Below are 70,119 nucleotides of genomic sequence, written 5' to 3'. Positions count from 1 at the left end.
ATATGGAGAACAAAATAAAATCGGCTGGCACCACGGCTCAGTAGGCTAGTCCTCCACCTAGCGCTGCTGGCACACCGGGTTCTAGTCCTGGTCGGGGCGCCGGATTCTGTCCCGGTTGCCCCTCTTCCAGGCCAGCTCTCTGCTGTGGCCCGGGAGTGCAGTGGAGGATGGCCCAAGTGCTTGGGCCCTGCACCCCATGGGAGACCAGGAGAAGCATCTGGCTCCTGGTTTCAGATCAGCACGATGCGCCGGCCGTAGCGCGCCAGCCGCGGTGGCCATTGGAGGGTGAACCAACGGCAAAAATGAAGACCTTTCCCTCTGTCTCTCTCTTCTCACTGTCCACTCTGCCTGTCAAAAAATAAAAAATAAAATCATAAAATATTCAGATATGTACCAATGACAATCAAGAGAGAGCCGTGTTTCCGTGAATCTCAAAAAGAGAGACGTTCGATTCACAAAGACTCAGGAAACGCTGTGCATTTTTCTGGTTGCTCCCATTTCATCCCCATCTGAAAGTGGGAAAGAGAAAACTGTATTAAGGGTGAGTGAAGGGGTTGCCCTGTCTAGAATAGTGATTGACATGAGGAGTCAGGGATCAGGACTTACAGTAATAATTGTTGGGTGCCTGTGATGGCAAGGCAGTATCATGAGACATATGGATGTTGGTACAGAAATAAACGAGTTGTAGGTTCCCACATGGAACAGCTCTTTCCAATAAAATTGTGTTGCTCCCCATTTCGCCATTAGGAAACTATAACTTGATTGAAGTCAGGCAGCTACTAAGTGGTGGTGAAGCCAGTATTTAAACTGAGGTCCTGCTAACTATCTGACTACCCGTGTTACATAAGATCTGCACAGCTATAGGAGGCAGCATCAAAATGAGCCTTAAAAATTATAGTTTTGGGCCGGCGCTGTGGCTCAGTAGGCTAATCCTCCGCCTTGCGGCGCTGGCACACCGGGTTCTAGTCCCGGTCGGGGCGCCGGATTCTGTCCCGGTTGCCCCTCTTCCAGGCCAGCTCTCTGCTGTGGCCAGGGAGTGCAGTGGAGGATGGCCCAAGTGCTTGGGCCCTGCACCCCATGGGAGACCAGGATAAGTACCTGGCTCCTGCCATCGGATCAGTGCGGTGCGCCGGCTGCAGCGCGCCAGCCGCGGCGGCCATTGGAGGGTGAACCAACGGCAAAGGAAGACCTTTCTCTCTGTCTCTCTCTCTCACTGTCTACTCTGCTGGTCAAAAAAAAAAAAAAAAAAAAAGGATAAATAAAAAAAATTATAGTTTTGTCTCTTCCATAAATCTGGGTCAGTGGCCAGCCAAAGAGGACTGAGAATTGCAGCCCCCTCTTTGAGGCCCCGAGAGGCCTCTTCACATCCCGTGGAAGCAGGTGCACTTGCTGTGTGCCGAGGGTGTTCCTGACCCTGAATATCTTGGCTAACACTGAAGCCAGCCAGAGATGAGCAGTTGCTACTCTTGACAAGATGATCTAATAGCTGAGTTCTAAGAACTACATGAACAAACTCGATTCTTGCATTATTCCACTTACAGATGAAAAAACAGCCCATGGCATCTGCTGACTGAACACATTCGGCTTAATCTCCTCATGGACTCGTTATCTCCTCTGCCTAACAGCTGCTGGTAATAATTGATGAGAATTTTTTGGCAAATGCAGAATCTGAGTGCATTATGTCTAACAACACCATAATGTTACCACCTAGTGGTTAAATATAAACTAACTTCCCATACCAGTGTGAGGAAGGAATGAGATCCTACGCCCTGATGTCCTTCCCACTATATCATTTTTTGTTTTGTTCCACTTTTTTTCAACTGAGATAATATCAGAGTCTATTCTCCATGATGATAAGAAAGTACCCCCAGGCAGGCACCGTGGCTCACTAGGCTAATCCTCCGCCTTGCGGCACCGGCACATCGGGTTCTAGTCCTGGTTGGGGCGCTGGATTCTGTCCCGGCTGCCCCTTTTCCAGGCCAGCTCTCTGCTGTGGCCAGGGAGTGCAGTGGAGGATGGCCCAAATCCTTGGGCCCTGCACCCCATGGGAGACTAGGAGAAGCACCTGGCTCCTGCCTTCGGATCAGTGCAGTGCGCCGGCCGCAGCGCACCAGCCGCGGCGGCCATTGGAGGGTGAACCAAAAAGGAAGACCTTTCTCTCTGTCTCTCTCTCTCACTGTCCACTCTGCCTGTCAAAAAAAAAAAAAAAAAAAAGACTCAAAAAAAAAGAAAAAAAAAAAAGAAAGTACCCCCAGGGTTGCACCTGCTGAACCTTAAGCTCCAGGAAGGAGGAGCACCCATTGGCATAAAACAAATATTTGTTGAATGAGTAAATGAACCCTCTCTTTTTTTCTCACCTAACTTGCTCTTCTCTATACCAGCTTTAAGAGAGTTAGCAGGGTGATACCAGTGTCCACTATCAACATGCTTGGTTCAAGTCTGCCTCCTCCACTTCAGATTCAACTTTCTATTAATGTGTACCCTTGGAAGGCAGCAGATGATGGCCCAAGTACTTGGGTTCATGCTACCCAAATGGGAGACGTATTGAATTCCAGGCTCCTGGCTTCAACCTGGCCCATTGTGGGCATTTAGAAAATGAAACTTTCTCTCCTCTCTCTCTCTCTCTCTTTCTCTTTCTCTTTCTCTGTCTCCTCCCCACCCTGCTTCTTGCCATCTTTCAAATAAGATAGAAATAAATAAAAATTTAAAAATAAAAGAGGTAACTCCTCATATGCATAAATATAACAGGCAAATGTCCCCTAAGTGCATCTTCATGGATCATAGAGTTGCTGGATGGAAATCGGTGTGGTGGATAATTTTATCATGACACTATCAATCCCTTAGTTGATTATGTTGAAGAACTAAGACACTGTTATTACTGTGCTAAAAGATATAACTTCTGAGTCCTATTCTGAAGGCTTACCAGAAAGAGAAAATATCCCAAAGAGAAACGAAGTAGAAAATTGGGAGTAGCCTAGCTAACAAGAATTATAGGCACATGGCACATGGTATGTGGTGCTGTTCTTCCCAGTTTCCTGTTCTCTCCTGTATGAGAGTGGTGTACAGCCCTCCTCTTGTTCTGCTACTTCGTGAGTCAAGGCTATGAGGGATCTTCAGAAAGGTCATGACAAATGTGTATTATGAGAAAGCTATGCATAGATTTCAATTATTTTGCATCAAGTAAAATTATTTTTGAATGCTATTTTTCTATGGTTGTTTTCAAGTACACTCATACTTCCATGCTTCCTGGTCGGGCTTGGCTAGCTCACTTGATCTGCATAATGAAATATGAATGGAGTGTAGACACCGTGACTGGCCGGAAATTCTAAATGCACATGACTGGTTCTTTTGGCCTCTTGTATTCATGGCTCTTGCTTTCTGCTGTGAGAACAGGATGTTCTGTATTGCTGCCCTTCATGAGCTAAGAATCCTCAAATGCACTGAGCTGTGATGTTCATAGCACAGAAGCAAACTATCGAATGAAGGAAACAAAACCTTTGGGATTTGGTCTGAGCAGATCAAGAAAGCACAAATAAGTTTTGTAGTGCAGACTCCAATATCACCCATGTCTGATGCATAGACATCTTTCCTTCAGCTTATCTCATTGGAGGTGGAGGGTTACAGTCACCTGATGGAGGAAGCAAATCTCAAGCCTCGTTCATAAGTGGATATCCTTGCTATGTTGGTGCAAGCTGAAAGTGAATGACCTGGAAGGAGAGCCCAGATGTGAAGTTCTCCCAGGGGACAGAACCAAAAAGCAATGCCCTTGGCTATTGACCTTGTATGGAGAGAGGAATGGGACCTATTTGGACTCCTGTGCAAAGGACAATGGACTGACTGATCTGAGTCCCAGAAGAAGCAAGATTGGAAGACAAGAGATAAGAAAGTTTAAGGAAGAGGCCTATGATTGGATCCCGTGGAGTGGGCACAAAGTCTGACATCTATGTGTCTCATGTGTACACCCAGGAGAAAGGAGCCCATCAGCAGAGATTTTTCCCTCCCTCTCCAGACCTGCTCCCGGGCCACCGCTTGACTCCTGCAATGAGTCCACAGGGGCCAAGGTATCAAAGACGGATGCTATGCATCTGCCCAAGCGCATGGATTCCCTCGTTACTAAGGCTGATCTAGCAGCTCCTGCCACTGCCGGATGTTCAGAGTGCCAGCAGCAGAGACCAACACCAAGCTTGGGTATGGCACCTTAGAGACGGCAGCAGCTTGTCCTTAACTGAATCCTATTCTGGATGTGATTTGCTTTCCTTGCTTGCTGTGCCTCTCCAAGGGCACACAGATTACCTGATTCACCAGCGTGGGATCCCGCACAGCATCGCTGCGGACCAAGAGAGTCTACACAGCCAGCAGTGTGACTCCAGACAAGTTTCCCACTCTCTCTAAGCCTTGACTGCTTCATCCATAAAGTGAGGAACTTAATAGTCACCGTACTTACTATAATACATATAAAGAGATGAATATATATGGGGAGTCTGAAAAGTGCATGGAACATTGGAGATAAAAGATAAGCTTCTTTCACTGAAATCCATGCACAGTTTTTTCAACACACATTTTCCAGGAACTTTTTTTGAAGACTCCTTGTAGTGAATTTCAATGTCACGTCCCAATGCCATGGCTTATCTCCTCTTTCTACTACAAGCTAGGGGGATGAGGGTGATGGAGGACGATGCCTGGATCCTCCATAAACCTTCGCTGTCATATCAGGGAGAGACTTCAGGACTCTTTGAAGTTACAAGGAGACTGACAGCAACACAACGTCATCTGCTCATTGATTCCCAGGAGTTCCTCTCAGTGGCCCTCTCCGTTCACCTTCAGGCTAACCTGGGAGGAATCCACTTTGCTGATCAAGTCTGCTTTATTATACTGAAAAGGTTACTCTTGTGTGTCAGATGATGGAATATCTCAACCAGTTATAGTTCTTTTATTCTTTAAAAATTTATTTATTTGTCTGAAAGAGTCACAGAGAAAGGGGGGGAGAGAGAGAGAGAAAGAGAGAATCTTCCATTCACTGATTCACTCCCCAATTGGCTGCTATGGGTGGGGCTGGGCCAGGCCAAAGCCAGGAACCTAGAACTCCATCACTTGGGCCACTTCTACTGCTTTCCCAGGTGCATTAGCAAGGAGCTGTTTTGGAAGTGGAGCATCTGGGACTCAAACCAGTGCTTATATGAGATGCTGGTTAATCTGCTGAGCCACAGTGCTGGCCCCAGGTGTAACTCTTAAGACAGGAAGTCAACACGGTACCCTGTCCAGTTTCTCCATGAAGTCCAAAAGAAGATGAGCAAAGTTTTCAAGGGAGATTAGTGAAAAGAACTATGAAAATCCATTCAGTTGTATTCTCAAAATGAGCAGTTTATGGCATATAAATTGTATTTCAATAAAGTTGTTTTTTCAAGAACACATTCAGAAGTCTTCAGAGCCAGTACTGTGGCATAGCAGGTAAAGCCATCACCTGCAGTGCTGGCATCCCATGTGCATGCCTGTTTGTGTCCCGGCTGCTCCACTTCTGACCCAGCTCCCTGCCAATGCACTTGGGAAAGCAGCAGAAGATGACCCAAATCCTTGGGCCCCTGCTTCCCTGTGGGAGACCCAGAAGTGGCTTCTGGCTTTGGACCAGCCCAACTCTAACCGTTGTGGCCATTTGGGGAGTGAACCAGTGGATGGAAGATCTCTCTCTCTCTCTCTCTCTCTGTAACTCTTTCAAATAAATATAAATCTTAAAAAAAAAAAAAAGAAATCTGTGAGAAAACAAAGGATCTCTGAAGACCATGACAGATCTTAGATTTATTTCTAGATTGCCCCTAACTTATTAGGTTTAATGGAATTACACTGTATAATTTAGTCTTCTCTCTTCTATTCTGAACTACCAAGTAAAAGTCATATTATTTCCTTGCGTAGCAAATCTAGACACACTGGATATCTCCACAGCTATTTTTTCATGCAAGAGGTCTTCAAAAGTTCAAGGAAAAGCCACATTATGAAACAACTGTGCATCGAGACTTCAACATTTCTTGCACCAAGATAAACTTATCTTTGAATTCTATTTTCCATGAACGTTTCTGAAGCTCCCTCCTCCATAGCACTCAATTCTCTGACTCATTCCCCAGTCGTGGACCAGCTCAGAAGAGCCAGTTATTAAATATCTAGGCACTGGGGCCGGTGCTGTGGCATAGCAGGTTAAAGTCCCAGTCTGCAGTGCCAGTATCCCATATGGATCCAGCTCTCTGCTATGGCCTGGGAAAGCAGTAGAAGATGGCCCAAGTGCTTGAGTCCCTGCACCCACAAGGGAGACCCAGAAGAAGCTCCTGGCTCCTGCCTTCGGATTGGCTCAGCTCTATCAGTTGCGGTCATTTGGGGAGTGAACCAGCAGATGGAAGACCTTTCTCTCTCTCTCTCTCTCTCTCTCTCTCTCTCTCTCTCTGTGTGTGTGTGTATAACTCTGTCTTTCAAATAAATAAAATAATTCTTTAAAAAAAAAGTTGTAAGCAATTGCTAAACACAGCCGTTATTAAAAATTAAGCTAAACAATGCCCAGCACCGTGGCTCACTTGGCTAATCCTCCGCCTGCGGCACCAGCATCCCATATGGGCACCGGGTTCAAGTCCTGGTTGCTCCTCTTCCAGTCCAGCTCTCTGCTGTGGCCTGGGAGGGCAGTGGAGGATGGTCCAGGTGCTTGGGCCCTACACCTGCATGGAGACCAGGAAGAAGCACCTGGCTCCTGGCTATGGATCAGCGCAGCACCGGCCATGGCGGCCATTTGGGGAGTGAACCAATGGAAGGAAGACCTTTCTCTCTGTCTCTCTCTCTCTCTCTCTCTCACTATCTATAACTCTACCTGTCATATTAAAAAAATTTAAAAATTAAGCTAAACTTTAAATAAATTATACTAAATACAAAGGTGATATACCACAACCTTATCCCTTCCTAGTTATTTTACTGTGTTGCTATTGTTTATGCTTATAAGCTTTTATCTGAAGCCTGTATGCTGAGGTTATCTATGTCTATTGGAGAGAAGAAGGCAATCCTACTGAAAGAGACCTGGGAAGCAGGGAGAGACCGGCTGCTGCGACAGCGCCTAGGAGCTCCAGGTCGCCCATATAGGATGCTTGTGCCCCACAGTTTGCACCCCATAGGTTATGTATGTGAGGCTAGCAGTTAGCACCCCTCTAAGAATTTACCCCAAAAGATCTTGCACACCATGGCCCCATCAGCAGGCTCAGCATTCCCACAAAGCAACTTTGTGCTGAGCAGTGTGGCCTTCTCTATTATCTCTCCTCCCAGAGAGAGCGAGAGGACTGTGGCAAAGCCTCTGAGCACCTATGGGCCTCACCACTGCAGGGGGCAGCTGTTTGCTCTCCAGCCTGTGTCTTCTGCTGCATGCTCAGAGAGACTGGGCTCTGGGAGAAGCTCCCCAGCTTGCACGTCTGTTTCTTATTAACCCTGCAACACTAATGAACGCAATGATGCCTTTTCCATTTTCGTAATTTTATTAACAATAATTGTATGTATTTATGGGGTACAATGTGGCCTTTCAACACATGGAAACAATGTGTACCCATCAAATTGGGGTGATTAATGTTTCCGCTTTGTCTTTATTTTATGATGGGTGCCATGGAGCTCCTCTCTGCTGTTGAATGGACCACAGATTTGTGACATTATTGCTGGGCTAGTTTTGCTGGTTAATAATTGTCTCTAGATTTTCATTATATTGTCAATGTACTGAAGTTTTCACAATTATAAATGTAATTCTTATACCAAATGGCCCTTTTCTCCTGGCTTCTCTGGAAACATCCTTTCAATCTCACCTGTATTACTTGCCCCCTAGCAGCGTCTACTCTCTGATCTTTTCTCTAAACTACATGCATTTGAAAGGTAACTAACTCTTCCCCTTCTTTCTACTTATTTCAGCTCAGCTCCCAAGCGTGCGTCAATGCCACCTGCTCCAGGAAGTTCCCCTAATCGCTGCAGCTCTGCCCCAAACTACCCATGGGAAGCAGGTGTGCGGCGATTAAAGGGACTGCTTTGCCTCTGGCTTGTTTTGGGTTCTAGCGCAGGCATGAAGATTTTCCTCTTCTGAGAGAGGAATAGCTTTCCTCTTGGCTGTCATAGAATTCAGTAGGCAATTTTTTTTTTTTTTTTAAGATTTATTTAGGCCGCCACCACGGCTCAATAGGCTAATCCTCCACCTGCGGCACCAGCACACCAGGTTCTAGTCCCGGTCGGGGCACCAGATTCTGTCCTGGTTGTTCCTCTTCCAGTCCAGCTCTCAGCTGTGGCCTGGGAGTGCAGTGGAGGATGGTCTAAGTCCTTGGGCCCTGCACCCACATGGGAGACTAGGAGAAGCACCTGGCTCCTGGCTTCCGATCAGCACGGTGCGCCGGCCGCAGCGGCCATTGGAGGGTAAACCAACAGTAATGGAAGACCTTTCTCCCTGTCTCTCTCTCACTGTCCACTCTGCCTGTCAAAAAAAAAAAATATTTATTTATTTATTTGAGAGGCAGAGTTACAGACAGAGAGAGAGAGAGAGAAAGGTCTTCCTTCTGCTGGTCCACTCCCAAATGGCTGCAATGGCCTGAGCTGGGCCAGTCTGAAGCCAGGAGCCAGAAGCCTTTTCCGGGTCTCCCTCATGGGTTCAGGGGCCCAAGCACTTGAGCCATCTTATACGTTGTTCCCAGGCCATTAGCAGGGAGATGGATTGGAAGAGGAGCAGCCCGGACATGGACATGAACTGGCACCATATGGGACACTGGTGCCACAGGCAGAGGCTTAACCTTCTACACCACAACGCCAACCCCAAGGCAATTATTTTTAAGGACAAGTTCATTAGTGTCCACAATCAATATGATCTAAAAAGATAAATGTAGCAAAATTCACAAGTACATAAAATAGTTAATAAAATAAAAATGTTATGCATTGAACATAATTTTCCATTAATGTTTCCCTCATTAAGCACTTGTTAAGTTTTTTTTTGGAAATTTTAACTACATAAAACTTTTCCATATTTTATTGAGTACTATGTGATATTTTGATGTTTTGGTACATGTATACATTGTGTAGTATTCAGCAAAGATAGATTTATTTCATCAAACATTTAGTATTTCTTTATCATAAAAACATACCAAATCCTACCTCCTGGCTTTTTCTGTAGAGAAATACACAGTGCAGAGACATTATCTGTGGTCAGCGTGCCAGCTGTGTCTGGTCCCCTCTGTATCTCCCCTGCTTATTCCTACACTGAGTGGTGGGGTTTCCCAGCGTCCTGGCTCCTGACTTATCTGGAAGGCAGAAGTGAGGCCAGCCCCCTAAAAAGCTCACTTGATGTGTCTCATTCCAAAGCCCAGGCTTTTTTTGAAATATCAATGATATGTATTTTACAAATAACAGTCTTATTAATCATCTCACCTAGATTTTAAAAATCCTCATAGTATTTTTTCTAATGGTGCTATACATAAGAACAAGTGAATTCCAAAAGAGCTTGCTTCCTAGCTTTATTATTTCACTCAAATATCCATTTTCGGGGAGTCATTTAGGGGCCCAGCCCCACCTCCCACACCCAGCCTTTATACAGAGCTCCTGCACTACTCAGATCGGACAGCAGAGGGAGCGCTCAGCCGTCAGCCCTCCTTCACTAGGCAGGGCGTGGGCTTTGGACGAAGCTGCTATCCTGTATTCTCTCATCCAAAGCTTGGTTCTCAAACCTTGAAAATTAAGGAGAGGGAGGAAAAGGGAGGAAGTGGAAAAAACACAGGACGCTCCAGAGAGAAAAACGCCGTAGTCACTCGGGCATGGGGAGCAAGGAGAGGTCACAGAGGAAAAGCCACCGAGTCTGCAAGCCAGGCAGAGGTGGCATGGGTGGCTGGGGCGCCTGCCTCTGGTTCCACATCTGCCTCTTACTAGTCCATGAGATCATGGGAAGGGTCCTTAATCGACCTAAGCCTCGGCTTTGTCATCGGTAAAACAGCAAAAATAATACTGCCCACTGATATCATAAGATTGTTGCAAGGATGAAATAAGATGATGGGAGGGAAAGTCCTCTGAAACACTGGAGCCTGTATGAAAGTCCTTCAAAAAGTTCATGGAAAACAGACTTGAAAGGTAAGTTTGTTTTGGTGAAAAAAAAAAAATGAAATCCATGCTTACGAGTGCATGCTCGGACCACTGATGACCATTTGGGGAGGGGGCAGCAGGCAGGGGTGATAAGGGAGTTAAGTGCACCAGGTTCCTGCACCAGGCAACACTTCCAGAGCCTCAGATGTACAAATGCATCGAAGATGGTAACACACAGGCCAGAGACAAAGTGACTTATGAGCCACCTGTTTGCTAGGTCACCCCAGATCAAGCCAGGGCTGTGCCGTTTTCAAAAATAAATAAAAATCCGTAACTGTCTCTCTCTGGAGGTGAGTGGGCTCAGCCCTGGTTCTACATGGATCATTCCTTCATTTTTTACAGATTTATTTATTTATTTATTTGAAAGGCAGAGTTACAGAGAGAAAAGAAGAGAGACAGAGAGACAGAGGTCTTCCATCTGCTAGTTCACTCCCCAAATGGCCGGGACAGCCAGAGTTGGGCTGATCCAAAGCCAGGAGCCAGGAGTTTCTTCCGGGTCTCCCACGTGAGTGCAGGGGCCCAAGGACTTGGGCCATCTTCTACTGCTTTCCCAGGCCATAGCAGAGAGCTGGATCGGAAGTGGAGCAGCCGGGACTCGAACCAGTGCCCGTATGGAGCACCAGCGATTCAGGCGGCAGCTTTACCCACCACACCATGGTGCCGGCCCCCTTCATTTTCTAAGACTCACTTTCACGTGAGAAGAATAGGAACAGCAGTGCTCTCTGATGTGCAGATCAGCTCTGTGAGACGATTGAGTTCTTCCTCGTTTCCCTCATCCTCTGCTGGTTTTGCACTTGCTCACAGAGTGCAGAACACAGCTCCAAATCTTCCTGGCTAGAGCCACAGGCACATACACCCTCACTCTGTGGGGTTCCCTGGGCAGCCACAGAGCCACAACCCACAGTGGGGCTGCCACCAAGAGGGTAGGTTTTAGGCCAGAGAAAGTTATGGGAACGGGGCAGAGAACCTGCACCAGTTTGCAGGCTTGAGCTTCAGGCTTGTATTTCAGGAGATGCTCCCGGAAAGCAAAGCTGGCCATGTGGTGCTCAGAGGGGCCGGGCAACCACACACCAGGAGAGCTGCAAGAGGGGTCCCCTCTCTCCCCCTTTCCTACATCCTGGACTCTCCCCTAACCCTTGCAGTAAAAGTTCCAGCAAGCTGCTTCTTGGGCGCCTTCTCCTTCTCCTATTTATTTATTTTATTTGAAATGCAGAGTTATAGAGAGGCAGAGGCAGGGAGAGAGAAAAAGGTCCTCCATCTCGTGGTTCACTCTCCAACTGACCGCAATGGCCGGAGCTGCGCCGATCTGAAGCCAGGAGCTTCTTCCGGGTCCCCCACGTGCCTGCAGGGGCCCAAGGAGTTGGGCCATCCTCTACTGCTATCCCAGGCCATAGCAGAGAGCTGGATTGGAAGAGGAGCAGCCGGGACTTGAACCGGCGCCCATATGGGATGCCGGCACTGCAGGCGGCAGCCTTACCCACTATGCCACAGCACTGGCCCCACAGCAGCGGTCCCAGATGTCTTGTTTTCACATAAGCCTCCTAGCTGTTGATCCACCCTCAACCTCTCACTTGTCAAATGGTGCGTTCACATTTGCAGGTTGAAAATAAGATCCACCTGTATTTTATAATCAGAAATTTCTTTTAAAAAAAAAAATTCAAAGTTGATAAGTAGAAATCATTGTAAGATCAGCTGGGTTTATATTGCTGGTAAGAAAGATTATCCAAGGGGTTGGCATGTGGTGTAGCTAGAAAACCCACCGCCTCCAATACCAGCATCCCAGATGGGCACCAGTTCAGGTCCTGACCGGGAAAAGCAGTGGAGGATGGCCCAAGTGCTTGGACCCCTGCACTCATATGGGAGATGAGGATGGAAGAAGCTCCTGGCTTCTGGCTTCAGCCTGACTCAGGGAGTGAACCAGCAGGTGTAAACCAGCAGCACATGGAAGATCTCCTCTCTCTCTAACTTTTAAAATAAATAAACAAACCTTTATAAAAATTATACAGGGGCTGGCACTGTGGCCCAGCAGGTTAAAGCCCTCGCCAGCAATGCCAACATCCCATATAGGCACCGGTTCAAGTACGGTTGCTCGTCTTCCAATCCAACTCCTTGCTGATGTGCCTGGAAAGCAGCAGAGGATGGTCTAAGTCCTTGGGCCCCTGCACCCACGTGGGACGACCTGGAAGAAGAGCCTGACTCCTGGCTTCAGATCAGCTCAGCTCCGGCCGTTGCAGCCATTTAAGGAGTGAACCAGTGGATGGAAGACCTCTTATTCTGTGTGTGTGTCTCTAATTCTCTCTGTAATAAATAAAATAAATCTTACAAAAAAAAAAAAGATTGTACAAAACTTGGAAATCAGGCAAAGGAGCACTGCATGCCCTTTCAATATCACACTGGCGCTCTGTGTAACAGGCCCATCCCGAGAGGGGGGGGGGGGAGAGAGAGAGAGAGAGAGTCTCCCAACCCCTGGTTCACTCCCCAGATGGCTGTAACAGCTGGAGCTGCGCCAATCCAAAGCCAGGAGCTTCATCCTGGTCTCCCACGCAGGTGCAGGGGCCCAAGGACTTGAGCATCTTCTACTGCTTTCCCAGGCCATAGCAGAGAGCTGGATCAGAAGTGGAGCAGCCAGGACTTGAATCGGCGCCCATATCGGATGCCTGCACTGCAGGTGGCGGCTTCACGAGTTATACGACGGCATCGGCCCCAACTATTTATTATCGATTGGTGCCTAGACACTATGAAGTTAGATAACAACTTGCAGTACTTCATCAGGTAAGAATGCAAACAATTTTTATACTATTGAAAAGATAACCACAAAGTTATGCTGTTATTACCCTGTAAAATATTAACAGGGTTTATAATCTAACCCGGCACTCAACGTTCTGTCTCTAATGTCTAAACATTTTTGAAATATTCTTGAGACCAGCTTTACCACCTGATTCTTTCGTTACCAAGTTGAATAAACCTATTATGTGTCCATTCTGTATTTGAAGAGCAGTATTTTTTAAAAAATTTAGAGTCATTCTTGGGCATCCTTCTGCTCATTCCCCACTGCTGCCTCAGTGATGGGGAAGATCAAACTCCTGATTGCATATCAGAGACCGGAAGTGGCTGCCATAAACAGTCTTGCTGTGATTACCAGAAAGAATAGTTCATTATTATGTCCTTAAGTGAATGGAGTTATCTTCAGGACAACGAATCTCCACCATCTAACACACATGCATCAAACACCCACTGCTGTGGGTCAGCCTGTCCTGTTCCCGGCAGGTGCACTTTGCCGATTGACTTTCCCGTGCCTACGCACGGAGGCAGACCTACTCAAGATTTCTCCCTCCATCGGCACTGATGTATTGAGGGCATCCTATCTGTCAGGGACCACTCTGGCTACCACAGTCACAGCCATCAACGTGACAGACTAAGTCCCTGTACCCATGAAGCCTGCGTTCAGTGGAGAGGCAGACAACAGCAAACAAGAAAAAAAGAGGATGTCAGATGGAGAGAAGTCTGAAGATGACACCCAAGCAGAACACAGGAGGTAGGGGATCTGGGGTGCAGGGGAGCTGATGTGTTACAATGAGTGGTCACAGCCTTTTCTGGATGGTGACATTCAAATGGAGACCTAGTGAGATAAAGACAAGAATTTTCCAAGGTAAAGGAGTAGTCAGTGCCAAGACTCTAAAAGGGTAGATGGCCTGGGGGAAGAGGGTCTTTAACACCGTAAAACACACAGTAATGGGGCCAGCATTGTGACGTAGCAGGTTAAGCTGCTGCCTAGGGTGCGCCATTCCATAAGTGTGCTGGTGTGGTTGGTGTCCCAGCTGCTCTACTTCCAATCCAGCTCCCTGCTAATGTGCCTGGGAAAGCAGCAGAGAATGGACCAAGCGATTGGACCTCTGCACCCACTTGGCAGACCTGGAAGAAGCTCCTGGCTTGGGCCTGGTCCAGCCTCATCCATTGCAGCCTGAGGAGTGAACCAGTGGATGGAAGATTTTTTTCTCTCTCTCTCTTCCTCCCTCCCTCCCTCCCACCCTGTGTGTGTGTGTGGGGGGGGTGTGTGTGTAGCACTGCCTTTCAAATAAATAAATAAATCTTAAAAAAAACAACAGACACAGTAATAGGTGTGGAGTTTATACCACTTGGAGAATTTTCATTAGAGGAGGAGTCTTGCCTTTTTACAACACTCTGGCATTGGGTTGAGAACAGGCTGTAGGGAAGAAAGATAGGAGGGAGACCAGCCATGAGGTTATGGGCAGGGGTCTAGGGCAGAGATAGTGGTGGTTTACTCCAAGATGGTGATGGGAAGCCAAATACACCCTCGATATTGTGAAGACAAAGCTGCAGGGTTCCTTAATGGACTAAAAGAGAAAGACAAGAATAACTTGGTCAGAGCAATTAGAAGGATGGAACCATTAATGACATGGGAAGATTATAGGAGGATAATTTGGGAGTAGTATCAGGATTTCACGTTTGGACAGATTTAGTCTGTGATACCTCTTAGATATCCACATAGAAATTTCTGGCAAGCAGGTGAACATATGAGTCTGAAGTTCAGAGCAGCCCACACTGGAGCACAGCAGTGGGACTCATTTCAGATGTGGGTGTGTTACGTCAGAGGAACAGGTGAAATAAGGAAATGAGTTCAGAGAGAACTCTCAGAAGGGAAGTCGGAGGCACTCAGATGCTCAGAGGTGTAGGAGAAGAGGGAAAAAAGCTGACAAGATGCAATAAAAGAAAAAAAATGAACATGATATCCTGAAAGCCAAATTAAGTTTCTTTTTTTTTTAAACTTTTATTTAATGAATATAAATTTCCAAAGTACGACTTATGGATTACAATGGCTTCCCCCGCATCAAATTAAGTTTCAAATGCAGAGCCATGACAGATACTCAAACAGATCCTTGTATTCCAATCTTCGTAGCAGCGGTACTCACAATAGCCAAAAGATGGAAACAACCCAGACGTCCACCCACTGACGATGGAAAAACAAAATGCAGGTTGTGCACGCAATAGTATTTAGGCCTGAAAAGCAAGTTCTGGCCCATGCTTCAACATGGATAAAACTCGAAGTCATTGCACTCAGTGAAATAAGCCAGAAACACACAGACAAATATTGTGGGACTGCACTTGCATGAGATACCTAAAATAGGCAAATTCATAGAGACAGAGAGTTGAATGATGGTTGTGGGCAGACTGATGCTGGAATGGGAGTTATTGTTTAACAGAGTTTGTTTAGATTTGAGATAATGAAAAAAAATGTAGAAATGAACAGTGGTGGTGCCTGTATAATATGTTAATGCCACTGAATTCTACACTTAAGGTGGTTAAAATGGTAAATTTTATAATGCATATTTTTCCCCAGAAGCTTTTTATTTAAGGAATACAAAATTCATGCATTTCATAAATATAATTTTAGGAACATAGTGATTCTCCCCACCATACCCACCCTCCCACCCACATTCCCACCCCTCTTCCTCCTCCCTCTCCTATTCCCATTCTTATTTTTTACTAAGATCTATTTTCAATTAAACTTATACATGTACACTTAACTCTATATTAAGTATAGTTCAGCAAATAATATGAAAAAAAGTTCCTCAACACTAGAGATAAGGGCTGTTCCAAGTCATTGCATCTCAAAGTGTCAATTTCACCTTTTAGGCACTCGATTAGTTATCATGCATCAGGGAGAACATACGGTATTTGTCTTTTTGGGACTGCCTTATTTCACTAAGTATGATGTTTTCGAGTTTTATCCATTTTGTTGCGAATGATAGAATTTCATTTTTTTAACCTCTCTGTAGTATTCCATGGTGTACATATCCCATAATTTCTTTATCCAGTCTTCTGTTGATGGACCTTTGGGTTGATTCCATATCTTAGCTATTGTGAATTGAGCTGCAATAAACATGAGGATACAGATAACTCTTTCATATGTGGAAATCATTCCCCTTGAGTAAATGCCCAGGAGTGGAATGGCTGGGTCATAGGGTGGGTCTGTATTCAGATTTCTGAGGAATCTCCATCCTGTCTTCCACAGTGGCTGCACCAGTTTACAGTCCCACCAACAGTGAATTAGGGCTCCTGCCCTTTTCCTCACATCCTCACCAGCATTTGTTGCTTGTTGATTTCTGTGTGAAAGCCATTCTAATGGGGGTTTATTCAGCATTTCCCTGACAGCTAGTGATCCTGAGCATTGTTCATGTTTCTGTTGGCCATTTGGATTTCCTCTTTTGAAAAATGCCTATTTCAGGGTTATAGCTATGCTATAGTTAGGGTTAGGGTTAGAATTCATGGTTATTATTAGAGATATGGGTAGAAAGAACCTTAGGACTACTGAGAATGCAATTGCTAATGTGTGGATATGGGGGAGATTTAGGGTTGAGGTAGGGTTCAGGTTCTGGCTAGGATTAAGTTTAGGGATAGATTTAGGAATAGGGTTAAGTCTATGCTTTGGGTAAGATTAGGGTTATAGGGTTAAGTTAGTCTTTTCCTTAAGGTTATGGCTAAAGTTAACATACAGGGATAAGAAGAGACTTAGTGTGACATTTAGGGCCAGGTCTAAGTTTAAGGCAAGTATTAGGTTACTGTTAGGTTTAGGACTCTTGTTATCTTTAGAACTATGGATAATGTGAGGGCTTATGTGTGGATTTGTGTGAGAGCTAGGGTAAGTTTAGGGTTACAATTAGGGTTAGTGTTAGTATTAGGGCTAGGGATATACCCTGAATAGTGTTGGGGTTAGGATTAAAAAAGAAAGAAAGAAAGAAAGAAAAATGCCTATTTCAGTCCTTTGCCCATTTCTTAACTGGGTTGTTCTGTTGTTGTTAAGTTTATTAACCTCTTTATATATTCTGGTTATTAATCCTTTATCAGTTGCATAATTGGAAAATAATTTCTCCGTTCTGTCAGTTGGCTCTTCACTTTATTGAGTGTTTCTTTTGTTGCATATAGTTCACCATAATTACACACACATGATGTGACATGACCAACTTTGTGAAATGCTGCTGCTGTGTCAAGTATATTACTGGTCTATGACTGTAGTGAGCAGCAACACAAACCTAGGTACTTGAAGCACCCATTTCATTGTGCATGATTCTGTGAGTCAACAATTAGAATAATTCAGCCGGGTGGTACCTCTGCTGGTCTTGGCTTGGAGTCACATATGCAGCCTGGGCTGGGAGCCAACGGTTGCTGGCAGCCTTGTTCACAGGAGGCTAGCACTGGGTGCTGTGCAGTATTTCTTCTCCACATGGCCTCTCCAGCAGGAGAGCTCAGACTTCTTAGCAAGTAGGGGTCAAGAGAGCAAGAGTCAATGAACCAGTGCTGATGAAGCCTCTGCTTGCTCCAGACTTGTTAATGTCTCCTTGGTCAAAGCAAGTCCCGTGGTCAAAGCCCTCAGCTGATGCAGGAGGTTATCACACAGGTATGGATTCTAAGGGGAATGAGTCTTGGGGGAATGTGAGTGTGCAGGCTACCATGGTCAAGTAAGATACAGACTGAGAATTGATAGTTCAATTTGGCAATATGACTCCAACAACCTTGACAAGCTCTGTTGTAGAATAGTATTGGGGAAAGCAAGCATAATCCATGATGATCAGAGTAACTCAGTAGATGAGAAATCAAATTCAGGGGCCCATTACTTCTCTATAACCTCTGCACGACACCTGATAACATCTCTTTTTTTTAAAAAAAAATATTTATTTGAAAGGCAGAGTTACAGAGAGACAAAGGCAGAGAGAGAGAGGTCTTCCATCCACTGGTTCACTCTCCAAATGGCTGCAACGGCTAGCACTGAGTCAATTTGAAGCCAGGGGCCAGAAGCTTCTTCTGGGTCTCCCATGTGGCTGCAGGAGCCCAAGCACTTGGGCCATCTTCTACTGCTTTTCCAGGCCATAGCAGAGAGCTGGATTGGAAGCGGAGTAGCTGGGACTTGAACCGGTGCCCATATGGGATGCCATTGTCTCAGGCAGAGGCTTAGCCCACTGCACCACAGTGCTGGCCCCTGATAACATCTTTAAAATTTTCCAGGCCAAAATTATCTTACAATGTTTGAAGTTTGGAAGTTTAAGGATTCCACCAACCTTGTGCTAAAACTGATCTAAAATTGCTTTATAAAGAAAAATCTGACTCTGTCCACAGTTGTCCTTATGTTCAGGCCACTTAACTTTTCAAAGATTTGTCTATTTATTTGAAAGGCAAAGTGATAGAGGCAGAAAGAATTCTTCTGCTCAGTGATTCACTCCCAAAGAGCCCACAACAGCCAGTGATGGACAAGACTGAAGTCAGGAGCACAGAACTTCATCCAGGTCTCCCATGCGGGTGGTAGGAACTCAAGTACTTGGGCCATCATCCACTGCCATCCCAGAAGCATTAGCCTGATAGACTAGATTGGAAGTGGAGGAGCCAAGACTGGAACCAGCACTTCAATATGGGATGCAGGCAACCCAAATGACAAGTTAACCACTGCACTGCAACACTCACCCCTCACTTTATTTTTGTAATTGTATAATTGTACATCAATTCCTCACCCTGATAATGTGGATTCCAAAGCACTTAGAATTGTCCAGTGGGCAATATAAACACTAGCATTTCAGAATCCCACTAGAAAATTGCATCCTTTCTAGTTCCCAGCAAAAGCTAGGCTGAGAGCAAATAAACAAATAAGTTTTCATCTATTCCTCTGAAATCTAAATTCACTTCTTGGATCAAGATGTGGACACCTAGGGAGTAAATACTAGGCTTCATGCATTCATTATTTAAACATCTTCATTGAGCTATATTTTGATATTATCCCTCAGTGTTTCCAAAGAAACAAAAAGTTCATGGGAAAATGGAGCTAAAAGATAAAAACATAAAATAGAAGCTTGATTTTGTAACATAAGCATTGTCAAATTCAAGACAGTCTTGGAAATGATGATGGCAGCCATTTAGTTCATATGTAAAGAACTGAGCATCCTAGGAATTTGTCTATATCCTATATCCTGTTTTTACATTATTAACTGACATGGGTGCCCTTTGAACATTTTTAAAGATTAAAAAATAAAAGTCTGAAGGAGCAAAATCAGGGCTGGGTGGGTGCCTACTGATTTCCCATAAAAACTCTCACAAAATTACCCTTGTAATTTTAGTCACCTCTTGAATAGCCACATGCCATAGAGGAGTGCAGGCACCATTCAGTTGAGGGCTCAGCTATACCACTTCCAATCCAGCTTCCTGCTAATGTGCATCCTGGGAGGCAGCAGACGATGGCTCAAGTGGTTGGGTCACTGCTACCCATGTGGGAGATCTGAATAGAGTTCCAGGCTCCTGCTTCAGCCTGGCCCAGCTCTCTTACTCTTTCTACTTCAAATAAAAATAAAATTAGTAAAAAGTAAAAATTGTTTAAAAAATAAAAATGCCTTGAGCATCCCCCAAAAATCTATGACATTTGCTCTTGACCAGTCTGCTTTGGCCTTGACTGGATCACTTCTACCTCTTGGTAGCCATGGCTTTGATTGTGCTTTGTCTTCAGGATAGTACTGCTAAAGCCATATTTCATCTCCTATTCCACTTATTTCAACAAATGTTTTAGGATTTTGATCCCACTTGTTTAAAATTTCCATCAAAAGCTCTGGACTTCTGTGCAATTGATCTAGGCACAAGGGTTTTGGCACCCATTGAACAGAAATGCTGTTGCACTTTGATTTTTCAGTCAGAATTGTGTGGGCTGAAGTAACTGAGTTGTCTATGGTGTTGGCTATTGTTTCTGCTCTTAGTCATTGGGACTCTTCAATTAGGGTGAGAACAAGATTAATTTTTTTCCTTGGAAATTGATTTAGATGATCTGTCTCTGTGGGCTTCATCTTCAATATCATCACATCCCTTCTGAAAATGAGCTACCCATTTGTAAACTGATGGTTTATTTGGGGCATTGTCCCCATAAGTTGTTATCAACTATTTCACCTTAAGTTTGATGCCTGTCTTGCTTCTGTTTTAGTACAACACATGTTGCTCTGATAGGGGTGCTTTTCAAACCAGTGCCTCACCCTTATCAATGTCTCAAAATAGATCCCACTTAGAAGTGCGTAACAAGATAGAATGAGTTTATTTTTCTGCAAAAAGTTGAAACCCATGCATAGATTTTTTTCACAATATGTATTTCCATGAAAAGCACTCAGCAGTTACATGTGTGTGATAGAACTTTCATTCTTTCCATGAATAATTTTTTTTTCTAACAAGTAAAGCAGTTTCTGGTCTAATATGTAAAAATCTTAAAATTGGGGGCCAGCATCATGGCATAGTGGGTAAAGCCACCACCTGTGATGCCAGCATCCCATATGGGTGCTGGCTCAAGACCCAGCTGCTCCATTTCTAATCTAGTTCCTTGCTAATGTGCCTGGGAAAGCAGCAGAAGATGGCCTAAGTCTTTGGGCCCCTATACCCATATGGGAGACCCAGAAAAAGCTCCTGACTCCTGGCTTTGACCTGACCCAGCCCCAGCCATTACAACCATTTTTTTTTTTAAGATTTATTTATTTTATTTGAAAGGCAGAGTTAGAGAGAGGCAGAGGAAGAGAGAGAAAGAGGTCTTCCATCCACAATAGCCAGAGCTGGGCTGATCTGAAGCCAGGAGCCAGAAGTTCTTCCAAGTCTCCCACATGGGTGTAGGGCCTAAGGACTTGGGCCATCTTCCACTGAAAGCCATAGCAGAGAGCTATACCAGGAGTGGAGCAGCTGGGTGTCTAACCGGCACCCATATGGGATGCCAGTACTGCAGGCAGTAGCTTTACCTGTACCTGCTATGCCACAGTGCCAGCCCCCATTACAACCATTTGAGGAGTGAACATGTAGATGGAAGATTGATCAATCAATCGATCGATCGATCTATCTATCTCTTCCTCTCTCTGTGTAACTCTCTTTTTTTTGTTTTTTTTTGTTTGTTTTTTGTTTTTTTGTTTTGTTTTGTTTTTTTGACAGGCAGAGTGGACAGTGAGAGAGAGGGACAGAGACAAGTCTTCCTTTGTTGCTGGTTCACCCTCCAATGGCCGCCACAGCCAGCGCGCTGCAGCCAGTGCACCACACTGATCCGATGGCAGGAGCCAGGTACTTACCCTGGTCTCCCATGGGGTGCAGGGCCCAAGCACTTGGGCCATCTTCCACTGCACTCCCTGGCCACAGCAAAAAGCTGTCCTGGAAGAGGGGCAACCGGGACAGAATCTGGCACCCCGACCGGGACTAGAACCCGGTGTGCTGGCACCGCAGGCAGAGGATTAGCCTAGTGAGCTGTGGTGCAGGCTATGTGTAACTCCTTAAATAAATAAATAAATCTTTTTAAAAAAATCTTAGAATTGGAACTGAATAGTGACACCTCCTTGGAGATCCATAAGAAAACTGAGGTCATAGGGCAAGCAGCTGCCCTCTGAACTTGGAGAGATGATTAGAATACAGACAGGCGGAGCCCCTGGCTGGCACCAGCATGGCAGAAACACTTGCATGAGGCTCAGTGTGGACCAGCCTTTGAGTTAAACCCTGAAAGAGGAGGTAGTCTCAGAGAGCACCCATCTGTTTCTCAGAAGAAATTCTCCTTACGCTTCTGCAGACAGGAGGGGACAAGGAACCATTCTGAAGCAAACCCACAGATCCTATTCTTAACAAAACCCTGCCAAGGAAATGATTTTATCACAGTTGAAACAACTCAGGTCTATCAGCACCCAGCCAACCTGGGAGAAGGGGGGCACCCAACTCCAGCCCCTCTTCACGCCTCACTTAGAGGGAAGGAACGGGAAACTGAGCAGCACTTGTGACTGTCACAGCCCAGGGGCCCAGGCTCACTGAAGGACTGAGAACTAATCATAGAGTTAGAGAACACGTCATCCTCCAAATCTTAACACCGTATTGATCAGGCCTCTGTCTAGGAAGAAGGGCTTACAGTTGAAAGAACTATACGGGCTAGCACTGTGGCACAGTGAGCAAAACTACCACCTGCAATGCCAGCATCCCATATGGGCACTGGTTCGAGTCCCAGCTGTTCCACCTCCGATCCAGCTCTCTGCTACGGCCTGGGAAAGCAATAGAAGATGGCCCAAGTGCTTGAGCCCCTACACCCATATGAGAGACCTGGAAGAAGCTCCTGGCTCCAGATTTGGACTGTTTCAACCATTTGTGGAGTGAACCAGCAGATGGAAGACCTCTCTCTCTCTTTCTCTCTCCCTTTCAAATAAATAAATAAATCTTATAGGAAGGAAGGAAAGAAAGAAGGAAGGGGGTGGGGGGAATGAATCCGGACCATAGTTAAGAAAGAGTCTCTAGGGAAATCCAAAGACAACAGGTGAAACACAGAAACACTAGAGGAAATTCTAGCCTCTGATACCACAGTTACTGCAAACAGTAAACACAGCCTAACTGTCAGCACATATACAAAAACAAAAACAAAAACTTTCACACTGAAGGTCTACTCAGCTGAAGGTCTACCTTACAGATCATGTTTAGCTTTCAGCCAAAAATTTTAAGGCTAGCTAAAAAACAAAACAGATGGCTTGAATAGATTAAGCAAGCATCAGAACCAGACTCAGCTATGGCTGAGATTTGGGTACTATCAAACTTAGGACTTCAAATAGCTGTGATTAATACACCAAGAGCTATAATGGACAATGTGAACGTGTCAGAGCAGATGGGTAAAATTGTCACAACTATGGAAAATTTTTTAAAAAAGGGAAATTCTAGAAATGAAAAACACTATAACGGCAATGAAGAATGCTTTTTATAGGCTCATCAGATTAGACACAGGCAAGTAAAGAATCAGTGAGCTTGAGGTTATGTGGATAGAAACTTGCAAACTGGAGGAAAAAAACAGAAAATAAAGGCAAGAATTATGGGAAAATTTGCAAAAGGCATAACATTTACATAATGAAAAATACCAAAAGGAAGAGAGAAAATGGAAAAGAAACATTGGAAATAATAGTAACTGAGAATTTTCTAAAATTAATGATGGGCTGATAGAATGTCACAGATCTAGGAAGCTCAGAGAGAATCCAGCAGGACCAGTAACAAAAATCCCACACCAGTCTGTGATGTTCATTTTCTGCGCCAGCTTCACAGGGTTAATGGAAGCCCAGATACCTGGCAAAACATTTCTGATCAAGGTTAGGAGGGTGCTTATAGCAGAGATCAGGATTGGAGCCCATGCTCACCCGCGTGGACGGCCATCATCCAGGCCACTGAGGGCCTGAAGAGAGCAGAAAGGCAGAGGAAGATTAAGCTCTCTCTTCTTGACCTGGGGACGTCAGTGCTCCTGGGTGTCAGGATTTACCCAAGTCCACGGGAATGCATGCACACACACACACACCCTGAACTACACCACCTGCTTCCCTTGTGCTTTCAGACAGCACACCAAGGGGCAGCCTACCCCCATTATGGTATGAACCAATTAATTTCCATAATAGATCTCTCCTCTTTATATAAATATAAATATATATATATATACATATATCTCCTTATAGTTCCTTCTCTCAGGACAGCACTGACTAACACAACATCCAAACTACAGAAAATCAGACAAAGAGAAAATATATTTTTTAAAGATTTATTTACTTGAAAGAGTTACACAGAGAGGAGAAGCAGAGAGAGAGAGAGGTCTTCCACCCGATGGTTCACTCCCCAATTGGCCGCAACAGCTTGAGCTGTGCCGATCCAAAACCAGGATCCAGGAGCTTCTTCTGGGTCTCCCATGTGGGTGCAAGGGCACAAGGACTTCTACTGCCTCCCCAGGCCACAGTAGAGAGCTGGATCGGAAGTGGAGCAGATGGGGCTCATCGGCGCCCATATGGGATGCCAGCACTTCAGGCCAGGGTGTTAACCCGCTGTGCCACAGCGCCAGCCTCAAGAAGATATATCTCAAGAAGATATATATATATATATATCTCAAGAAGATATATATATTTATATATATATATATTTATATATATATATATTTGACAGGCAGAGTGGACAGTGAGAGAGAGAGACAGAGAGAAAGGTCTTCCTTTTTCCGTTGGTTCACCCTCCAATGGCCGCTGTGGCCGGTGCGCTGCGGCCAGCGCACCGCGCTGATCCGAAGGCAGGAGCCAGTTACTTATCCTGGTCTCCCATGGGGTGCAGGGTCCAAGTACTTGGGCCATCCTCCACTGCACTCCCGGGCCACAGCAGAGAGCTGGCTTGGAAGGGGGGCAACCATGACAGAATCCGGCGCCCCCACCGGGACTAGAACCCCGTGTGCCAGCGCCGCAAGGCGGAGGATTAGCCTAGTGAGCCGCGGCGACGGCCCCAAGAAGGTATTTTAAAAGGTTGGGGGGTGGGGACATCTCACCCATAGTGGAATAAGGGTAAAAACTACACACCAGGGGCCGGTGTTGTAACACAGTGAGTAAAGCTACTTCCTAAGAGGCTGGCATCCCACATGAGTGCTAGTTCATGTCCTGGCTGCTCCATTTCTGATCCAGTTCCCTGCTAATGGAAAAAGCAGAGAGTGACCCAAGTGCTTGGGCCCCTGTACCCCCATGGGAAATCTGGAAGAAGCTCCTGGCTCCTGGCTTCTGCCTGACCCAGTCTTGGCTGTTGCAGCCATCTGGGGAGTGAACCAGCAGATGGAAAATCTCTCTCTGTCCCCTTCCTCTCATCTCTATAAATGACTTTCAAATAAATAAATCAATCCTTAAAAAATGAAAAACAAAATCAGAAATCTTGCAAGTAAGAAGACAATGGAGCAAAATGTTTAGTTTTCAAAGAAAAAAAGCATTCTGTGGCAAAGGCAAAATTCCAAGGAACCCTTCTCGGGTACGGAGTGACCACTGGAGGGCGCCCAGCGTGCACATCTTCCAGCCCCTTCCCATTCACCCCTGCCCACATAATTGATCTCACCCTGTGGACTATCAGCAGAGAAATGCATCCCGCCAAGAAAAGAGTGTGCCTCCTCCATTTCCTCTTCCCTCCTCACTCTGCTGGGTGAAGAAAATCACAAGGCACGAGGTTGTGGCAAATCCACGAGCATGAAGGAACGTAGGTTTCTACATCCCGGCCTGGAGGAGTCACGTGCAGACTGGGAACAGCCACTGCAGACTGCTGCATGAGCGGACAATAAATTCCTGTTCTGTCTGAGCCTTTATGCATGCAGGGTGTGTTTGCCACGTTAGCTAGCACAAGACTACCATGTTAGCTAGCACGAGGCTACCACTCAGTGCTCAACAGGCTGAGGTGTTCTGGCCACACCTCTTCTCTCCAGGAGCCTCTAAGCCCTCCCAAGAACTGTGCAGAGCAGGGTCATCCAGGTCTCCCAGGCATATCTTGCTCTCCCTCTGAAGTGCCAAAGCCCTAAAGAGGGCAGTCAGCAGTGACACTGCTCCCCCTGTTGGGTCTCCTCTCCTCCCCCACCCTCACCTAGGATCTCCTTGCCTACCTTGAAATGGACAATTCTGCTTTCTCCTGTCCCAGAACACCCTCCCCGCCAGGGGCCAGTGTTAGGAGCCCTACATCCCAGGTGCATCTTGTCTCTATCTCAATGAGCTGCATAAAGCCACAAAAACGCTGCATGACAAGGCACCACAGAACTCAGCAGCTTAGAACAAGGATCTCTTCTCAGTGCTATTGGACTTCACGTTGGTCAGGTTGGCTCTACGAACTATCTCATTCTCTCTTTCATCTTTCAAAAACTTTTTTTGAGGAGCTGGCGTTGTGGCGTAGTGGATAAAGCTGCTGCCTGCAGTGCCAGCATCCCATATGGGCGCCGGTTTGAGTCCTGGCTGCTCCACTTCCAATCCAGCTCTCTGCTATGGCCTGGGAAAGCAGTACAAGATGGCCCAAGTCCTTGGGCCCCTGCACCCAAGGGGGAGACCTGGAAGAAGCTCCTGGCTCCTGGCTTCAGATCGGCACAGCTCTGGCTGTTACAGCCGGTTGGGGAGTGAACCAGCAGATGGACAACCTCTCTCTCTCTCTCTCTCTCTGCCTCTCCTCCTCTCTCTCTCTCTGTAACTCTTTCAAATAAATAAATCTTTAAAAAAAAAAAAAACTTTTTTGAGAAACTATCTCATTCTGATGCCCAGAGTTGAGGGAGAGTGATTGTCTATGCATCTTCACCCTAGCAAAGGCCAGAAGCTCCCGAATCAACAGAGCAGAGCAAAGGCTTCCATGATGTCCAGTTCAACTCTTTTACAGACTAGGAAACCCAAGCAGAGAGAAGTGCTGACGACGCACAAAGACCACTCAGGAGGTTCTTGTGCATACAGTAAGTCTTGTTTAGCAATGATAACATCTGTCAAAAAACCTATGTCCCTTGATGGTAACTGGGCTCAGACTCAAGAATTCAAGTGGGGCTGGCGCCTCTGCTCACTTGGCTAATCCTGCACCTGCGGCACCGGCACACCGGGTTCTAGTCCCAGTTGGGGCTCCAGATTCTGTCCCGGTTGCTCCTCTTCCAGTCCAGCTTTTTGCTGTGGCCAGGGAAGGCAGTGGAGGATGGCCCAAGTACTTGGGCCCTGCACCCCATGGGAGACCAGGAGGAAGCACCTGGTCCTAGAGGCCATTTGGGGGGGTGAACCAACAGAAGGAAGACCTTTTTCTCTGTCTCTCTCTCTCACTCGCTAACTCTGCTTGTCAAAAAAAAAAAAAAAGAAAAAAAGAAAGAAAGAAAGAGAAAAGAAGAGAAGAGAAGAGAAGAGAAGAGAAGAGAAAAGAAAAGAAAAGAAAAGAAAAGAAAAGAAAAGAAAAGAAAAGAAAAGAAAAGAAAAGAAAAGAAAAGAAAAGAAAAGAAAAGAAAAGAAAAGAATTCAAGTGGGTCACTACTGGTTAGCCTCTTCCCTGGGACAAGCACAGTAGGGTTTCGGAGACTAAACCCTAACAGATGGTCTCCTAGTTATCTCCTAACCTGTATTCATTTCCTGTAAGCAGCTGAGATTCCTCAAAGGCCCCGTGCCCTTTCCCAACGCCCTTCTCACTTTCCCATTGGAACCTGCCATTTCCCCACAAACGTGAGGATGGGAATGCCACCAATTTAAGCTGTCACTCCTGCTCTCAAAATACTACCTCTGCACACTTAAATAACTGCTCGTTGCAACAGACAAAAACTCTGCCCACCTCCCACACCCCGTGCTGTATCTGAAGGATTTTTCTCTATTGATTAGATCTTCTCTGGTCTTCCGCTGTCATTATCACACTTCAGAGATGTGTTTGTCATTACACCTTATGCATGAAGAGCGCAGTCCCATAGCGGCCTCTCCCACCCGAGGGGGGACAGAATACACACAGAAACAAAAAGAGCTCTTTCCCAGCAGGAACTCGGGTCAATCGGAAACCTTCTACAGGTTCTGTGACTGAACCTTAGTCAGACTACAGAGCCCTCTTCCCAGGTGAGGGCCTCTCCTGGGTCCCCTGCCCCACCCCTACCCCCTACCGGCCTGGCGCAGTCCTGGCAAAAATCTTGCTAAGTCGGTTTAGAGAGAAGCCCTCACCCTAGATATCTGATCAGCTATCTCCTCCATCACCCTTGACATTGACATCTGATCACCGCGGCCTGCCTGCAGCAAGAATCCTGTTCAGTCGGTTCAGCAAGGCTCCTTCTCTTAGTAATTTTCCACGCTCTGAGCCCCTCATTCCACACCTTGGCTGTAACTCCCCAGCCATTTGCTTTTTTGTGTCTCTCTCCCCCTGGGGGCTTAAAAAAAAGTCCTTTTGACTGGTTTAATTACCATCAATAGTCTTTTTTTTTTTTTTTTTTTTTTTTTTTTTGACAGGCAGAGTGGACAGTGAGAGAGAGAGACAGAGAGAAAGGTCTTCCTTTTTCCGTTGGTTCACCCTCCAATGGCCACTGCGGCCAGCGCGCTGCGGCCAGCGCACCGCACCGATCCGAAGCCAGGAGCCAGGTGCTTCCTCCTGGTCTCCCATGGGGTGCAGGGCCCAAGGACTTGGGCCATCCTCCACTGCACTCCCTGGCCACAGCTGAGAGCTGGCCTGGAAGGGGGCAACCGGGACAGAATCCGGCGCCCCAACCGGGACTAGAACCCGGTGTGCCGGCGCCGCAGGCGGAGGATGAGCCTAGTGAGCCGCGGTGCCAGACTATCAATAGTCTTTTAACAAAAGTTCAACATAAACCGAAGCCCAGAATCTTCTTCGGGGGTCCTTGGGTTACTTTTGTCGCACTGCCCGCCGAGCTGTCAGCCAGCAACTCCTTCGAACGTTTCGGCGACGTTGCTTCGACACGCCGGTTTGGTGCACGGAACGCGTGCTTGGGCAGTCCCGGCGTTCCTTCTCCGGACAGAACAAACCTCGGACACCTTGCGGGTCTGGCCTGCCCGCGGGAGGCACGGCCCGCCTCTGGGCGTGCAATTTCCAGCCCACGCATGCAAACCGCCGGCGGACGCCAGGGTCACCGACCGTGCGCTCCCACGCTACTCTGGCCGCGAAGACAACTCCGCGCTTGCCGGGCCGCGCTCGGGCGCGTTCACGGCGGCCCGCGCCGCGCCGGGGGGAGAGGCCAGGGGGCACGGCCACCGCGGCCGGCGGAAGCGGCGCCACCGCCGAGGCCTGCTGACATCAGCCGCGCTCCTCCCCTCGCCTCCCAACACCCTCAGCTCCCGGCCGGGCCCTCCCTCGTCCCCACCACGTGTCCTGCCCGCTCCCTCCTGCGGGGCCGCGCGCACGGGGAAGCCGGAGAGGCGGAAAGGATGGCGCTGTGACAGCCGGGCCGCAGCCCTCGCGTCCCCTCCGGCGGCCCGGCCCGCGCCCCGGCCGCTCGGCCCCGCGGTGAGTGCACGCGGGCGGCGCGGTGGGGCGGGGCGGCCCCTCCCCCGGGCCCCGGGCGGCTGGGCCGCGGCGGGGGCGGGGGCGCCGAGGCTGCAGCTGCCGCCGCCGCCGCCGCCGCCGCCGCCTTTGTTGCGGTCCCGCCGGGGCAGGCGGGCGGCGCCGGCTCTTGCCTCCCGGCAGGTGCGCTGGGGCCGGGAAGGGGCCTGGCGGGGAGGCGGGCCGGACGGCGGGGGCCGGCGGGAGCGCTCCCGGCGCGGGGCCGCGGAGAAAGGGAAATGGGACAAGATGGCTGGAGAAATCCGAGCGCGCCCGGGGGCGCGGCGGCGGCGGGCGGGGCGCGGTGGGCGGGCGGCGGCGGCCGCTGTGGGCACCTTCTTCTCCCGGGGCAGCAGCCCCTCCCACCTCCTGCCCCCGAGCCGCTGGCGGGGGCTGCGGTCAAGTTCGGGCCCCCAGTGCTGGGGCCCTGCCGCCTGTCCCATCGCCCCGGACCCGTCCCTGTCGCGTGCGCCTGTGTCTCTTGGATGTCTCCAAGACACCCACTTTGCACTTCGTGGGGGCCATTTCTTTGGAATTTCGGGGGGTGCAGCCCACGAGAGGCAATCTCACCAGGGGCACCCGGGTGTCGCCGGCGCTCCGAGGGCACAGGCGCGCGGCCCTTTGTACTGGCCGGCCTAGGTCGGCCGATTCTGCAACCCAAGTCGCTTGCGGGTCTGGGTGGGCGCCCCACAACTGTGTGCACTTTCTTGAGTATGCAGCGTGCCTAGGACTGCCTCCCGGGTTTGGAAAGCCCTTTGAAAGGCAGCAGGGTTCTGTTTTCTGAAAGGCTCGTGGATAGGACCTTGCTCTTTGGAAAATCCAGGTGAGGGGTATCCTAGGGCCAACCAATCTCCCCAGGCTGATGGTACCAACCCAAAGGAGTAAGTGCCCCTGTTGTTTTCAGACACCTGCTTTGACAGGAAGTCCACACCCCTCTCCTGCCCATGGTTCTGGGCTGAGAAAGACATGCCTTTCCCTGCACCCTTGGAAACCTCTTCCTTGGAAGTTTTACACACTGGCCTTGGTTCTGCTCTTCAGTTCTCTGGTCTCCACCATCCGGCCTGGGCTTTCTTCCCCAGACAGCTCTTGTGATATTTGGAGGTAGTCAGATGGGTCATCTACCTCCCGTTCCTCTTATCATAATGAAATGTGTCACCCCAGCCCTCCTCACTTGCCTGGCTGCATCCTGGTTGCAGTAGTACTGAGGTTGGACGGGGCTGGTACGTAGCCGAGCCCTCCTGGGCACCGTCCCCCGTGAGGGGGAGAGTTCATACCCACAACCCGTTTTTTGTCTGCAGAGATGGAGTCCACGGCCTTCCCTTTCCATGTAACCCTGAAGGAAGAGCAAGAGGAAGAAGAGATTGAGAGCCGGCAGCTGGAGGATCACCCCACAGATATGCAGAAAGTCCGAATCTGCTCGGAGGGCGGATGGGTAAGTAGAAGGTGTGGAGTCCACGTCCCGCCTTGAGAAGCAGGCCTGGGAGCTGGGCTCGCTTTCAGTCTCCTGCTTAGGGCATGGAGAAGCACCTGTTGCTGGAAGTGTGGACCTTGTGCCTCCACCCATTTCCCCCTGCACCTGCTGCATGCCAGGCACACTGCAGGCACCAAATTCACGCATGCTGACTTACTGGCTGGTTCAAGGGGATCATTTTAAGGAAGACCTGGCTCACCGGGGTGACATGAGGTCCTGTGTAAGTACCTCTTACAGTAGCTCCCCCGGGAGAGCTGCAGGTCCAGCAGGCCTGGGTTGAAATGGTCAGCAGCAAGGAGGACAGACGCGGTTTAGCATTTGCAAGTGGAATGGTGTGCTGATGGCAGAGTGAACTTAGGCAAAAGTCAGTGCAACAGAGAGTTAGTGTATACTTGGTTATTCACAGTAGTTCCTGAACTTCCTGGTGACTGCCATGACTTGTAAACATTGTAAGTAAGCAACAAATTAACATTCCTTCCTCTGCTTAGTTTTCCATTGTGTGTCTGCGGAGTCTCCCTTTTTTCCAACCAGAGGTCCCTAATGGTACAGCCATGGCATTCCCCAGTTGTCCAGTCTTTCTCCTGTAAGGGAACTGGGGTGCCTAAAGGTTTGCTTTGTGCCCCGGCTCCCTGAGCTTTGCCTTTCGAAGCAGTGTAGATCCAGTCCAGTCCAGCCATGTCTGTCTGGTCCGTGTTCTTTGCTCACCCTGATCTCCTCCCCAGCATTTAGTCCCATGCAGTCCAGTGTAAGGCTTCAAAGCGCTGAGGTTCGGGTGGCCAGCCCAGAACATCCACAGGGAGTGGTGAGCCGTGGGGCACAGGTGCAGTAGGAGTGGATCTGTGAGTGTGCTGGGGCGATGAGAGAGAGCCAGGGGAAGGCTATGCTTGTGCTGGGAAAGAAGGAAGCAAGCAGAGGAGCTGGGGGAGGGAAGCTGGTGGCGTGGTGGCGCTGGGGCTTGGGCACTGGTGGCCTCCAGGCGTCCCGCCCCCATCCCTGGTTAGTGAGCACAGTGCTGGGTTTGAAGACAGGAGCCCTCCTCTTGTGAAGTTTCCCATCTTGTGAGCATGCCGCGGTAGGGCCAGCTCCTGACGATGCTAGGGATGCGCCAGCAACCGAGACGCCAGAGGCTTCACTCAGGCTGGGGAACTCGGACCAGGCCTGGTCTTGGGCCACTTCCCCTACCCTGCCCCTTTGGCAGAGTTTGTAGGCACTTTTGGTTCTCCCAACTGGAGGCGGGGATTGGAGGGGAGATCCTGCCGGCATTGGATGTGTATGGGCCAGGGGCACCACTGAGTAACTGCAGTGCCAGTACACAGGGCTGCTGTCCACCACACATGCCACAAAGAGCCGTCTGGCCCAGAATGTCCACAATGCTGAACTCGGCAGCACTCAGTTAGGGAAAGGGAGGAATTGAGTCTGTCTTTTAAATAGATGTTCTGGCTGCAGAGAATGATGTTAGAGTGGTCGACACAAGCTGTTCCACCATCCTAAGCACTGTAGTATATATTAGGATAACATTCTGCAGACTTGGAATAGAATTATAATTTCAAATAGGAAAAAGGAAAAAAAATGCTTTGCACTTTGACATGAGCCAGCTCAGCCAGGGGAAGGCAGGAGGTTTGCACTGCGGGCAGGTGGACAGCGCATGCAGAGGCCCCAGAGAGCCCAGCGAATATGGAGAGTTAGAACTTCTGCAGCTGGGCCCTGAAGTGCAGGGTGGAGAGTGGGAGGAGAGCACCGGGAGAAGTAGGCCAGCCAGGGACCAGGGCCAGCCAGGAGAGCGTGGTAGGCTGCGCCAGAAGTGTAAGTGCTCCGCTTGTTGGCACTGAGAAGTCCTTAGCCTGTCTTTCCATGCCACCTTGCTGAGGCTGCCATGGACTGCTGAGACAGCACAGGCTATGGAATCAGATTTTCTAGCTCTGTGACCATGCACGAGTTACTGACCCACTGTTTCCCTCCCATCACCGTGGGTAGAAATCCCCAGATCCCTGGCTTACTTAAAGTATTCAGTGAGATAATGTAATTACACCAGGGAGAGTGCCTGGCCCACAGCAGGTGCTCCTCAGTGCAGGCCTGCAGGCTCACTGCCTCAGAGCCGTGGCCTGGGGCTCCCCGCCCTGGGGGGGAGGGGGCTTCTGTGTGTGAACACTTCACACCAGGTTCCCCTGGAGCTCAGCGCTGGAATGCCAGCCTAGCAGACACAGCAAGGCAGTGCACACAAGCCTTATCAGATGAATCCTTGATCTCCTGGGAGGGTGGGGGCAGAGGGCAGGCCGGGAGGGCCCCTGACTGCCAGGTCAGCAGTGTGCCTGGAGGTTGGATGCAGACTGTCTGGCTTCTCGGTTTGGCCCAGGGCTGGACGTGTTTACCTTCTGCTGTGTTTGGCCAGATAAAAGGCTGCTTTGGGGCCAGGGGCCTGGCTGGAGGGTTACTGCACGAGGAGGAGAGCTGGGAAGCAGCTGACCGCTCCTCTCCTGGAGCAGAGTGTGGGTGTGGGAATTACCCACCTGCCCGCCGCCCTCTGGGCACAGCTTCAGGCCTAAGAACAGGGCTGCCCGTCCTGTGTCGCGTGTTACCGAGGAAAGGAAAGGGGGCTATAAATAGGTATGGCCTAGATCTGGGACTTGGCAGGGGAGAGAAAAGGCCCAGGCGGGTTCTTGGAAGCCTCTAGGAGGTGTGAAGGGAGTGGGTGGCAGATCCCCAGGCTGGCTGGCCGTGCAGGTGGAGGGGGAAGTTGGGAAAGCCTCGCCACCACTCCTGTTGACCGCCTGGTGTTTCATACTGCGGGGCTCTCCAGGCCGGCTCCCAGGAGGAGGCGGCTCGGTTCAGTGACAGGTAAAATTGAGTGCTGCCTTGAAACTCTCCTGAGCGGAACCAGAGAAGGAAAATCCAGAGATGATTTGCCTAGACTGTTTACCCAGAAAGCCATTTATTTGTAAGTGCCGACTGGCTACAGGCAGTAGCCCAGGCACAGGGAAGGCATGTGGAGTAAGCACAGGTCGTGCTCGGGGCAAGCGGATACGGCAGCAGCAGGAGCACACAGGTAAACCAGCAGAACTCTGAGTGTCCCAGGTGCAGCTGCAGCCCCGAGCCAGGTGTGCCGGCCGCCCAGGGCTGCTCATAGCCTGCAGTGAGTGGGCTTCCTACAGAGCAGGGCATCTGGGTGGCTGTCCACCAAGTCCAGGGAGACCGTGGGCAGAGATGTGGGGGTATCAGGGAGTGGTTAGTGCAAGGAGGAGCGGGCAGCTGAGTGTGGCTGGAGCATGAAGGGGCCGGCTAAGGGCAGTGGAGATTCAGTCCCCGGGGGTGGCAGCTTTGCTCTGTGTAGCTGGAGCCTGGACAGGTCCAGATCTCCACCTGCCATTGGCTGTGTAACGCTAGCCAGCAAATGAGGCTTATGTGAGCCCATCTCCTTGATTCAGTGGGGTTTTCTCTGCCTCTCCACAGGCAGCAGGAGGGCAGTCAGGGACACGGGTCCAAGGGCTTTCCTTGGAAGTGCCTCCCGCGTGCAGAGTGTCCTGAGAGGGAAGGCCAGCATGACTGCCCGACAGACGGCCGACACCCGAGGACGTCAGTATTCTTAGCTGAGGCCAGGCCGAGACAGGGCCTTGCAGAACAGCCTGGAAGGCCGAGAGTCCACAGTGACCAAAGTGTCCCAGGGAGTTCTCACCACCGACTGCAGTGGGATTCCAAGAATGGGTTTTAATGACGGGAAGAAAAAACGCATTCCGTGGGAAGCACAGTCATTTAGAAAACAAAGAGGGGTTGGTTTGGGTGGCTTGGCTGCCTTCAGCTCCTGCCCCACTGGCCGCTGCAGGGCCAGGGAAGGGGCAGCAGGGGATGCGAGCAGGCCCCTCCTGTCTGGGCAGCTTTGGGTCCCCAGTCCAACACCAGGTAGGATGAGTTGCCCTGGGACCCAGTGCGGCCTCCGGGGAGCAGTAATCCTGTTTGGATTTACAGCACACCCCACCCCTGGGCTGGAGGTCCTTCCGGGCCGGCATGTTGGTGGGACACTTTCCTCTGGGTGGGGATGGCTTCTGTCACTGGTGTCAGAGGTGAACCGTGAGCAGCTGTCACTGCAGAAAGTGAGGATGCGGTAGGTGTTCTGTGTCTGCCAGCCTGGTGGTGGGCATTTGGGCGCTTTGTGTGAACAGCGCCAGCGGCAGGGGCACATCGTGTCACCAGTAGCCTGTGAACAGCTGCCTGCCGCCATCCTCACCCCGACCCGGGTCCCAGCTGTGGTGGTCCCTGCCTGCGTGTGCCTGCTGGTTGCTGAGACGGGCCCGTTTGCTGTTCCAGGTCCCAGCCCTGTTTGATGAGGTGGCCATATACTTTTCTGACGAGGAGTGGGACGTTCTGACCGAGCCACAAAAGGCCCTGTACCGGGAAGTCATGAGGATGAACTATGAGACTGTGCTGTCGCTGGGTAAAGCTTTGTGTTCGTCTCCTGCAAGCCCTGAGCCGAGGGAGGGTCATGTCCGTGCATCCAGCGTTCCTGTCTCCCGGACTGGGCCTCCGTCCTCTGCGTGCTGGTGCCCATGTAGTTTCCTGTTTTGATTAGGGCAGGATGTAAATATTGTGTCCTCCCACACTGCCACCATGCCACCTCCCAGACCCACCCGCCTTCAACACAGACATTCACATAACTCGGGAAGCCTCCCCTTGAGCCCAGGCCTGGGCTGCCATCCTCTTTGGGGGGAGAAGGCAGGCCACACATTATCATGGCCCAGAGCGTCGGGGCATAATACCTGCCCCACCACCAAAGAACACTCGCTCCCCTGCCAGCGCTGATGCCGCCTGTCTTATCACAGTGTGGCCACTTGGAGGGACTTCCCGATTTGCTCATACGGGGACCAAAACGTTCACTGGATCAGCGGCTGCGTCCCTCCGACGTGCCTGCTAAGTGCAGGCTAGCATCTACCCTCCCTGTCGGAGAACACAGACCCTCCCCTGGACGGACCTGTTATCTGGAAACATCCCCGGGCTTGCTGCCCCCTGCCTTTCACAAGGTGGAGGGCCATGGGCCAGAATTGGTGCATGTGTGTTACTAAGTACTTACGCTGGAGCTGCGGGACAGTAACACACAGCTGTTGTCGGTTTTGTCTCTGGACAGAATTCCCATTCCCTAAGCCAGACATGATCGCACGGTTGGAAAGGGAGGAGGAGTCTCAGACTTCGGATGAGTGGCCGCTCCAAGGAGGAACCTTTGCAGGTACCGCAAGTCCACGCATTCCGCACCCATCCAGGCGGGAGCACCAAGAAGCTGGCTCGTCGGTTTCTCTGTGCATTGTGTAGGGCAGTGAAGAGTGGGGTTGGGGGCTGACAGCTCTCCCTCTTTCCAGGGCTAGCTGTGTGGCCTCAGGCAGCATCGTTGACCTCTCTGAGCGCGCGTGTGCGACCTGGTATGCAGAGGAAGCAGAGTGGGCTCGTGCAGCCCCTGGTCCAGTTACATCCTGGCCACTAAAGGAGCATGCCCTGTGCCTACACAAACCAGGGAACGCTGGGAGGACGCGTGCTCCCAAAGTTATTTACCCTGGCTTCTGCCCATGGCACACTGGGTAGAAAAAGCAGTGAACACTGCAGTACACTTCTAGGCAAAAATGTCCGCTTACCAAGAAAACAGGAGAGGAGCAGTTGATTAAATGCAGCGAAACTCCCAGGTCACAACAGTTTCATTTGCCTTTTTCTCTACGGGTAAGAGTTTAAAAGGCCGTAGGTCACTGATCCTAAGACTTGCTTCCCCACCACCACATTGAACAACTCCGAAATCGAAACGCCTCTTAAAATTGCTACCGTGCCCTCATTCACCAAGCGGCACTCCTGCCTTTCTGAGTGGCATGCCATGGCGCATGGTGAGCTGGTGGCGGCTTAGTTTGAGATAGATAGGGTCATTTGCCCGAGCTGTATTCCGCTTCCGTGACTGCCTTCTAAATAGAGGCATCCGGTGAAACCCGGTGTGCGAGGACCACTTATGTGCCTTAAAAACTGCACTTGGCTGTGTGTCCTGTTTGCAGCAGGTTCTCTTGTTTGAGGACTGGGATCCAGCCGTGATGCACACAGAGCCCTGTAAGGTCGCACTGGCCCCCGGCCTCTCAGGGCCAGTGCTCAGTACCCGGCTCTGTCAGCCGCTAGCCTGCGTGGCCTCCCTCCCCTCACCACGGAGGTCTGTGTGTGAAAGCACTGGGAGACTCTCGGGAAAGGCCTCAGACGGCGCCACCTCTGTTTGGGTGAACCTCAGATGCAGCGTCCTGAGCCGGCTGGCCCGGGGCAGCCTCACCGTGCTCACCGGCCTTGTTTTGTGTCCCTCCGCAGAGAACGAAGACTCTGACGTTAAGCCTCCGGATTGGGCGGGCCCCACGAATTCTACCCCCCAGCTTCCCCAGCCCCAGCCCCTGGATGGCCTGGGCCTCCGGCTGCCTCGGGACCTGGCAGAGCTGCCGGAGTGGAGCGAGGGCTACCCCTTCTACGTGGCCATGGGCTTCCCGGGCTACGACCTCTCGGCCGACGACATAGCCGGGAAGTTTGGCCGCGGCGTGCGGCGCAGCTACGACGCGGGCTTCAAGTTGATGGTGGTGGAGTACGCCGAGAGCACCAACAACTGCCAGGCCGCCAAGCAGTTCGGGGTGCTGGAAAAGAACGTGCGGGACTGGCGCAAGGTGAAGCCGCAGCTACAGAACGCCCACGCCATGCGGCGCGCCTTCCGGGGCCCCAAGAACGGCAGGTTTGCCCTGGTGGACCAGCGCGTGGCCGAGTATGTGCGGTACATGCAGGCCAAAGGGGACCCCATCACCAGGGAGGCGATGCAGCTGAAAGCGCTGGAGATCGCCCAGGAGATGAACATTCCCGAGAAGGGCTTCAAGGCGAGCTTGGGCTGGTGTCGCCGGATGATGCGGAGGTACGACCTGTCGCTGAGGCACAAGGTGCCCGTGCCCCAGCACCTGCCCGAGGACCTGACCGAGAAGCTGGTCACCTACCAGCGCAGCGTGCTGGCCCTGCGCAGGACGCATGACTACGAGGTGGCCCAGATGGGCAACGCCGACGAGACGCCCATCTGCCTAGAGGTGCCGTCGCGGGTGACCGTGGACAACCAGGGCGAGAAGCCCGTGCTGGTGAAGACGCCGGGGCGGGAGAAGCTCAAGATCACGGCGATGCTCGGGGTGCTGGCCGACGGCAGGAAGCTGCCCCCCTACATCATCCTCAGGGGCACCTACATCCCCCCCGGCAAGTTCCCCAGCGGCATGGAGATCCGCTGCCACCGCTACGGGTGGATGACCGAGGACTTGATGCAGGACTGGCTGGACGTGGTGTGGAGGCGGCGGACGGGCGCCGGCGCGCCCAAGCAGCGCGGCATGCTCATCCTGAACGGCTTCCGGGGCCACGCCACCGACTCGGTGAAGAGCTCCATGGAGAGCCTGAACACGGACATGGTCATCATCCCCGGCGGGCTGACCTCGCAGCTGCAGGTGCTGGACGTGGTGGTCTACAAGCCACTCAACGACAGCGTGCGGGCCCAGTACTCCAACTGGCTGCTGGCCGGGAACCTGGCCCTCAGCCCCACTGGCAACGCCAAGAAGCCGCCCCTGGGCCTCTTCCTCGAGTGGGTCATGGTGGCCTGGAACAGCATCTCGAGCGAAGCCATCGTCCAGGGCTTCAAGAAGTGCCACATCTCCAGCAACCTGGAGGAGGAAGACGACGTGCTGTGGGAAATTGAGAGTGAGCCGCCCGGTGGCGGCGAAGCGCCCAGAGAGTGTGACCCAGAACACGTGACCGTGGGCCACTGAAGGGAGAAGCAGCTCAGGTAATTGGTGAGGGGTACGCACCCAGCACCTACGCTGATGCGTGTGCGTGCGCCGCTGGTCCCTGTTCTGCAATGCCCGCAAGTGCAGATGACAGGCCACCGGCACTGCCTGACGGACACTGTTGACGTCCTGGCGTGCGCCCTGTGTATCTGGCCTCATTGTTCTCTGTGGCCTGGACCAGGAGCACTTGCACAATAGGGACAGTGAACAAAGAGTGAGTGGCCAGAACCCTTCATCTGCGGGCTGCCCTGGGCTTGAAGGAGCCTAAGTCTGACATTGCTCAGGTCACACGGAGCGTGATGTGAAAAGCCAGCTCTGCCTTTTCCTTTCTGCTCCGTGCTGGTCACTCAGGGCTGCTGTGTGCCACGTGTACCTGCTGCACTGGGGGCAGGTGTGCCCTCTCTCTGGCCTGAAGGACAGTGACACGGAGCAGTACTAGTGCCTCTGGTCTCAGTCCAGGTGGTCCACACTGCGTCCACCAGGGAAATAATACAGCGTTTGCTTGCCTCTCCCTGGGGATCTGAGAGGTGGTTTGTTTGTTTCAACAAAACATCTTGGTCTCTCAAAACTTCCTCCACATGCAGTGGGCAGTTATAGTCACTTGTAGTCAGCAGATGTCTCAAGGGAGTTTTTTTTGTTTTTGTTTTTGTTTTTAAGAAACAGATTTATTTGAAAAAGAGAGCGAGACAGAGTTCTGTACACAGGTTTACTCCCTAAATGGCTGCAATGGCTAGAGCTGGGCCAATCCGACACCAGGAGCCAGAAGTTTCATCCGGGTCTCCCATGTGGGTGGCAGGGGCCCAAGCACTTCCAGTGCTTTCCCAGGCACGTTAGCAGAGAGCTGGATCAGAAGTGCAGCAGTTGGGACTCGAACCAGTGCCCATATAGGATGCCAGCACTACAGGTGGTGGCAGCTTTACCCTCTACACCACAGTGCTGGCCCCTGAAGGAAGATATTTTTAAATTGAATCTTTGCACCAAGAAAGGCAGATGTAGGACTACAGTGAGTAAAGTGTGAGGGCTTGGGATGACAGGCCTGGGATTTTCATGGCCAAGTACAGAAGAGGAGCAGCTTTGAAGGGGAGATGGAGAGGGCAGAAGTGGGGGGCACTGTGGTACAGTGGGTTAAGCTGCCACTGCGACACCTGCATCTCAGCCTGGAGTGCCCGTTTCAACTCCTGGCTCCTTCACCAATCCAGCTTCCTGCTAATGAGCACCCTGCAAGGAGGGACCGTGTACTTGGGTCCCTGCCACCCATGGGAGACTTAGACGGAATTCTGGACTCCTGTTGTGGGCATTTGGGAAATAAACCATAATCAGTCACTTTCTCCCTGCCCCGGCCCCTGCCACAGCTCTGCCTTTCAAGTAGATGAAAATAGAAACGTCTTTTTTGAAAAAGGAAACAGGGAATGGGGGCCTAATAGAGACAGCAGAAGTGTAGTCGGCCCCCAGTGTCCCTTGCACGGCACAGCCCTCGAAAGAGCAGCGGAGTGGCCACACACAGGGGAGGAACACTTGGGGGCTTCACAAAGCTTATGGGGGAACACAGTCTTCTCATTCCATGTCCATGACCTTGGAGCCCCTTGACAGAAGGAGCAGCCGAACACCTCCGGTCGCCGGCTCCTGCCCCTGACAACTACTTTGTTCCTGCAGTTTTGCATGGAGGAGGAGCCCCTCCCTTTTACAGAGGACGCTGACACGTACAGTGAGGCGTTTCCACCTCTGAGCTCGTGTTTTCTCCAAGAGACGCTCACAGCAGCCAGCCTTCACCCCACTTCCCGCCGTGCTTGCATAAACGCGTCTGCGTGTTGAAGTGACTCGGGTCTGCCTCCTTGCCCCAAATCGAGCTGTGCTTGTCACTTGGTTCTGAGATCCCTGCGGTTACAGCCGGAGCGAGCAGCGGCTCAGCCCCAGAAATTGCTTTCTGTTCTGGTGTTCCTCTCAGAAACTCACGAATTTGGCCTCGCTTTTGTGCTGGCCATTGTACTGCCTCCGTTGGAGAGCGAGCGCTGAGTCAGAGTGGATTTGCATTCTCCCCTCTCCTTGTTAGATAAACATTCTTGTGCATTTTAAATTTTCTATGCCATTTTTACTACGCCAGGAACTCAATTTAAAAAAAAAAAAAAAACACTTGCAGAAGAGGAAAAGGAGAAAAGCTACGCCACACTCCACACTGGAGCTGTGAACGTAAGCACTCGGGTCTGCTCAGTCACGGGCCTTTGTTCTCCTGGGCACCCACCATGGACAGGCGCTTAGGAGAAGACCCACAGGCCTCTGACCCGTTAGGAAATCTGACTGATACATGACTGTCTGTTACAAGCTACAAGGTGTCCACAAATCCAAGGGTTAATTCACACCTACATGCTCTCTGTTTTCCAGCCAATGGAACTGTGATTGGAACAGCTGAGGAGGCCGATCCTCAAGAAGATTATTCCCGAAGGTGTGGGCGCCCCGAGAACGGCAGGACAAGGCAGCGGGGCTCGAAGAGCCAGGGCGGACGGCAGCAGCCTGTGCGCTCCCTGCGGGGACACAGCCCGACCCCGCCCCGCATCCCAAGGTGAGGACCCGTCCTTGCAGCGGAGAACCAATTAGCGAAGAAGCTGCTTCTGCCTGGCGTCTGGTGGTGGAGATGAGTCCTGTGCCCATCAGAAGAGACGTGTAAATACGAGTGAGCAAAGGTGTTTTCCCAGCGAAGAGACCCTTGCTTCCTGCCCTGGCGTGGGCGCGAGTCTAGTGCGAGAGCACCTCAACGACTGTTTCACTCTGCCTTTGAAAACCCTTCCCCAAGTAGAGCCTGTGCCCCACACGGGTCAATCCGCACGGGTCGCAGCGTGTCCCTGCAGTGCACCTGCCACATGCCCGCTTCCCCTCGGGGAAAAGATGAGACGCTAAGGCATCCTGGCATGGTGCCGGCAGGTGGCTTTGTGGACACACTAGGTGGGCTGGAAGGTCGAGGCTGAGATAAGCCACGCTGTTTTATTTATCTTCCCAATCCATTTGGCAGCTAGACTTTTGTAGGGTCTCGTTTAATGGCCCTACCTATTTTTCCCCCCCGTCAGTATATTTAATGATAGGGTGGCACTTGTAACGCAGCTTTTGTTTCTCAGGCTGCCCGCGGAAGTCGTCACTGTAAATCCCCTGCTGTCTACTATGGTACATGGCCCACTGAGACTCAACTGACACGCGCTTTAGGGCTAGCTTTAATATTTTTTATCACACTGGTGGTGGGAGGGCTTGGGCTGATAGATAGCCATAGCTGTTTTGAGATTTCTAATCTCCTGCCCAGCGGGAGACAGGAAGTGGTGGAATTTCGCTCAGTTTTCACACCACAGTCATTTGCATCCCCGTGTAAGTTGAGTGTCACAAACACATTCCTTCAAGGCTCTACGTGCTACAAAATACAACAGAACCTCGCAGACAAAGCCATTGCTGGAAATGTCACTGCAGTGTCAAATCGATGTAGCAAGCTACCATAACCACTTTTCCTTCCGGTAGACAGCTTAACTGTGTATTATACTGCTCTTGGCATCTTGAAATACCTATTTCTACTCAGGTACTAATTTTCCTGTTCACCTTTCTTTTTAAACCCAATTTCCCCCCCTCGGGTGGGGGGGACACTTAACTTCCAGTATCTGAATAACTTTAAGTATCTGAATTGTTTCCCTCCTTGTCCTGGCCTGTCCTGTGTCCTTGGTCATTCCAAATGGCATCTAAACCCAGCTACTTTCCACTCCACAAGTTTCCATTCCATGTAATTCTTAATTTTTCCTCCACTGTCCTAGTTCCTAACCCTTCCTTTATATCATACCGCAACACTTTGGGAGCTTAACACATTTTGTAGGACCTAACTTTGGTTCCTTGCATTGGAGCCATAGTTAGCATCCTGCGAGGAGTAGAGAATGGGCTCAACTCCCATTTCATCCCACCAGCGGCTCCTCGTCGCCTGAGAGATGATGCCTTACAGGCTGCACAGCACTGGAACTTCCCTAGAGTAATGGCTCTCCTGTCAGGGTCTTTCTGGGCTCACTCTTCCACTGACTTAATGATGTTTGCCTGACAGAGCCCCAGTACAGCTATTTTGCAGAAAGCTGTTACCCTAGAATTAATATAGCACATCCAGAGACCTAGTCGTACTCCCTGGTAGTTAGGAACTGACTCTCCCCCTCCCCCCACAACAATAAACTTTGATAATAAAGACAGTAGGGTATGTTGGTTTTATTTATTGACCTGTGGGCCTTGTGAAGTTACATTACCCAACAAGTACACCCTTGAATCATCAGTCGTGTTCATGGGATGCAGTGACATGGGTGTCTTTAAACACAACGGGAAGAAAAATTAGGTGATTTAAACTGGTTTTGGAAGTAGGGGGAAGTGTGGCATACGGGACTCTTTTCCTCAGTCATGTTCAGGGTGGCCTCAGAGGGGGCATTCCCAAAAACACACAAAGGAGACCCACACAGGGGCAGGAATGTGAGTGAAAACGTGCTAACAGACTGATGGACAGAAGAGAACGCAGGGTCCTGGAAAGACTGATGAACAGGGGGCTTTTACTGTGTTCAGCAGAAGCAGTCCCGACAGCTGACCACGCCCACAGAACAAGGAAGTGGCAGTACCCAGGAATAACCACATAGTTTTCCTTTGCAATCCACTGGCATGAAACACTGACCCAATCTGTCGTCTGCACCCTTCAAGGCTGAGCTCTGAGACTGAGCATACATATCCTGACCTGTCCTCCCAGAAGGCACTTTGACATGAGTCCAAGATGGGACACAGACATTGATGGTCAAAGCAGGGTCATCATTCAGAAGATGATTTGTGAAATTTGGGAGCTCACGGTCACTTCAAGCGACAGGGACAGGGAAAGGTGTTTCAGGAACTTTGTGTCTGGCTGCTCACAGCAGCAGGTGACAGACAAGGGTGTGTGCTCATCAGCAGGCCTCTGCCCTGTCTGGTAACGTAAGGCTCAGTGAAGACACCCATCACTCAAAGGCCAGAGCACTACTGAGCTTCCTACAGGAAGAACAAGCTCTATGCCAAGTGTGAAATTACCTGGCTTCTCACTTGTTTCTTTTTCCCCTTCCCTGGAATGGGCACTTTTCTAAATGCTGCTTGATAACGAACACTCATGATTTCTTAACCCGAGTATAGAAAAGACTGCACACAGGACCCCAGAGCTGGCACTGGTGTTCTTAGAGGGAGCCGGCCTGCGTGGAACAGAGAGCTCCAAACCTCTGTACCTTCCTGCTCTGCCCTCAGCTTCAGCTCCCAACTTTGAAAATGATTTTGGGGCCAGCTCTGTGGCAAAGCTGGGTGAGCCACCATCTGTGACACTGGCATCCCATATCAGAGCACTGGTTCGAGTCCCAGCTGCTCTGCTTCTGATCCAGCTCCCTGCTAATGTGCCTAGGAAGGCAGTGGAAAATGGCCAAAAGTTTTTGGGCCCCTGCCACCCTAGTAGAAGACTCAGATAGGGTTCTGGGCTTCTGGCTTTGGTGTGGACCAGCCCCAGCCATTGTGGACATTTGGGGGAGTGAACCAGCAGATGGAAAATCTCTGTCTCTGTCATTCTGCCTTCCAAAGGACTTCTTCAAGAAAACTGACATGGAGAACAAACGTTGTTTTAGTGTGTGGACCTGAAATGTGAATCAGAGGTAAGACTCGTGTTCTGTGTTCTCACCACAAGGGTAGGTGACTAGAAATGTAGGCCACACACCCTAGACAGCAGTGAGCAGTTTTCCTGTTTGGAATTTGCTTTGCAAACCCCTCGCAGAACGCGCTATTGCAATGGGCAGCAGGAAATGGCTGGGGCTCCCAGCTGCTTCTCTGCCCGCGCATTTCATGAGTTCATGGTTTACGAAGTTGTTTTTGTGTGTGTTTTATTTTTGTTTGTTTATTTTTTTGAGAGACGGACTGCCATCTGCAAGTTCATTCTTCAAATGCCCACCTGGCCGAGGTGGAAGCCAGCAGCCAGGATCAATCCAGGTCTCCCACATGGGTGGCAGGAACCCCACTTACCCGAGCCACAGCTGCTGCCTCCCAAGGTCTGCATTATGCAGAAGCTGAAGTCAGAAGCCTGAGCAGGGAACTCAAACCCAGCTGCTCTGCTGTGGGACACGGCGTCCGCCCCCGAGTGAACACCTGCTAGCAGGCCTCCTGAGGTCTAGCAGATGCTCCCAGAGAAGCACGAAGGCCCAGATGGTCCAGAATAAAACCACTGTATTCACCGACTAGCAGTTCACAGTCTTCCAAACCTGAAAAATTCTTGAGTATTCTCTTACTTAGAACTCTCGAGGGCTTATGCCAAGAACTGAAAGCAAACTTGATTTTTTGAGTTCTAACCTCCAGAATACAAAAGGAAGAAATGGCACACCTTAATCAGAACGTGCTTTTTAATCTTTGTTTCATCCAGGACATTCTTCTGAAGTTTCTACCAAGATCTCAAGTCAGGCTTTTCATTATTTCTGTAGAAGGCAGTATTCCTTATATGTTCAGTGACAAAAAATGTTTCCTCCCAAAAGGTTTATTTGTCACATTTAAAGTACAAAATCACACAAATCCAGATATAGGAACCATATGTACACATCAATACATCCATCACTTAGACCTACACAGATGCATCTACATTCTAATTTATCCATCAACACTAACTCTTCAGAAAGAGCAATGTATCTCAAAAAAAAAAAGTTGGTTATCAGTAACACTGTCAAATGTAAATTATTTTTGTTTCATCACTTGAAAGGGTAGAAATTCTACAGTGATAACAAATGGCCATGCCAATCAATCTTTTCGCATATTCACTCTAAAAAAAAAAAAAACTTGAGTAATTTAATAAGGTTGATTAATTGCATTCCAAAAGTTTTGTTTTGATTTTGTTTTCAAACGTAACTTTATTTTGTCAAAGAGCATAGCATTTCCAAGTCATATTTTCTGTAGAGTTGTAGTGATAAATTTTCCTGGGATATAGCTTTTAAAAAATGAGGAGGTAATCTGATATTTAACACTGTGCAGGTTATTGCAACCCAAATGCAAGAGCATAATTCTTCAGCAGAATGGCAGGAAGTCTGGACCTCTCCCCGGAGACGGGGCGACAGCAGCTTCCTTGTTCCAGGTGTCGCCTCGAGCACGCGCAGCCCGCAGCCCGCTGCGCTTCAGATGCCTGGGCACGAGCATTCCAGGCGCAGTCTCCTCAGTGCCTGCTCCCACGGCGGGAGCACCACACACACAGCTCGGGGCCCGACCCGAGTGAAGCTTCCTGTTCGTGGCTCCACAGTAGCAACACAAATGTACTCAGTGTCACATTTCCATAGGAAAGGTTATATGTACAGTATACACTTCAGCCTTGAAATGTGCATCCGAAAGCTACTCATGAGTTTGCGAGGGTCGCGCGCCCCCGGGTCCTAGCAGAGCAAAAGCCCCTCTTTGGCAGCCAGGCGCTGGCGGTGCACCTTGTCCTGCTGCAGCTCCTCGTGGTTCGGGTGCCAGAGTTTCATGATGGCCCTCTCGATGTTAAGGGCGTAGACAGTGTGTGTAGGAATGACCTCCCTGTGCACCTGGGGCAGAGAAGCACGGCTCCAGTTACACTTTACCACACAGAGCGAGGGCTTATGTCAACAAAACACGGAGGCGCCCGACACAGACACCTGAAATCAGAAGCTAACAACTACTAAATCTACTAACAAGCACAGGAAGTGAGGTTCTGAAACAGGGAACAAGCGGATCTTTGTCCCTGTCACTGGGGAGGCAGAGGATCGGGGTTGGGGAGCACTCAGGGTGTGAAAAATGAGACTGGCAGTTAGTAATACTAACTGAAAAACACGAAGCCAGAAAGTAAAAACAAACTCATAACTAACTTCGCGGAGCTGAACTGTGTATCCTATCCATACGTCTAGGTAAATTAGAGCGAACACTAGTATCAAGAAGCCACGAGTTACCTGCAGAGCTTCAAAGAGGTCGTACATGTTGACGGGGGGCAGCGACGTGGGCAGAGTGTCCCCCGAGCAGGCCAGCAGGAGTGCGGCCTGCTGCTCGGCGTCGTCGGGCGGTGGGTGCGACGCTGGGTTCTGACCGGCACAGGGGGCGGAGAACGCTGGAGGGCTGAAAATCACGTTTGCAGAAATAACCTCAGCATCTATAACGGAGACAACTGAACACCTAGCAGCGGCCTGCTGGCACTCGTCTCACATTTAAAGTGGGAAGACCTTAAGATGACTTAGAAGTCCATTCAGTGAACACCAGTGTATACATGAATAGGGTGTCATTTTCATTTTCGAAGGCAGCCCATCCATCAGGCTGCAAACAAAATGCAACACAACTCCATTTTGTGCCCCTTCTCCCACAATGTTAAAATACTAGCTCAGGATACTACCCCACCGCTGGTCTTGCCATTAAAGAGCTTCCAGTTGAAAAAAGAAACACAGACCTTAGCTTAAGGAATACAAAATTACATACAAATGACCTGGAGAGGAAGGTGAACTGCTCAAAAACAAACAGCAAGACAAGAAGATGCAGCTGGAGAGAGACAACGGGCAAAGGTGGAGGGTGGGGGAAACAGATGGAGAGCTTGCCAGTGTCCCCAAGTAGAGCCCAGGCACAGCACAGCTGGGAAGTCAGGCACGACTTTCCCGACCTCAGCCAGCAAGAGCTAAGCTGTGCGAGGAGCCAGGGAGCGGGGCAGTAACTGAGCAAGGCACTGAGCGGCGCTGGTGTGGGTCTGAAGCACCAGACAGAAGCAGCTCTGTTAGGACAACAAGTGGTGACAATGGGGCCGAAAGCCCTCCCCAGGCTGGCCAGCCCGGGAGGGAGGACTCGGCAGCGGCGCCAGGCCGGACACACCGCCTGCGACACCCCCGCCACAAGGACCCACTTTATCTGGTTTGTTTTTCCCCAGAGAAGATGACTTACAAATGAAAACAAATCATCCCAAACAGATACGCCGGAATGAGATCTGGACAACAAAGCACCATGAGGGCGGTGTGAACAGTGAGCCCGACTTAAGATGGCCACCTTCAAAATGGGCCCCATGGCCCCGGAAGTCTCCAGAGCCGTGAGGACGACGCTGGCACACGCTCCTCTGGGTGCTGCCAGCCCGCCTGCTGTGCCCGAGCCTCCCAGTTCTCCCACCCGCCCATCACTGCTGTCAGCTCTCCCAGTCACACCTCTGTCTCGGAATTGGCACCTGTCATCTGCTTACCCCTCTTCTCCCTAGTGAACCAGTGCCAGACACACAATGTCCAGCACTCAGAAAACTCAGTTACTGCAGTAACCACCAGCAGAATTAGCATTGATTTTTCTTTCCCAACAGCTTAAAGTTCAGACTAACTTGGGGGGCGGGGGGGTAGAGGTAGGGAGGTGGCACACTGAGAAAGACCACACACGGATGAGGGTGATCTTGGTTGTCTCAGAAAGGGGGTGACTCCGGACAGAAGAGATGTCCCAGGAGCCTCGGTGGAAGTGGGACGCAGGAATCCCAGAGATGAGCTGAGACAAGGTCTGCACGTCTGACAGCAGGATGTCAGGGGCAACCCGACGACACCCAGCACAGGCCACTGTCTTGAGCTGTGGCTACAAGAGGCAGGTGAGGACGTGGAGAAACAGAGCCCACTCCTCCTCCCGCTCCAGAAACACAGCCTTGCCCCAGCAATCACAGGCCTGCTGCCAACAGAGAGCAGGCCCACTTCCCTACCAGGCCAGCACCGCCCGTCAGGAGCCATCAAGAACCGCCATGCGGCAGCCACTCTGAGACTCATCTCCCGAGGAGAAGGTCACCCAGATCGCTCACCAGACACCTTACAAGGGTGCCGTAAGGAAATGCAGGTGTACTGTGATCAAGGTACTTCACACCCACAGAAGCACAAAAGCTGATTATTTAATGCTGGTATATGACCCGGGAGCAGTGGAACCAGCTAGCAAAGAACGGGAGCAGAAGCATGAGAAACTCCCTTACCTTTCTATCAGGTTGTTGTAAGCTACCACGCTGTTCTTCAGGTACGGCTGTGGGGTCACATTACTCCCAAAGGCATACTTAAAATGGCCATCTCGTAGCCGGTAAGCTTTCCTTCTCGACACAACTGATGTCAGTATATCTTTAAGATGGTTCTGTGAAGACAAGAAAAGAACAACAGCATGACCTTTCTTCACAAGCAAAGCATCAAACTCCCCCGACTACAGACCTTCGGACAGAGATGAGGGACGGGCGAGCACAGGCCAGGACCAAATGATGTGCCATGAGGAGGAGGGCACAGGAAAGATGGCGCACGCTACTTTCATTTAGCTCTGTTTAACACGGGCTTGCTCTATAGGATATTTATTTTAAATGGTTCTATACCTCTAAATTGGCTCCTTTTTCTCTCAAAAGTGATTTTTAGATAGCTTTAAGTGTGACACAGGTACAAGGGTTAAGTGTTTTGTGCAAGTGGTTAAGTCATTGCTTGGGACACACACACCTGGTATCAGAGTACCTGGTTTGAGTCCTAGCTACTTTACTTGTGATCCAGCTTCCTACCAGTGCGCACCCTGGGAGGCAGCAGGTGACAACTCAAGTAGCTGGGTACCTCCCATCCCCATGGGAGGCCTGGGGGGAGTTCTAAGCTCCTAGCTTCAGCCTGGTCCAGCCTGGCTGTGAGGGCATTTGGGGAATAAAACAAGTAGATGGAAAATCTCTGTCTCCCTGCCCTTCAAACAAAATGAAAAATAAATTTTTTAAAAAATGTAAGCACAAAAACAATTTTTTAAAAAGAGAACAACACGGGCCATCATTGTGGTGTAACAGGTTAAGCTACTTCCTGTGATGCCAGCATCCCGTATGAGCGCTAGTTCGAGTCCCTGCTAATGCACCTGGGAAGGCAGTGGAAGCTGGCCTGAGTGCTTGGGCTCCGGCCACCCACATGGGAGATACGGCTAGAATTCCGGGCTCCTGGCTTCCGCCTGGCCCAGCCCCAGACATTGTGGCCATTTAAGGAATGAGCCCGAGGATGGAAAATCTCTCTCTTTCTCTCTTCCCCTCTTTAACTCTGCCTTTCAAATAAATAATTAAATCTTAAAAAAAGAAAAAAAAAAAAAAAAAGAAGCCCACTACTTTCAAACTTGGTCTGAACTGGGACAAAGTCTCAAGATCTGGTCTTTATAGGTTATAACACCTGATCTACCAAAATTCTTGCATGAAAATAACTTTGAATCTCTTCAAAGCCACATAAACAACAGACACAAAGGAAATAAACAATGCCTCTTCACCCTTTTTTTTTTTTTTTTTTTTTTGACAGGCAGAGTGGACAGTGACAGAGAGAGACAGAGAGAAAGGGCTTCCTTTGCCGTTGGTTCACCCTCCAATGGCCGCCGCAGCTGGCGCGCTGCAGCCAGCGCACCACGCTGATCCGATGGCAGGAGCCAGGTACTTATCCTGGTCTCCCATGGGATGCAGGGCCCAAGGACTTGGGCCATCCTCCACTGCACTCCCTGGCCACAGCAGAGAGCTGGCCTGGAAGGGGGCAACCAGGACAGAATCCGGCGCCCCGACCGGGACTAGAACCCGGTGTGCAGGCACCACTAGGTGGAGGATTAGCCTAGTGAGCCGCGGCGCCAGCCACCTCTTCACCCTTATGAGAGCCAACTGCTTCTGTGAAAACAGAGGTGCGACTGGTCCCAGCCTACCCTTACTAACAGGGGAACCAGGCCTGGGCAAAGTGTCTCAGTTACACAAGGAAGACCAGCTTACTGCGTACTGTATAATTCAAATGGTTTTTACACAGGACTCATTTAATGTTTATAACTTCATGAGACAGCTTTTGCCTTTAAGGTACAGATAAGAAAAATGAGACCCTGAAAATCTAAAGGAATTACCCAGCAGTACCTGATAGCACCTGTTCATTAGAGAACTCAGTGTGTATTTTGTTAAGAAACTGTATGATGAGATAGCATGCTGAGACAAGACTTCCACAGTTCAGACACAAAGTCCAGCCCCTTCAAATGCTCTACCACAGCAAACATCAGTCAATCTTCAGGATTCTCTACCTCATTTCTTCCCTTAAAAATGATTTATTTGGGGCCATCACTGTGGTAAAGCTGCAGGCCACAACACCGGCATCCCATATATGTACCGATTTGTGTCCTGGCTGCTCCACTTCTAATCCAGCTCCCTGTTAATGGCCTGACAAAAGGAGAAAATGGCCCAAGTCCTTGGGCCCCTGCCACCCATATAGAAGACCCAGAAAAAGCTCCTGGCTTTGGTCTGGCCCAGTGCTGGCCACTGTGGCCATCTGGGGAGTGAACCAGCAGATGGAAGATCTCTCCCTCTCAATCTTTCCCTCGTCTGATTTTCAAACAAATAAGTAAACCTTCAAAACAAAAAAATCCTTCACTTGTTGACAAATTAACTATCAGATCAAGCAAAGGTGTTAATGCCATAAGCTTCCTAAAAAGCTTAGTGTAACAACTGAACACAATTCTCTGAATCGCAGTATGTATGTCTCCTTTCAGAAATAAAACACACGTGCACCATTTCAACAAAATGACAATTCCATGAAGTCAGAGTGACATCCTGGCTCTCTTCTTGCAGCGCCAACTTTAAACAGCTATACACGCTCATCACATTCCTTCGGAAAAACTGTTTCTACCAACAGCAAACCAACCTCCACCGCGTAGACAACGGCAGAAACGGCCTCCTCCGTGACGTTGTCCAGCCCGTGCTCATAAGCCGTCACGATCATTCTCCCCTCCAGCTGGCCCCGGGTGGGGAGCATCATTGTGTGCGAGCACAGTTTTAAATCATCATCATCTTGGGGATCCTTTGCCACAAACTGCTGGGCTCCTGACAGGGGATTCTGAGGCTGGAATCTATGCTATGAGTAAGAAAAGGTTCCAGAATTATTCGTTACAGTGGCAAGTTATAAAATACAAACAAAAGTAACCCATGTATTACACTTGGCGTCCTACCAATCAACACCACCAAAACTATACCACAGAGGTCACACACACAGAGAAAAGTGGGTTGTACATAAACAACCTCAGATTCATATCCCTTACATGGTAATAACAAAGTTGTGATTAAAGGGAGTAATGGTGGTATGCAGAGTGGTTCTTTTATTCAGTACCTTGGTGAAGACAAAGTGCATGACTGTGCTAAATATGATGAAGGGGAAGGAGAAGATAGAGTACTGTGTTCAAACATGGTAGAGCATTTTAAATGTAACTGTAAGGAAGCAGGCTCTGAAAATATATGATCAACGTTGCAGTTAAGCCTTCAAAACCCAGAGTTAGGCAGAGTGACAAGATCTAGTAACAAACACTCCAACGTGAAGCTGTGCTGCATAACCACTTAGGTACTCGCGTTTTCTACTCTGAAGCCTCAGTGGAGAACTTCCTAAGACACAGTCACACTAGAGTCAACGGCTTCTCTGACTCTTTTTTTTCACTGTAAAACCTCAGCCTTCCTCTGGGAGATTCTGACAGCACACACATATTGTCCATCACCACCGAGAGGCGGGCCCCTGGGAGCTTTGGCTGAAGCCCAACACACAAGACTTTATCATGAAGACTGGCTGTTTATATTATACAGTTTACATTATAAAGATAACATTGTTATTTTCCATTTTCCAAGTACAAACTGTATTTTATATTGAGCAAGCCCTTTTGAGCCCATTATGCCTGTGTCCAGACACTGATGGCCTCTGGATGGAATGTCACTACTGACATAAAACCTAAAGCAAACCTGGAAAGAAACAAATGCTCATTGTTGTTAATCAGTAATGTTACCAATACCCAGCCAAACCTATAAAAGGGATACATTTGGGAAAGTTTCTTCTTTAAACCATGTAAAGTTATTCTAAAATGGGTACAGATGTTACTGCCAAATGCTTTCATAACATTATCTACTGGTTTCAGAAAGACCCAGGGCTCAGCTTAGCACCACTGGCAGATGGCCAGAGGCCCCCCCCAAGTCCACATGCACCCCTGGAACCAACGTCTGCCACGTGAGAAACACTACTCCTTCCAAGAAAAATACTGAAGAGGAGAAATACTGGCAAAGCTTTGAGTCACTGAAAACACATTAGGTGGTACTGATAAATATGCATACCCAAATAACACCGAATAAGAACCCTAACATTCCAGACGCCTAGACTCGCATTCCTCATAACCCTTTTCTACCAACCTCTCTGTTTCTACTGTGCTACCAGCATTTGAATATTCATTTGAAGACTAAAGCGTTCCATTACTCTAGTACCTAAATTAGTCATTATGAATATATTGGAGAACAACCTACATCAAATTTCTGACGAACAGAAGACAACTTTTTCTTTCCCTTGGGTTTTCCAGGTTTGGCTGCAGAACCTCCTGTCCAGGGCAGAGATCCAGCACCCTCTGTGAGACAGAAAAATAAAACCGGTAAGTGAAAATAATAATGCCTGACAACCGCTGACCTTGTTTGCACTGAGGACTAAGAAGGTACGGCATGCTTAAGAAGTGAGGCTAAATGATAAATGTTTACATTCAAATCTTTCTTTGTTAAACAGAATTATGACTCTCTCAAATCAAATCCTGCCTGTAACCAAAGTTATATTTTTAGAAAGAAAACTTTGTTTTTATTTTTTAATTAAGGTTAATGTATGTTTTATTTATCAGTAGCCATACTTGTATTATAAAAGTAGGGCAGAATTTCCTAGTCCAAAATGCTGAACTGAGCACATGTGTTTATCTACTCTCTTCCTCAAGACCTCACTAAAAATGACACAGGAAGGTAAATGGCACATTTGCACGATGCAGATACAACAGAAGGTGGTAGGCGAGATGAGACCTCAACCAATGTCTAACGTGGACTAAGGGGATGCCAGCACACAAAGCAGACACGTGCAGGCAAGGAGGGTGGCACACGAGGTGGAAGCAAGACAACCTGCCTTCCAAAACTCACAAAGAATCTGGATTTGGAGATGTGATCACAGTGGAAACCAAGAGGGATCATTAAGGCTTAAAATAAGGACCAGCACTGTGGCGTAGCAGGTTAAGCCTCCACCTGCAGCACTGGCATCCCATATGGAGGCTGGTTGGCGTTCCAGCTGCTTCACTTCTGATCCAGCTCCCTGCTAACAGCCTAGGAAAACAGCGGGAGATGGCCCAAGAGCTTGAGCCCCAGCACCCAACATCTGCAAGATCTGGAAGAAGCTCCTGGCTCCTAGCTTCAGATCGGCCCAGCTCCAGCCATTGTGGCCATCTGGGGAGTGAACAAGAGGATGGAAGACCTTTCTCTCTGTCTCGCCCTCTCTCTGTAACTCTGCCTCTCAAATAAATAAATATATTTTTTTTTAAAAAAGGCTAAAAACCAAATTAATGGAAGGCCTATAATAAAAAATCACCCACACAAAGCCCTTCCCTCACCCCTAGGATGGACTCCATACGAAATACAAGTGCAGAAATGAAGGGCTTCAAGACAATGACCATGGAGCACCGAACCAAGTGCGGAGCCTTCCGTGCAGCCTCAGCTCACCTGCTCACGCTCACGCCCATGCTCACAGCAGCACCCGGCGGGCTGTTTGGCACAGGACAGGTCGGGTGGGCAGAAGGGGCAGGCAATACAGAACCCTCCTCTAGCTGCACAGCACAAAGCTCCTGGGGTTCACTGGGGTGCCTGGTACCGACGCTGGCACCCCAGAGCAAAGTGCACTGCAGGCTAGTACTCAGGAAGCCCGTTTCATGGCTGGCCTCCTGCCAGCTCACTCGAAAGCAAGGTCTCCAAGCAGTTTCATGCCTTATTCTTAAAGGCAAAAAGGACCATATATGAGCCACTTATCAATATCCTGGAGCTCGGTAAGAGAGACAGAGAGGTGCTAGGAGGGAATGCCGAAGAACTGCACAGTCTCTAAGTGGGACCCTCAGAGAAGGCTGAGCAGACGAGAGTCCATAAAGCAAGCGGAGGATGCGGCCCTCGGTGCTGCTGTAGAGAACATTAAAACGAGGAAGGCTGCAGGCAGAAACTGAGACCACCTCAGGGAAGACAGCAGTGAGACAAAGTGACCGTGTCTGAAACTACTGAGTGCAGAAGCAGATAAGCAACTAGGAGGGGTTGCGGAGGTCCCACTAGAACAAAACATGAAAGCAACTGCCTCTGAGGATAGGTGCAGGGGTACGAAGAAACATTTTCCATGAAACCTTTTTTGTTATTTTTTTTCTTAAATCATGAACATATTTTTAAAGAAAAATATCAAAGTAACATTAGCTCATTAAAGCGCAGTTCAGAAAAAAATTAAGAATGGAAAAAAGTCACCCATAATCCTAGTAAAATGTTATTACCAATTTGATATATTTGGGAAAAAACTTCATAAGACTTTGAAAAAAATTTTCCAGCTTCCTCAGTTAAAAAACTGTTTGCGAAGTCAAGTTCCTCTTCTGTATCAGTCATTGGCACAACCAGATGTCACTCAATAAGAGTCAGCCAATCACAGACGACTTCCCAAAGCAGTCTACTCCTGATAAATGAAATTGATGCCGAATGAGGAGGAAAGTGGGCTGACCCCGGCAAGGATGCTGCCAAAGAGCAGGCCTGCGACCCCACAGCTCCCGAGCTGCTGCCCGCGGCCAGATGCTCTGCCGGAGACCGACCCCGACCTGGGGCTTCTCAGCAGCACTCAGATTTGCGCTTTGATGCCACACTGCCGCTCCCGGCTAGGGAAGGGCCCTGTGCTTTTTGCTTTGTTTTCTCTGAACTTTGTCCCCTCCCCTGTAAAAAGCTGCCTACCCTGCAGAGTTGTGGTGAGGCTGAGTGACGATGCACAGGAAGTGTCCAGTGTGCCGCAGTCACTCGATCATCTCTCCTGCCCAGCTCAGAAAAACAAAAACCACCCACCCACAGCAAGTACAAAGAACCACGTTTTACTTTCAACAGAATCCATCCCTTTGTTGCTAGCAAAAATGAATTTCATTTCGAGGAAGTAAGTTTTGAGTGCCTGATGGAGAAACACATTCTCAAAGGCCCAGTGGAACGTTTCTTCACTTGGTTTGCAATAAGGGATACCAAACATCCCAGAATACCAAGTTTTAAGTTAGTCACCTACATTTACTAATAATATTTCCTATCTGTCTGCATTTTTGCAGGTTTTTTCAACTGCTTTTTCGTAATTCAATAGACATGACGGAACCTATTTTGTAAATGGCAGAGCAAAGAACTCCTAGGTGATGAACTCTAGTATGTAAGCTCCTAACAAAACCTAAACTTGAACTCCAGTCTCTTGCCTCCTGTCAACCAGGGCTTTTCCTCTGATCATTCATTCCACTTATCTTTTGGGTGTGTGGCACTCCGTGCTATACCTAACTAAAAAGTAAGATCTAGCCCTCTCAAGCATAAAGCTAGCTTTTCTGATCAAGTTAAATTTTATACAACAGAGTAGATTATCTTTATGGCCTGACTTTGGACATTGAAAAGGTATGACTTGTCACTCCAGGCCCTTGAGAAAATTCAACTTAATCTACGTGTGCAGGAGGCACCTGTGAACCTAACTCTTTAACAAAGTCCAGGACTGCTTTCATCATGAGAGAAGTTTTCAGAGTATTTAACTACTTGTTTCTAACTAATTGGTTAAAGTAAGATGGTTGAAACAGGTTAGTGGTAACTTAATCTACCACTTAAGCTCCAAAGGATTGGGGGTGAGGAGTGAGTTTTCCATCTAGACCTCTGTCGGCTGAAGGGAGAGACCTGGTTCCACCCAGCCCCATGACATGCTGCTGCCCACTGTGTACTGTTCCCCACCACTAACACGCCAGAGCCACCTGCTGAGCTCTCACCTTCCGAAGGCTGACACCTGACTGAGGATGCCAGCGCACGTCCAGGTCTGCATCGCATGCTGTGGCTTCACTTCCACGTGACTCACCTCCTCTGTATCCCCCATATGCTATCTCCTAACACGAAAGGCCCTCTCTTCATTCCCCTCACCTCTCCATCGTCACCTCCATCTTCCTCACTTCCCATTTTGACTCGGGGGTAAAAACCAAAAATCACTACAGGTATAGGAAATCATGTCCTCTAAAAAGGTTTTGTAAAAGAATCTGTATTGGGGCCGGGACTGTAGCGAAGCAGGTTAAGCCATGGCCTGCAACACCAGCAGGTTTGAGTCCTGGCTGTTCCACTTCCGATCTGGCTCCCTGCTAATGCGTCTGGAAAAGCAATGGAGAATGGACTTGAGCCCCTGCACCCACATAGAAGACCCGGAAGAAGCTCCAGGCTTCCGCCTGGCCCAGCCCTAGTTGTTGCAGCCACTAGGGAAGTGACCCAGCAGATGGAAGACCTCTCTCTCTCTCTCTCTCTCTCTCTCTTCATTTCTCTCTGTAACTCTGCCTTTCAAATAAATAAATAAACCTTTAAAAAAAAAATGAACTTGTATCTACATAATAAAACTTTTCTCCTGGGCAGTTCAACAAACAATTCACATCAAACACAAGATGCATCAGCCAGAGGAAGCCATGGCCCAGTGTTCCACGGCCCTGCTGACCACCATACACTGGAAGTATTCCCACTCCCTTACCTGGTGTAGAAACCAAAATCTGACAACGTGTGAGAATGGCCAGGAGGAAATCGTTGTGAGAATGCACTGAAAAAGCCAGACACAAGAGATTTTCAACAACAGGAAATCACTATTGCATACCCTCTACTATTCCATTCTTCACTCTTAATTCCCTAATGTCCACAGAGAGATGATTTTACACACCACCAAAAATCAAACTTATTCCTCAAAAAGTCAAAAGACGAATTTACTGCAAATCTGGGAAAACTCGCGAACGGTAAACTAACTGTTGGCTAGCTCATTATTTTACCATTATCCTGGGTGAGAAGTCTATGAGCTTCGAGGTCAAACTCTTCCTTGCTGATCTTCTGCTTGAACCACAGTTTTAAGTTGGCCCAGTATCTGCAGAGGCAGAAACAGTATTAAGTACGAATCGCAGGCAGCTCCTTCCCCGGGTTCACCTCGCCTGCTCCCACTCCCAGGGAACACAACTGCCTTCCTAGTGCTATAGGCTGAATTGTGCCCCTCCCCCACAATGCCTAGGCTGAAGCCCCAATCAACCCCAGTCCCTTGGGATATGACTGTATTTGGAGACAGGGCCTTTCAAGGGGTAATTAAATTGAGGCCATTGGGGTGGACCCTAATCCAATATGAAGGATGAGCTTATCACGAGATTAGCACAGAGAAGCATCAGACACACACACACACAGAGAAACCACCACGACTCTGGCGCTGTGCTCCCGGAAATCAGTGTCTGCTGTGTAAGCCACCCAGGCTGTGGCATTCCGTCACGGCAGACCCAGCAATCGGAACGCCAAGAAGACACCTGCCGCCCTCCCTAAAAGGGGACTGGCAGGCAGTGGTGAACTGGACTCCGGGGTCTCTCGGTTCACTCTGCCCAAAGCCGCAGCCGTGCCTCTCCTTCTCACTGCCACCTTTCTGGAAGAGCGACTCTCCAGAATGCCACACTTAAGATTTTTAACGTGTGCGTGTTTCACGGGGAGGGCCTGGGTGACACTCTCTCTCTTTTTTTTTTTTTTTTTTTTTTTTTATTTGAAAAACAGAGTTACAGAGAGAGGTAGAGCAAGAGAGAGAGGTCTTCCATTCACTGGCTCACTTCCCAATGGCCACAACGGCCGGAGCCGGGCCAATGTGAAGCCAGGAGCTTCTTCCAGGTCTCCCCCTTGGGTGCAGGGGCCCAAGGAATTGGGCCATCTTCTACTGCTTTCCCAGGCCACAGCAGAGAGCTGGACTGGAAGAGGAGCAGCCGAGACTCAAATCTGCGCCCTTGTGGGATGCCAGCTGGGACTTTAACCCACAGCGCAGCACTGGCCCCTTGGGGTGACACTCTTGAGAACTCAAGTGCTAATCTAGGTGGGCTGAAGAGATGGGTTTCTACACAGCCCAGCACAAAGAAAAGGCCTGAGGGTATCAGCAACTGCATGCAAGTTTCTAAGTGTGAGCCGGTACAGCACCTAACCTTAAAGGTGACTAGGCACTAGCAGAACCCAAAGGATCTAACCTTTTATGCCTTAACAGCACTGTTAGAAATAGGGGTAAAACGTACTGCTGTTCATCAGTGTATTTAGAAGGCTGCTGCCGGTTCATGACTCGCACATGTGTTCACACTTTCAATCCAGACTCACCTACCTTCTAATGCTCATGCGTTCCTAACCAAAAAAGCCAAGCGGCAATGGTTAACAATCTCACTGCCCTGTTACAGCCATGGCAGGCATCTTAGTAAAAACTCGGTTCCAGGCTTTTTATCTTCCCGGGGGAGAAAGCCCGGTAGCTTTCTGGCATCCTGTAAAGGGCTCCAGGACACTGCCACCTTTCAAAGGCCCATTGCACTGGACAGCCCTTCACCGTTAGCCCTAGGGCTTGGCGCCCTTCTCACTGACGTTCACTCCTAGGCAACAGTAACTTCCCAACAGAGGACATTTTGCTACTGGTTTTTTTTCCAAGAACAAGCAAAATAATAAAATTAATTTTTTTTATCCCATTCTGTCCAACGTGTGCCAACATGACGCTATCCGTCATCTCCCAGTGCACACTCCGGCCAGATCGCCCATCACCAGCCCCCCAGAGTTAGAAGACCTGCTCCCGGGTCCCTGTAGCTAACCACTGAGTCACCACGAACAAATGACCACTTCTCACCATACCAGCAACAGGATGCGGGGAGAGGGTCGGCCTAGGAGACCATGGGACACCTGAGGGAAAATCAAAGACCATCTGACCAAGTCCTTGAGCCGGGCAGCACCTGTTTGAACAGGACATTCTACTGGGTTCTATACACGGTGAGGTGGCTAGCAAAGCCTGTGTCCTTCTGGAAGCTGACCGGGCTATTACACAACCTGCCCCAGGCACACACAAAGGCTATTCGGACCATGGGATCAACAGCAAACAACTCACACACAGGTTCTCATACCTACCACCAGGGATCACAATTAAAGGGCCGGCCTGTACCAGGCAAAGCCAAGTGTTCAACGGAAGAAACGTGAGGAGTGCCCGCATGGCAGCATGACAAACCACCTAGCCAAGGGGCACTTTGCAAGCGGAAAAGGGCAGTGAGAGAATGGAAAAACACGCTGAGAATACCCCAGTACTGTACCATCAACTACTCTTGGCACACAGATCTCCTTTAATTGCATTGCTGGTGGGGACCGGGCCAAGGCTGTACCAAATTTAACCTCGGCACTGGCATCTGGTCAACGTCAGACAGTTGGCTTTGGCACTGTGAAACCATGCAGCAAATGTCAACTGCAAAAACACCTGTATGAGCCCTGGGTCTAGGTGTGACGGAGTCTAGGATGGCTGCTGGGTAACGGGGTCACGACTCCTTCTAACCAGAGACGGAGTGGAGCAGGTGCACAAGCCGGGTCCCTCAGCATCCAAGCATTCACAATCAAGCGCCTGCAAGCAGCCCAGACGGAACACAGCCAAAGCTTCCTGCTAGGCTTAAAAAAACGTAAATGTCACCTGTCAGAACTAGCAAAATGAATGAGGACGAAAGCTATCAACTGTAGCTATTAGAATAAATGGGAGTTTTTAATTAACGACCTAAGCGAAGAACAGAGTGGCGAACAGTACAGATCGATATTAAAAGACAACTTCAAATAGAACAGGTCATCTTTGGGAATCAATAAATGTTTACAAAAAAGGTAAATAATTATGTAGAACAGAAGTTTCTCAGGCTGCAAAGCAGACTGTCATCTCTGCTGCCTCAAAATTAGAAAAGGGCCGGTGCTGTGACGCAGAGGGTAAAGCCACAGCTGGAGCGCCAGCATCCCATATGGTCACAGGTTCAAGTCCCGGCTGCTCCACTTCCAACCCAGCTCTCTGCTGTGGCCTGGGAAAGCAGTAGAAGATGGCCCAAGTCCTTGGGTCCTTGCACCCACGTGGGAGACCCAGCAGAAGCTCCTGGCTCCTGGCTTCCGATCAGCCCAGCTCTGGCTGTTGCAGCCATTTGGGGAGTGAACCAGTGGATGGAAGACCTCTCTCTCTCTCTCTCTCTCTCTCTCTCATCTGTGCCTTTCAAATAAAAATAAGTAAGTAAATGACCTTCTAAAAACACGACACACGAGGAACAACTCCAGAAAGCACGCGTGCCATTCAAGCCCAGCAGCTTCAATCCTGGCATAACGAGGTTTGGAGGACAAAAGGCGAGTGCTGGAAAAAATGAGGCACCCGAACACCTTGCTCCTCCGCCCACCTCACTAAAAGCCAGCGTCCGTTGCGCAACGGGACCGCGCGGAACACCACGGAAGCCACTCAGTGGCTGCACCCCCGGCACTACAGATTCAAGTTGGCTTCCTGTCTTTCCGGAAAAAAAATAAATAAATAAAACCCTAACAGCGTTTTGCAAACCCCCACACCCATCCTGGTCTCTCAGAGGCTCAGGTCCACGGCACGGTCTGGCCTTGGCCTTGGCCGGACACTGACTGAGCCTCTGACCACTGCGTCCTGGCTCCCCCGCTGGAACCCAGGGAGGGTCTGGCTGGCGGCCTCCGGGGGTCCCTCACGACCCCCTCTGCAAGGCCGCGGGTCCCCGGCTAGGCTAGGTCGGCCTCCCGGGAGCAACAATTTTATCTACTCCACATCTCTGGTGAGGATTAGATAACACTCGCACACCTGAGGTGTTTAAACGTCCACGGCTGCTATCGCCGCAGCGTTTGTGGGAGCGGTCGGCCGCTCCTATTTTACTGGAAGGAGGGGCCCAAATCGCCGTCAGGTCCCTTACCAACAACGCCTGACACAGCGCCCCAGAGCCATAGCCTCCGCCTCCAGGAAGCCCTCGGGGGCGTGCCGCCCAGCGCGGCGCCTGCCAGGGCCCCACGCGTCCGGCGTCCCCGCACCGGGACCCGCCCCGGCCCCACAGGCCCTTAGGCGTGAAGGGCGCTTCTGCCGCCCCACCCAGGGCACAGCGTCCCCAGCGAAGGCGCCCGCCCGGGTCCCTCAGCCGCCCCGGAGGCCCAGCGCCGCCCTGAGAAACCCGGAGGCCGCGCCGCGGCGACGCGAGGCGGCCCAGGCCTCGGGCGGTGGGGGGCGTCTCCGGGGCGCACAGGCAGCCCGAGGCCGGGAGAGCACCGGCGCGGGGGCCCTCGGGCTGCGCCCCCAGTGGCTCTTACTGTTTCACGTTGTCCCCCAGGGCCTCGCTCAAGTTCTTTTTGGCCGCCTCCAACTCGCTCACAAACGTCGCCATTGCTCCGCGCGTCGCAGCCCGACCGCAGGCCGCGCAGCCACCGCGATCAACAACCGAAAAGCCAACGCGGCGGACGGCCTCGGCGGAGTCCGCACGCTTCGGTCCCGCCCCCCAGGCTCTCTGCAGACGTTTGTTTGGTTTTCGGCTCCGCCCGCCTCAAAGTGAGGAAGGTGCCTAGCCAAACGCGGTCCTCCCGCTCCCGCCCCTCGAGTCACGTGAGCGCGCCACCTTGTCTCGGCGCGCCCGGCCTGATCGCGCCCGCCGCTTCCGGGCGGCCGCGTCGCCTGCAGGGCTGGCCTGTCACAGCTCCCCGTCCGGCCCAGCCTGGCCAGCCCTGCTTTCCGCCCGCTGTCCTTGCACCTGGACGAATACCGGTCCTCTCCAGGTCAAAAAGTGGGGGCAGTACCACGTTTCTTCTCCCAGGCACATGCATCGACCTTGCCATCTGATTCATTTAGCTTGTTAATAACTAAAATTTAGATTCCTTGAGGACGGTATTGGCGTTTTATTCGCTGCAGTCCCTAAAGCAGCACCTGGTACAGCGTAAGCATCTCATAAATATTTGCTAAGCGAGGGGAGGGATTACGGACCCAGCAAGGGGCAGGTTCCAGTCCTGGGCACTCGGCTTCTGACCCCGCTTCCTGCTAATGCACCCGGGAAGCGCCTAAGTCCCTGCCACCCTCGGGTGGGAGACCTCCGCGGTGGTCTGCGCTCCGGGCTTTGGTCTGGCTCTGCCCTGTTGTTGCAGGCACTGGGGGAGTGAACCAACAGATTCATATTCCTGTGAGAGAGGGAGATTTCTCCCTCACCGCCAGCCCCGTATCTTTTAACCATACTGTGTCCAATTTTGCATCTTATAACACTTCATAGGGGCTGGCACTGTGGCTTAGCAGGTAAAGCCACCGCCTGCAGTGCCAGCATCTCATACGGGCGCCGGTTCAAGTCCCTGCTGCTCCACTTCCAATCCAGCTCTCTGCTGTGGCCTGAGAAAGCAGTAGAAGATGGCCCAGGTCCTTGGGTCCTTGCACCCATGTGGGAGACCAGGAGGACACTCTGGCTGCTGGCTCCTGGCTTCGGATCAGCACAGCTCCAGGCATTGCAGCCAATTGGGGCCAGAGGATGAAAGACCTCTCTCTGCCTTTCCTTCTCTCTCTCTGTAACTCTGACTTTCAAATGAATAAAAATAAATCTTTAAAAAAATTAAAAACTTCATATATAGGGGCTGGAGTTGTGTGTGGGGGAGGCTGAATCTGGAGAGGCCTAGAGGAGCTTCCTAAGCCTGCCTTGAATTTGAAAACCTGTCTTTGAGTTTCAAATCCCTGGCGGTAGATGACCCAGCCCCAGGGCGCTTTTGCCTAAGGATCATTAAGGTGGTATAATAGGATTGGCTAAAACCCTTTTGCATCACATCACCCCACCCCTTGCAGCTATATAAATACCTCTCTTTTACAATAAAGTGAGATCCTGCTTCCACTGGACTCCTAACCACGGCTGATTGTCCCCTGGGGTTCGGGGAGGCTGAGTAGCAGGTGGCGCACTTCCCCTCCTCGGCTTGCCGGCAGCCTGCCTAATTCTCCAGCGGTGACGAGGAAGAGTCGCCACAGTGGTGTAGTGGGTAAACCCACCTCCTGCGATTAGCCTATTGAGCCGCGGCGCCGGCCACCCATACTTCTACACATCCAGTTCAAGTACATAGTCCTTTCTCAGCATTTCATATACTTATCAGCATTAATTTTACTGTGTTCAGCTAAATCTCCACTTAAATTTTAGTGCTGGGGTGGGCGTATGGCCTCGCAGTTAAGATGCCACAACCCACATCCCATATCCCGTATCAGAGTGCCCGAGGCTTCCTACTAACGCAGCCCTGGGAGGCAGTGGTGTTGGCTCAAGGAATTGGATTCCTATCGCCCACACAGAAGACCTGGACTGAATTCATTTGGGGAGTGAACCAATGATTGGAGCTCTCTCTTTCAAACAATAAAAATCAATCATTGAGTTAGGCAATATATAGAAATAGACATGGGACAATGAACTTAATATAAATCAGTTATCAAAATTACATAATTTGATAGTTTATTTTAAACATTCTAAGTTGTCTTTTAAAAGTTATAGCTATATGAGGCTGGCGCCACGGCTCAATAGGCTAATCCTCCGCCTAGCGGCGCCTGCACACCAGGTTCTAGTCCCGGTCGGGGCACCGGATTCTGTCCCAGTTGCCCCTCTTCTAGGCCAGCTCTCTGCTGTGGCCCGGGAAGGCAGTGGAGGATGGCCCAAGAGCTTGGACCCTGCACCCCATGGGAGACCAGGAGAAGCACCTGGCTCCTGGCTTTGGATCAGCATGGTGCGCCGGCCACAATGGCCATTGGAGGGTGAACCAACGGCAAAGGAAGACCTTTCTCTCTGTCTCTCTCTCTCACTGTCCACTCTGCCTGTCAAAACAAACAAACAAACACAAAGTTATAGCTATATTTGTGCCGTGTATACCACATATTAAAAATCACTGAAAGCTTAAGAGAATGTGTAAAAACGCTTCATAAAATGTAAAAACTTGCCAAATGTTAATGTAATCTGGTGTTTCTTCAATCTATTTTCTGTGTCCTCCCATGGCCATTTTTTATTCCTAAATTATAAACTGGTTTAAGAGTGATGAGTAAACTCAACAGCATCCTCTGATCACACATGCTCTGAGGACTTAGCCTTGCCTATCATCCCAGTATTTTCAAATACGTCTCCTAGCTGATAGCTGTATGTGTATATGTGTACATTTCTCCAGGTGGACACACACATGTTTATGCATATGCAGACAAATATGTATACAATTGCCATTATTGGGGGCCGGCACTGTGGCGTAGCAGCTTAGGCTGCTGCCTGCATCCCATATGGGCACTGGTTCAAGTCCTGGCTGCTCCACTTCCAATCCAGCTCTCTGCTATGGCCTTGGAAAGCAATAGAGGATGGCCCAGGCCCTGGGGCCCCTGCACCCATGCAGGGGACCCGGAGGAAGCTCCTGGCTCCTGGCTTTGGATTGGCACAGCTACGGCCATTGGGGCAAATTGGAGGTGAACCAGTGGATGGAAGACTCTCTCTCTCTCTCTCTCTCTCTCTCTCTCTCTGTCTCTCCTTCTCTCTGTGTGTAATTCTGAATTTCAAGTAAAATAAATAAATAAATAAAAAGAATTGCCATTATTTATATTAGAGTATCTTTTCCTATTTTATTGCGATGAATAACGGAAGGCTGGTGGCATTATTCATATATACACTGCCTATTGTTAATGCAACTACTTTCCCTCCTACACATAATCATAGAAAAATAGAAAACAAAGAAAAACCACCCCAAAAGTTGGTTTTCATAGTTTGTTTACATATTCATGAAGGCTTGGCCTCTGCTTAAGTAATGTTCCTCTGGTCTGTATTTATTAAGTGCTGGTATTTTGACCTGCGGATTTTTGTATCCTGGGAAGGACATTTCGCAAGAGATTTATCCTTGTAACGAACTTTTCAGTGCACAGTGCACTCACTGTGGGTACAGTGCTTTGCTTCACTGGTCTAGAGCCCAACCATCGCTCTGACTAAGGCTGCATTAGGAGCTCCTCCCCTCCCTCTTCCCAGCCCTGGTAACCACGGTTCACTCCTTGATTCTATGAATTTGACAGCTTTAGGTATCTCCTAGAAGTAGTCTCCCAGTGTGTGTTTGTGACTGTGTCTTTTCCTTTTTTTTTTTCTTTCTCTTTTAGAATTTATTTATTTATTTGAAAGGCAGAGTTACAGAGAGGCAGAGAGAGAGAAAGAGAGAAATACAGAGGCAGAGAGAAAGGTCTTCCATCCGCTGGTTCACTCCCCAGATGGCCTCAACAGTCAGAGCTGCGCCAATCTGAAGCCAGGAGCCAGGAGCTTCTTCTGGTCTTCCATGAGGGTACAGAGGCCCAAGGACTTGGGCCATCTTCTACTGCTTTCCCAGGCCATAGCAGAGAGCTGGATCAGAAGTGGAGCAGCTGGGACTTGAACTGGCACACATATGGGATGCCAGCACTGCAGGCAGTGGCTTGATCCGCTGTGCCACAGTGTTGGCCCCTGTCTTTTCTTTTTTCAAGATGTATTTATTTATTTGAAAGGCAGAGTAATAGACAGAAAGAGGGAAGACAGATCTTCCATCCACTGGTTTACTCCCCAAATGGCCACAACAGCAGGAGCTGGGCCAATCCCAAGCCAGGAGCTTTTCCCTGGTATCCCACATGGGTGCAGGGGTCCAAGCACTTAGGCCATCCTCCACTGCCTTCTTAGGCCATCAGTAAGGGGCTGGATATGAAGAGGAGCAGCTGGGACACGTGTCATATGGGATGCCAGCACCACAGGCAGAAGCTTAACCTATTATGCCACAGCACTAGGCCCTGTGACTGTGTCTTTTTTTTTTTTTTTTTTTTTTTTTTTTACAGGCAGAGTGGACAGTGAGAGAGAGAGAGACAGAGAGAAAGGTCTTCCTTTGCCGTTGGTTCACCCTCCAATGGCCGACGCACTGTGCTGATCCAATGGCAGGAGCCAGGTGCTTCTCCTGGTCTCCCATGGGGTGCAGGGCCCAAGCACTTGGGCCATCCTTCACTGCACTCCCTGGCCACAGCAGAGAGCTGGCCTGGAAGAGGGGCAACTGGGACAGAATTCGGCGCCCCGACCAGGACTAGAACCCGGTGTGGCGGCGCCGCAAGGTGGAGGACTAGCCTAGTGAGCCGCGGCGCCGGCCGTGACTGTGTCTTTATTTTATTTAGCAGAACATCCTCAGGTCCATCCGTCTTAGTGCAAATGACAGACCGCCTCCCTTTTTAAAGGCTGAATATTATTCCATTGTGTATGTACACCACGTTCTCTTTATCCATTGATCCATCAATAGACATTCATGCTACGACCACAACTTGGCTCTGTGAATAGTAGTGCAGTGAATGTAGGAGTGTTAATACCTCTTTAAGATTGTGGCTTTGACTTTTGAATAAATACCAGAAACAGGCCGGTGCCGTGGCTCACTAGGCTAATCCTCCGCCTAGCGGCGCCGGCACACCGGGTTCTAGTCCCGGTTGGGGCGCCGGATTCTGTCCCGGTTGCCCCTCTTCCAGGCCAGCTCTCTGCTGTGGCCAGGGAGTGCAGTGGAGGATGGCCCAGGTGCTTGGGCCCTGCACCCCATGGGAGACCAGGAAAAGCACCTGGCTCCTGGCTCCTGCCATCGGATCAGCGCGGTGCGCCGGCCACAGCTTGCCGGCCGTGGCAGCCATTGGAGGGTGAACCAACGGCAAAGGAAGACCTTTCTCTCTCTCTCTCTCTCTCTCTCTCACTGTCCACTCTGCCTGTCAAAAAAAAAAAATAAATAAATAAAATAAATAAAATAAAATAAAATAAAATAAATACCAGAAACAGATTACTGGATCATATGGTGCTTCTATTTTTTCATTCTTTGAGCAACCCGCACACCATTTTCCATAGATACAGCATTTTGCATTCTCTCTAAGAGTGTACAAGTGTTCCAATTTCTCCACATCCTCAACCACACCTAGCTATTGCTGGCGTTAGGATTTGATGTTGACGGAGTTGTGAGATAGTTTGGCTCTGGAGACTTTGTTATTCTTCTCCCAGATATGACATATGGCTTCTCTGGACCTGCTTATAAGCCGCTGACTCCTTTGCAGTGGCGAAGGCCTCGCACAGCAGAAGTATTTGACTGGCTTTTTTTCTTTTTACTGCACTAATCCATTAGCATTGACCCATAACCATCTTCTCTAAGTATTATCAGCAAATGAATGAGTTGTTTCCATCCCAGACATCAGCAGCTGTCTTTTACTGGAAGGAATCTTGCAGTTCAACTTACAAATATTATGAATAACATTTTAAGTGTCCCGTTGACCTTGCCACCAGAGCGTTTACTGTAACTTGTGATAGTAGTAGTGCATCCCCTGCACATAAGGTCCCTGTACTTGTGGTTGTTCTATGACACACAAAGTGACTCAGGCTCAGCATAAATATCTGCTGGAATTCAATATTTTAGAAAATTCTACATGGTTTCCCCCATCGATATTTATGCCAATATATACCTTGTAATGTGGTCAAAGACCATAAGCTTAGAATTCGTTAGTCCCTGAAAGCATTTGTAGTTGTAAACAACCTGAGGGGCCCCTTGCCCTCTCTGATGCCACGTACTGTGGATTTGTTTTATATCTACCACAAAGAGGTAAAGAGGGCTTTTTATTTTATTATTTTTTAATGCCACAGTGGCAGACTGGTGACGCCGTTGGAGCCCTCCTAGGAATACTAGTTTTTAGGTGCGGGCGCTGTGGTATAGTAGGTAAGACCTCCACCTGCAGTGCCGGCATCCCATATGGGTGCTGGTTGGAGTCCCGGCTGCTCCACTTCCAATCCAGCTCTCTGCTATGGCCTGGGAAAGCAGTGGAAGATGGCCCAAGTTCTTGGGCCCCTGCGCTCATGTGGGAGACCTGAAGGAGGCTCCTGGCTTCGGATTGGCTCAGCTCCAGCCATTGCAGCTATTTGGGGAGTGAACCAGCAGATGGAAGACCTCTCTCTCTGCCTCTGCCTCTCTGTAACTCTGCCTTTCAAATAAACAAATAAACCTTAAAAAAAAATACTGGCTTGTAAATGCGTAGGCTAAATACTGTGCAGGCCAGCTGCACCAGTCGAATAGAACCTAAGGGAGGGAGAGGGACTTAAAAGAGGGACAAGAGATCACAGAGAATGGAGCCAAGACAACAAGGCTGATCAAGGCTCGTTTATTCCAGTGTCTCGGTGGTGTTTATACACAACCAGCACAAAGAAGCACAAAAGATAACAACATACGTAAGAAACTTATCGGGGCTCTAGGAACACAGGTAATTTTAACAGAGTATTCTTGATTAACATCCGCCTTCAGGATGGGAGTATGTGACTTTCTTATTCCAAGAACTCCACAAGCCAAGACTGGCCTTGATTTGTCCAAAGGCTGCCTACAACATACGATTACACTTGAAGCAATCTCACTGAAGCATGGTTCTGTCCGTGGACCCTATGACCGCAGCTCAGATCCCCTGTAGTTTTGTCTTCGTCTGCTGCAACAAAATGCCACAGGCTGGGTGGCTGATCATCTCATAATGCTGGAGGCCAAAGATCCATGAGCAAGGTGCTGGCAACGTTGGTTCCTGGTGAGGGTTCCTTTCCTGGCTTATGGCTGGGCCCCTTCTTGGCCAAGTCTATATGATCTTTCTCAGCGCTTGCTTGAGGAGAAAATCTTTATATATAAAGATTTATTTTATTCATTTGAAAGTCATAGTTACACAGAGAGAAGAGAGGTCTTCCATCCGATGGTTCACTCCCCAATTGGCCACAACAGCCGGAGCTGTGCTGATCCAAAGCCAGGAGCCAAGAGCTTCTTCCAGGTCTCCCACATGGGTGCAGGGGCCGAAGCACTTGGGCCATCCTCCACTGCTTTCCCAGGCCATAGCAGAGAGCTGGATCGGAAGTGGAGTAGCTGGGTCTTGAAACAGCGCCCATATGGGATGCCGGCAGTTCAGGCCAGGGTATTAACCTGCTGTGCCACAGCATAGGCCCCCAAAGAGAGGATTCTAATCCTATTCCGCCAGCACCCCACCCATGACCCTTAGTTTAACGTTGATTATCTCCTCTACGAATGCAGCCACCAGGGCTCAAAGCCTCAACATAAGAATCTGGGGGCACACGGGGCCCAGTGTCCCAGAATTAACTTTAGTTCTGATTGTCTGCGGCAGAAACTCTTCGAGATTTAAGTCCCAGGTCTCTGAGACATGGAGCATATCTAGGGATTCTAGTAAATGAAAGACACCTACACGACTCCAAAAATACTGAACAGTGGGCCCTGTTTTTACAGTGCGCTTTCATACTCTCGATCAAAGCATTTTCCCTGGAGTTAGAGTCTCGGAATAGAAGCACAAATACTTAAGGAACAGAAAGAAGTGTGATCAGTGCACATAGGTGGAGGTAGTCAGAAGCCAGTCAACTACAATACCTACACATTATAACATTTAAAGAATTCTACAAATATCAGTTAGTCCTTTTTTTTCCAATCTATTTTTGAAAATATCCTATGGCAGGTTTTCCCTTCTGCTATTGGAAGAGTACACATTAATGTACAAGTAATTTTTAATTAACTAATTTATTTGAAAGGCAGAGTGACAAAGAGAGAAGGAGAGAGAGAGAGAGAGAGAGAGAGGTTTCTTCCATCCTATGGCTCACTTCCAACCCGGCAGCAACAGGCAGATGTGGGCCCGGCCAAGGCCAGAAGCCAGGAGCTCCATCTGGTTCTCCTACATGGGTGACAGAGACCTAAGTACTTCTGCTGCCCTCTCAGGCACATTAGCAGGAAACTGGATGAGAAGTGGAGCAGCCAGCACTCGAAATGACGGGAAGCTGGTGTCGTACACTGAAACTTAACTCAGCGGGCCACAACACCAGCCTCAGCACAAGTACTATTGCAACCCAGTGATTTAGAATTAGAACATTAAACGAGAATAGAAGTGCAGTTCAGCATTTCTACAGCTGAGGGGGCAGGATATAAAGCCGACCGTGGGGCAGAGCTGACAACTCATTGACTTCTGAGAACACAAAGCAGCAGCAGCCGTGGGCAGAGCTCCTTAGGGCTCCTGAGGGCTTATCCATCCCCTAAAGGAATAGCAGAGGCAGCTTTTACTTGCTTGCCTCTTCTCTCTCTCGGAGTCTCACAGCCAAGATTCCCTGGGTTCTGTGAGGGTAGTAAGAACACCACAGTTGGCCAGC

The 70,119-nt window shown here is 49.7% G+C and overlaps 2 protein-coding genes and 1 long non-coding RNA gene across 4 annotated transcripts; 1 reads left to right on the top strand and 2 right to left on the bottom strand.

Annotated features, from left to right (window-relative positions):
• The first annotated feature begins 28,485 nt into the window (after nt 1–28,485).
• On the top strand, nt 28,486–42,362 carry POGK (pogo transposable element derived with KRAB domain). 2 transcript variants are annotated; one of them, XM_008264143.4, is made up of 6 exons: nt 28,486–28,857; nt 30,192–30,325; nt 34,664–34,790; nt 35,478–35,576; nt 36,677–38,162; nt 40,543–42,362. In XM_008264143.4, the coding sequence occupies exons 2-5, from the start codon at nt 30,194–30,196 to the stop codon at nt 38,143–38,145; spliced, it is 1,827 nt and encodes a 608-aa protein (XP_008262365.1). In that variant the 5' UTR covers nt 28,486–28,857; nt 30,192–30,193; the 3' UTR covers nt 38,146–38,162; nt 40,543–42,362. The 2 variants fall into 2 exon arrangements, with proteins under 2 accessions (XP_008262365.1, XP_051714378.1); XM_051858418.2 differs by lacking the exon at nt 28,486–28,857 and adding an exon at nt 28,894–29,037.
• Nucleotides 34,047–35,802, bottom strand: LOC138850506 (uncharacterized). Its single transcript, XR_011390325.1, has 2 exons — nt 35,424–35,802; nt 34,047–34,912 (listed from the first exon to the last, which is right to left on the bottom strand). It is a non-coding gene; the product is annotated as an uncharacterized lncRNA (long non-coding RNA).
• Nucleotides 42,363–44,534: 2,172 nt separating the features above from the next.
• On the bottom strand, nt 44,535–61,589 carry TADA1 (transcriptional adaptor 1). Its single transcript, XM_002715800.5, has 8 exons — nt 61,271–61,589; nt 56,953–57,044; nt 56,664–56,729; nt 52,418–52,515; nt 50,787–50,996; nt 48,107–48,258; nt 46,095–46,257; nt 44,535–45,713 (listed from the first exon to the last, which is right to left on the bottom strand). The coding sequence occupies exons 1-8, from the start codon at nt 61,342–61,344 to the stop codon at nt 45,561–45,563; spliced, it is 1,008 nt and encodes a 335-aa protein (XP_002715846.1). The 5' UTR covers nt 61,345–61,589; the 3' UTR covers nt 44,535–45,560.
• Nucleotides 61,590–70,119: the final 8,530 nt, after the last annotated feature.

This window comes from Oryctolagus cuniculus, chromosome 7 (assembly GCF_964237555.1).
Source record: "Oryctolagus cuniculus chromosome 7, mOryCun1.1, whole genome shotgun sequence".
Classification (NCBI taxonomy): Eukaryota; Metazoa; Chordata; class Mammalia; order Lagomorpha; family Leporidae; genus Oryctolagus; species Oryctolagus cuniculus.
This window is presented reverse-complemented; position numbering and strand designations above follow the sequence as displayed.

What these genes read in the sequence shown, in the direction of transcription:
- TADA1 (XM_002715800.5), bottom strand. Translation starts at nt 61,344, where the DNA reads ATGGCGACGTTTGTGAGCGAGTTGGAGGCGGCCAAAAAGAACTTGAGC. An exon ending in GATTTTGGTTTCTACACCAG is followed by an intron (nt 52,516 to 56,663) that starts GTAAGGGAGTGG and finishes TCTGTCTCACAG; the next exon opens with AGGGTGCTGGATCTCTGCCC. An exon ending in CTGTTCGTCAGAAATTTGAT is followed by an intron (nt 50,997 to 52,417) that starts GTAGGTTGTTCT and finishes TCTTACTCATAG; the next exon opens with CATAGATTCCAGCCTCAGAA.
- POGK (XM_008264143.4), top strand. Translation starts at nt 30,194, where the DNA reads ATGGAGTCCACGGCCTTCCCTTTCCATGTAACCCTGAAGGAAGAGCAA. An exon ending in TCTGCTCGGAGGGCGGATGG is followed by an intron (nt 30,326 to 34,663) that starts GTAAGTAGAAGG and finishes TTGCTGTTCCAG; the next exon opens with GTCCCAGCCCTGTTTGATGA. An exon ending in CCAAGGAGGAACCTTTGCAG is followed by an intron (nt 35,577 to 36,676) that starts GTACCGCAAGTC and finishes GTCCCTCCGCAG; the next exon opens with AGAACGAAGACTCTGACGTT.